At 46.0% G+C, this 70884-nt stretch overlaps 1 protein-coding gene across 1 annotated transcript; it reads left to right on the top strand.

Annotated features, from left to right (window-relative positions):
• Positions 1-17857: 17857 nt before the first annotated feature.
• On the top strand, positions 17858-61438 carry LOC129327967 (vomeronasal type-2 receptor 26-like). Its single transcript, XM_054976715.1, has 5 exons — positions 17858-17930; positions 20733-20882; positions 53319-53593; positions 58300-58426; positions 60531-61438. The coding sequence occupies exons 1-5, from the start codon at positions 17858-17860 to the stop codon at positions 61436-61438; spliced, it is 1533 nt and encodes a 510-aa protein (XP_054832690.1).
• Positions 61439-70884: the final 9446 nt, after the last annotated feature.

Here is a 70884-nt window from a genome sequence, read left to right as displayed (position 1 = left end):
CATTCAAGTAAAAAGTCTTTTTGAATCATTCAGTTTTGCATCGTTTGCGGAAAGCCAGGAGAGTGGGGGCTCTTCTGACCTCCTCAGGCAGGCCGTTCCACAGGGTAGGGGCCACCACAGAGAAAGCCCGTGTATGGGCTGCTGTTGATTTCACCCATGTGCAGCCTGGCACCTGCATGAGACCCTGCTCAGATGAGTGAAGCTGGCATGGAGGAACATAAGGAGTGAGGCGGTCCTGCAAGTGTGCTGGACCAAGGCCATGAAGAGCTTGGTATGTAATAGCCAATACCTTGAACTGAGCACAGTAACTGATGGGTAGACAATGGAGTGACTGTAGGATGGGAGTGATGTTCAAGCTCCTGCTCGCTCCTGATAATAGTCGAGCCACCGCATTTTGCACCAGTTGGAGCCTCTTAGTTAGCTTAGATGGGAGACCTATGTATAATGCATTACAATAGTCAAGTCTTGGTGTTACCATAGCATGGATCCAGGTGGCCAGGTTGGCCATGTTAAGATAAGAGGCCATCTTCCAGGCAAGAGTGAGGTTGTAATAAGCCTTTTTTGCTACTGCCTTAACTTGTTTTTCTAGTAGTAGTGCTGGATCTAGCATAACTCCGTGGCTCTTAACCAAGCCTGCAAGGGTAAAACAAACACCATTGAAAGTGAGGAGTACCATGTCCTTCAAGATCTCTGCAAGTATTACTTCAGTCTTGTTCGGGTTCAATTTCAATTTGTTGTTTTTCAACCATTTCACCACAACTATCAGGCAGCGATCTAAGATTTCCACTGCATCCTGTGGGGACCTAGATAGCGAGATATTGAGTTGGGTGTCACCTGCATATTGATGACAACCAACTCCATAGCTGCAAATGAGTTCTCCTAAAGGCTTAGGTACATAGGAGATAAGATTGTGCCCCGCAGAACTCCGCAAGATAGCTCCCATTCTGGAGACAGCATGGCTTCCTTGTACAGATCTCTCTGGGATGGGCTCAGCAATCTCCACTCCCCCTGGGTGAAATGCACAGCCACCTCTGCAAAGGACACCCCACCCTGGAAGGAGAAGGAAGAAGCATTTCTTAACATCACTAGAAAGGTGATCTATGAAAAAGAAGATCCAAAATTATAGTGTGCTTTAGAGGGTCAGGTGACAGACTACGCCTTGGGATGGCTGAGTTTTGGTATCTCTCTACATGAGACATCTTATATGAGGATGCTGAAGTGTTGGGGGATATATAGTTAGCTGGGAAATGTAGTTTAAAAAGACAGAGAGGCAGAGATCGCTCCTCAGAGGGTTTATTAATTTCATCTTTGCCTCCCTGAAGGCTGTTGTCAATTTCACCTCACCTTTGGGGAGGCTAAAATAAAATTAACAAACTCTTTGAGGAGCGATCTCTTCTGGCTCTGTCTTTTAAAACTATCTTCCTTAAGAGAGGTGAAATTGACAGAACCTTCAGCTCTGTCTTTTTAAACTACACTTCCTGGCTAACATTCCGTCTCCCTCCTTGTGTAAGATGTCTCATGTAGAGAGACTCTGAGTCTCTGCACTTCTATGGAACCTCGCCTAACCTGCCGGTCTCTCAGCCTAACCTACCTCGCAAGGTGGTTGTTGAGATAATTAAGTGGAGAAGATGGTGTGAAAAGCTACTTTTGGCTCCTGATCAGGGAGAAAAGTAGGACAAAAATAAAATAAGTAAACAGTAAGTAAAAACAGGGATGGTAAAACTAAAGTAGGACTCCAGCAACAAAGAGAAGGGGAGAAGAGGCCCACAGAGACATTTGGCTCCTCCCTCCCAGCTCTTTCTGGGGGCATCTTGTGTTCGGTGAGGGGTGATCCTTAGTCACAGTGGGCTAGCAGCTTTTTGGGGAAGAGGCCTGAGATGTCCATTCAGAGGAGCAAATCCTTTTTGGTGGGGCGTTTCGGGGACAATATTCTTTTCTTCTCTACACAGGGGGGGGGGGTGACCATTTCTCCACCATTTTCAAAGTGGCTGTCCTCAACAACTTGCAGTGCCAGAAGCAACGGGAAGAAGCCTGATCCCCAGACACTTATAACAGAGGAGGAGGTATCCTTGACAATCCCTGGATGCCTCCCCAGAGATCACCCTCTGTATCTGAGCTGACTGCATAGCTGGCCTTTGCCCTTTACCACATGGTGGAGACAGTGGAGAAATCATCAAGGGTGTCTTTTCACTGCTACCTAGGAGGATGAGAAAGGAAGAGGCTGGAAAACATTTTTTTTCTACAGATAATGAATAAACATGCTGGCAATGAGGCATCTGTACATTAAGGTGATGGGACGGGCTGCTTGACTGGAGGCAGAAACTGAAATCTCACTGCTCAATGAAAACTAACCCTGCAGGGGGGAAAGTTTCTGCCCTCTCTCTTTGCTTGACACGGCACTTTTTTTGCGGCAGGATTTTAGCAGAGGAAAGCATCCCAAAATGTGTTCCTACACCCTTAATCTTAAGTGAAGTCACATTGAATCCACATATAGAAGGTAGAAAAAGGCAAAGGTGCAAGCACCAAGTCATTACTGACCCATGGGGAATGTTGCATCATTTCTTGGTAGACTTTTGATGGGGTGGTTTGCCATTGCCTTCCCCAGTCATCTTTTCTTCACCCCCAGGAAACTGGGTACTCATTTTACCAACCTCGGAAGGATGGAAGGCTGAGTCAACCTTGAGCCAGCTACCTGAACCCGGCTTCCGCCAGGATCGAACTCAGGTTGTGAGCAGGGCTTGGGTTGCAATACTGCGGCTTACCACTCTGCGCCACAGGGCTCTTGTAAAAGCAGCAGCAGTGAGTGGACCAGGTCTGAGGCTCAGATTTAGGTGTGTGTGTCTATCTAAGGAGCTAAGGTGTTTTCCACAAAAGGACAGGCTTGTTACTGCAGGAGCAGCCAATACAGTGCAGTGGCAATAGGGCTTCCACTAGGAAAATTTCTCTGCATTTTCCCTGCCTTAGTCTTCCAGTAGTGGCCACAACTATACTCCTGCCATGTCACAGGTTTTTTTTTTCAATTTGTTTTAAAACTTGAGATCTGATTATCGCAATATTGGTAGAATATTATTCCAGTATGTAAATGAAGCTTTCTGAATTCCCAGCTTTCACTTTTTAAAAAAGACAGTCTCCACACCCTTTTATTGGGCGACATAAGAGGGAAATTATATTGCCGCAATGAAAGGGGCTAGAGACTTGCTTCTTTTTTTTAAAAGGAAGCTGGGAATTCAGGGGACAAAGCTATAACAATATTCATCTGCCAAATGTAAAAAAAACCTCGCTTTTTCAGGGGAGGAAATGGCTGCTATGGATGCAAATATGGCTGCGACCAGAAAAATCCAAACTTTCCCATCCACGAGGCAGACTTAGGAAAGCAGCAAGGAAACAAGGACGCTTCACAAACGGTCTGTGACGTGGCAGGGAAGCAATTAAAAACCTGCTTCAAACCCAAAGGGAAACCCCTCCTGCGCAAAGAGTCTAATACACCAGCTTCAATCTCCAAGGCCTATTGAGATCGAAGAGGGAGGTTTCCTCAGAGAAATCTTCCCCATCTCTCTTTAGCTTCTACTTTATTAGTCTTCCAAGGGTCACACACCAAAGTCTCCCCCAACCCCCTCTTTCCAGGCCCCTCACTCCGTTTTCCAGCCTTCATCATGCTTCTGCTCCATCATCCCCCCTTCAGGCCCCCATCCCTTTCCCCCATGCTTGTGTCTGGCCCCAAAGGGGTCAAGAGCTTCTCTGTGAGGCAGAACCCCAGAGAGGAGAGGGTGGGAACTGGGGGCTTGTCACTCTGCTTCCCCCTCCTTTCTCTCTACTTTGGCCTTTCACAGCAGCCCCCATATATCCCCCTTCTCCCTCTCTAAAGTCTCTTGGAATTCACCAGATCCTTCCCAGCCATTCAAGAAGCAGCTGGGGAGACTAAGATGCAATTTGGGGTTGGGACAGGAAATAGGTTTCTCACATGCCCACCTCGCCACTTTCTAGTGTGACTCTCTAGGACTATCTGCTTTCTTACTTTAGCCCTCGGAAAAGCTCTGCCACCATCTAGTTTTGAACCATTCAGCTGGATTACAGTGGTTGAACACCCTTTTTGCTTTTGCAGGAATGCTCCATGAAGAGGTGGGACATTGAGGTCTTTTTGTGGCTGGGAAGTCCCTTTCAAGGTCCCACAGACCCCTCTCCAGCCCGGGAGCAAGCAAGGGCCCTAAACTGGGGGAGGGGCACCCTCCGTGCCTCCCCTAGCAACACCCTCTTTGTTCAGGGTGTGCCCTATTTGGAGTTGGGAGCCTGACATGTACCCTGTGGAGGATTGGGAGTCTTCGTGTGTGTGCACAGCGCGTGCGCACTCCTGGTGTTCATGATGATGTCACTTCCAGGAGTGATGTCATCATGTGGGTCAAACGGCAGCCACACAGGTGGAAGGACACTCCCTGCACGGCACCGATTCAGCCCCAAATGGACCTGCTGCAGGGCACAATTCAGGCTGCTGTGGATGCAGGAGCACGCTGTGCTCCCTGGGGTCATGCCATGCCACCCCAGGGAGCTGCCCTGAGGAGTGCACCCCCCAGCTAAGTAAGTAGGCATGGGGGAAAGAAGGGTGGGAGCAAGGGATCCCCCATCCCAGGCAGGGGAATGGCACCCAGCCCTGTTGCATGGATGAAAATTAGGCCTGAAGGACCTAGCTAGAACAAACAAAAAAGCCTAATTTTAAAATGTAATGTAAGAAGATGATAAATAACAGAACAGTCAAGGAGGCTGGGCAGATTAACCCCAGGCAAACCCACAGGGCATAAATTTCCATGAAAAGAAGCTAGATGGAAAAGAATAAGGTCCCCCAAAACAACTTACTTAGTTCCTCTTTCTTTTAGTGTTCAGGACTGACTCATCCCCTCCCTGAAAGCTCAACCTTCCTCCCTCTCTGCCTCAGAGAATGAACTGCTTTTCTCTCTGGGAAGGGCCTTTTATACTCTCTCTTCAAGCCACGCCTCCTCCACAGGCATTGGGTCCTGTTTTTCCCTCCATTGTCTCCAGGCCCTATCCTGTGGCTAGGAGGTTGTGTAGGAAACAGAGGCCTACAGGGAAATGGCAGCCAGGAGGCCTGAGGCCTGTGCCTGAGAGAAAGGCTGCTTTGAGGCCTACTGCAGGCTGCTCCACTCCTCACTCTCAGGCCTGGGCTCCTGGCAACCCCTATGCCCAGGATGGGTCAATTAGGGACCAGATGATGGATCATTAGCCACAGCCTTCTCCTCTAGGACTATGACAAGGAGGAAGGCACTTAACTACTGTATGGGTGGAATAAGAGGAGATGGAATCCCCAAAGGGCCAGGAAAAGCAGAGTGGAAAAGGGGCTCAAATAAACAGATGCAGCAGCACAAAATCTGGGAGCAGAAGTAGCAAACTACAAGGGGATGCACTATAGAATAAAACATCCCTCACTCTGAACGTGTGCTGATGACGAAGCTGAAGTTGGTTCCCAGTTCCCAGTTCCTTATTCGCAGTTCCTTATTCCTTATTCGTTATTTGCAAAGCCAAAGAAAAATATTGTGGGAAAACTGAAAAGCTATAACTCCAAAATGAAGTTTGCACAGTTGCACAGTTGATGCAGTATGTGTACTGGAGGCCCCTTGGTCATCCTCAGGGTTGATATTAGATCAATTTAGGCCACTCTCCCAGGAGGAGGTGGGCAGGGTCCTGCATGCTGTGAAACCTACCATGTGCCCACTGGATCCATGCCCATCATGGCTGGTGAAAAGTGGTGGTGATGGGATTTGGACACCATTAGCTGACATCATTAACCTTTCTCTGAGTTCTGTTTTTTTTCCAGACTCACTGAAAGAGGCAGTGGTGCGGTCCTTATTAAAGAAACCATCACTGGATCCTGCTGATCCAGCCAATTATCTTTGTCTTTGTCTTTGTCGCTGTGGCTGTCTTTGTCGATGTCTTTGTCGCTGTGACAAAGACAAAGACACTGTCTTTTTCGCTGTCGCTGTCGCTGTCGCTATCTTTGTCTTTGTCGCTGTCTTTGTCGCTGTCTTTGTCGCTGTCGCTGTCTTGGTCTTTGTCGCTGTCTTTCTCTTAGTCTTTGTCTTTGTCACTGTCTTTGTCACTGTATTTGTTGCTGTCGCTGTCTTTGTCGTTGTCTTTGTCGCTGTCTCTGTCGCTGTCGCTGTCTTTGTCGCTGTCTTTGTCTTTGTCGCTGTCTTTGTTGCTGTTTTTGTCTTTCTCGCTGTCTTTGTCTCTGTCGCTGTCTTTGTTTTTGTCGCTGTCTTTGTCGCTGTCGCTGTCTTTGTCTTTGTTGCTGTCTTTGTCGCTGTGGCTGTCTTTGTCGATGTCTTTGTCGCTGTCGCTGTCTTTGTGGCTGTCTTTGTTGCTGTCTTTGTCGCTGTCTTTGTCGCTGTCGCTGTCGCTGTCTTTGTCTTTGTTGCTGTCTTTGTCTTTGTCGCTGTCTTTGCCGCTGTCTTTGTCGCTGTGGCTCTCTTTGTCGCTGTCTTTGTCTTTGTCTTTGTCGCTGTCTTTGTCGCTGTCTTTGTTGCTGTCTTTGTCGCTGTCTTTGTTGCTGTCTTTGTCGCTGTCTTTGTCTTTGTCTCTGTCTTAGTCGCTGTCTTTGTCTTTCTTGCTGTCCTTGTCTTTTTGTCGCTGTCTTTGTTGCTGTCTTTGTCTTTGTCTTTGTTGCTGTCTTTGTGGCTGTCTTTCTTGGTGTCGCTGTCGCTGTTTCTGTCCTTGTCGCTGTTGCTGTCACTGTCTTTGACTTTATCTTTGTCACTGTCTTTGTCTTTGTCTTTGTCGCTGTCGTTGTCTTTGTCGCTGTCTTTTTTGCTGTCTTTGTCTTTGTCAAAGACAGCGACAAAGACAAAGACCAAGACGAAGACAAAGACAGTGACAAAGACAAAGACAGCAACAAAGACAGCGAAAAAGACAAAGACAAAGACAGTGACAAAGACGATTCGTTTTCGTTTTCTCAGCCATGCCGGACGCTCCTCTCGGCTGGTCTGGGAGGAAACGACCGGGCACCCTGACCGGGCGGCTGATCTGCAAGGATTAGCCCCCAGGACTCCCAGGGAGGGAGCCAGGGTCCGGGACGCTGTGGGAAGAACCTCCCGAAACCAATGCGGGGGGGGGAATTGCCCGTTTGTCCCTATGGAGGCCGGCGGACGTGCGCGGCGCCTTGAGTGCCACCGGGCAACGAGAAACGGCAAATAAATGAAACAGGCGGAAGCCTGTAAACAAGCGAATCCCTTCTGTTCTACAAGCGTTTGTGAAGGAGAGGTTGATCTGAAGAAGACTCGTTCTTCCCCTTCGGTGAGTTCCAGAATCTTGTTGGCGCCCCCCCCAAATGGCAGCAAAGAAGCAAAGTCCCGCTCTCGGTAAGTCAATTTCGGCTACCTTGAAGGGAGAATCGCTCGAAGAGTTGGTGCGCAGGGCGGTGGTGGAAGCTATAAAACCCTTTGTTGACAAGCTGAACGAAACTGATCAAATGGTGGGCTCAATTGAAAGCGAAGTGAAAACCATTAAGGAAGTAGCGGGGGGGGCAGAGAAGTCTGCTCTGGAAAGTGCGTCACTTGTGAAGGCTACAAAAAAGGAGTTGAAGTTGGTTGAGAACCAGCTGATCGGGCTACAGATGGAACGAACGCAGACAATTTTGCGTCTCCAAAACGTGAAAGAGGAGAAAAATGAGGATCTGTGGGATGAGGTCTCAGAACTACTGGCGATACCCACGAGGACGACTAAAGAAGAGGTTAAAAGCGCCATTTTGGAGGTCCGTCGGGCTTCTTCAAAATATGCAACAAAGCGACAGTTGCCTCGTGAGATCATTTTTGACTTTTCATTTAAAAAGATTCGGGACACCATCCTATATAACTCATACAATGCGGATTTGGACTTTAAGGGTTTGAAAGTCAAGATTTTGAAGGACGTTCCATTTCTAGTCCGGAAAAGACGTTTTAAGTATAAAAAGTTTGCAGCTCTTCTGAAGGACCATGGAATAAAGTACAAATGGCTATTCCCGGAAGGAATATGGTTTAGATATAAAGATCAGGCCTATAAGATACTATCAGAAGATCAACTAAAGGATTTTGAGGATAAAAATCCGGAATTCTGCTGCACCGAGAACGAAGAAAAGGAGAAGCCTGAGGGGGGGGGAGGAGGAGGAGAGCACCGCAACAGCGGTTGCAAAGAGAGAATTGCGTCCGGGACCTAGAAGGGGGAGGAAAGTTTAATCAGAATTTGAAATGCCTATTCTCTGTATGATTAACCACTCCATCATTATCCTATGGAGCTATTTTTGTATTATGACAGTATGAAGGGAAAATATTGAAGTGTAGTGTTTAGTGTTTAGTGTTTGTAGGTTATCCCCCCCTTTATCTTTTTCCATTCCTTGTGTCCCTTCCCTTCCCCTTTCCTTGTGATAGTCTTGTGCAGTGCTGTGTAGTGTTTTGTAGTTTGAAAAAAATAAAATAAATAAATTAAAAAAAAAAGACAGTGACAAAGACAAAGTCAGGGACAAAGACAAAGACAGTGAGAAATACAAAGACAACGACAAAGACAGCGACAAAGACATCGACAAAGACAGCAACAGAGACAGCGACAAAGAGAAAGACAGCGACTGAGACAGCGACTAAGTCAGCGACAGCGACAGCGACAAAGACAAAGACAGCGACAATGACAGCGACAAAGACAATTACAGTGACAAAGACAAAGACAGTGACAAAGACAAAGACAGCGACAGAGACAGCAACAAAGACAAAGACAGCGAAAAAGACAGTGATAAAGACAGCGACAGCAACAAAGACAGCGACAAAGACAAAGACAGTGTCAGACAGCGACAAAGACAAAGACAGCGACAAAGACAGTGACAAAGACAGCGACAAAGACAAAGACAGCGACAAAGACAGCGACAAAGACAGCGACAGCGACAGCTACAGTGACAGCGACAAAGTCAAAGACAGCGACAAAGACAGCAACAAAGAGAAAGAGCGACAGAGACAGCGACAAAGACAAAGACAAAGACAACGACAAAGACAAAGAAAGCGACAGAGACAGCGACAAAGAGAAAGACACCGACAGAGACAGCGACAAAGACAAAGACCAAGACGAAGACAAAGACAGCGACAATGACAGCGATAAAGACAATGACAGCGACAAAGACAAAGACAGCGCCAAAGACAAAGACAGCGACAGCGACAGCAACAAAGACAAAGACAGCGAAAAAGACAGTGATAAAGACAGCGACGGCGACAAAGACAGCGACAAAGACAAAAACAGTGTCAGACAGCGACAAAGACAAAGACAGCGACAAAGACAAAGACAGCGACAAAGACAGTGACAAAGACAGCGACAAAGACAGCGACAGCGACAGCTACAGTGACAGCGACAAAGTCAAAGACAGCGACAAAGACAGCAACAAAGAGAAAGACAGCGACAGAGACAGAGACAGCGACAAAGACAAAGACAAAGACAAAGACAAAGACAAAGACAAAGACAAAGACAAAGACAGACAAAGACAAAGACAAAGACAAAGACAAAGACAAAGACAAAGACAAAGACAACGACAACGACAAAGAGAAAGAAAGCGAAAGAGACAGCGACAAAGAGAAAGAGAGCGACAGAGACAGCGACAAAGACGAAGACGAAGAAAAAGACAGCGACAGGGACAAAGACAATGACCAAGACAGCAACAGTGAAAAAAGACAGCGACAAAGACAGCAGCAAAGACATCGACAGCGACAAAGACAGCGACAAAGACAAAGACAGCGACAGACAGAGACAAAGACAAAGACAAAGACAGCGACAAAGACAGTGACAAAGACAGAGACAAAGACAAAGACAAAGACAGCGACAAAGACAAAGACAGCGACAAAGACAGCCACAGCGACAGCGACAACGTCAAAGACAAAGACAGCGACAAAGACAAAGACAGCGACAAAGACAGCGACAAAGACAGCGACAAAGACAGCGACAAAGATAGCCACATAGACAAAGACAGCGACAGCGACAAAGACAGCGACAAAGACAAAGACAGCGCCAAGGACAAAGACAAAAACAGCGACAATGACAAAGACAAAGACAGCAACAAACGCAACGAAAGCGACAAAGACAAAGACAAAGACAAAGACAAAGACATAGACATAGACAAAGACAGCGACAAAGACAAAGACAAAGACAAAGACAGCTACAAAGACCGCGACAAAGATAAAGACAGCGATAAAGACAGCGACAAAGACAAAGACAAAGACAGCGACAAAGACAAAGAAAGAGACAAAGACAAAGGCAGCGACAAAGACAGCGACAAAGACAAAGACAGCGACAAAGACAGCGACAAAGACAAAGACAAAGACAAAGACAGCGACAACGACAAAGACAGCGATAGCGACAGCGACAGCGACAGCGACAAAGACAAAGACAGCGACAAAGACAAAGACAGCGACAAAGACTAAGACAGCACCTTTTTCTTTGTTGCTGTCTTTATCTTTGTCTTTGTCGCTGTCTTTGTCTTTGTCGCTGTCTTTGTCATTGACGCTGTCTTTGTCGCTGTCTTTATTGCTTTCCTTGTCTTTGTCGCTGTCTTTGTCGCTGTCTTTGTCGCTGTCTTTGTCTTTGTCGCTTTCTTTGTCTTTGTCATTGTCTTTGTCTTTGTTGCTGCCTTTGTTGCTGTGTTTTTCTTTGTCGCTGTCTTTTTTCTTTGTCGCTGTCGCTGTCTTTGTCTTTGTCGCTGTCTTTGTCTCTGTCTTTGTCGCAGTCTTTGTCACAGTCTTTGTCACAGACTTTGTCGCTGTCTTTGTCTTTGTTGCTGTCGCTGTCGCTGTCTTTGTCTCTGTCTTTGTCTATGTCGCTGTTATTGTCTTTGTTGCTGTCGTTGTCGCTGTCTTTGTCTTTGTTGCTGTCGCTGTCGCTGTCGCTGTCTTTGTCTTTTTTCACTGTCTTTGTCTTTGTTTTTGTCTTTGTCTCTGTCTTTGTCGCTGTCTTTGTCGTTGTCTTTGTCGCTGTCTTTGTCGCTGTCTTTGTCTTTGTCGCTGTCTTTGCCTTGTCGCTGTCTTTGTCTTTGTCGCTGTTTTTGTTGCTGTTTTTGTCGCTGTCTTTGTCGCTGCCTTTGTCGCTTTGTCGCTGTCTTTGTCGCTTTGTCGCTGTGTTTGTCTTTGTCGCTGTCTTTGTCGCTGTCTTTGTCTTTGTCGCTGTGTTTGTCTTTGTCGCTGTCTTTGTCGCTGTCTTTGTCTTTGTCGCTGTCTTTGTCGCTGTCTTTGTCGCTGTCTTTGTCTTTGTCGCTGTCTTTGTCGCTGTCTTTGTCACTGTCTTTGTCTTTGTCGCTGTATTTGTCTTTGTCGCTGTCTTTGTCGTTGTCGCTGTCTCTGTCTTTGTCGCTGTCTTTGTCTTTGTTGCAGTCTTTGTCTTTGTCGCTGTCTTTGTCTTTTTCGCTGTCTTTGCCGCTGTCAAAGACAAAGACAGCGAAAAAGACAGTGATAAAGACAGCGACAGCGACAAAGACAGCGACAAAGACGAAGTCAAAGACAGCGACAAAGACAGCGACAAAGACAGCAACAAAGTCAAAGACAGCGACAAAGACAGCGACAGCGACAGCTACAGTGACAGCGACAAAGTCAAAGACAGCGACAAAGACGGCGACAAAGAGAAAGACAGCGACAAAGACAGCAACAGAGACAGCGACAAAGACAAAGACAGCGACAGCGACAGCAACAAAGACAAAGACAGTGAAAAAGACAGTGATAAAGACAGCGACAGCGACAAAGACAGCGACAAAGACAAAGTCAAAGTCAAAGACAGCGACAAAGACAGCGACAAAGACAGCGACAAAGACAAAGACAGCGAAAAAGACAGTGATAAAGACAGCGACAGCGACAAAGACAGCGACAAAGACAAAGTCAAAGACAGCGACAAAGACAGCGACAAAGACAGCGACAAAGACAGCGACAAAGACAAAGACAGCGACAAAGACAGCGACAGCGACAGCTACAGTGACAGCGACAAAGTCAAAGACAGCGACAAAGACGGCGACAAAGAGAAAGACAGCGACAGAGACAGCGACAAAGACAAAGACAACGACAACGACAAAGACAAAGAAAGCGACAGAGACAGCGACAAAGAGAAAGACAGCGACAGAGACAGCGACAAAGACAAATACCAAGACGAAGACAAAGACAGCGACAGTGACAAAGACAACGACCAAGACAGCGACAGTGAAAAACGACAGCGACAAAGACAGCAGCAAAGACAGCGACAGCGACAAAGACAGTGACAAAGACAAAGACAGCGACAGACAGAGACAAAGAAAAAGACAAAGACAGCGACAAAGACAGTGACAAAGACAGCGACAAAGACAGCGACAAAGACAAAGACAGCGAAAAAGATAAAGACAACGACAAAGACAAAATCAGCGCCTTTTTCTTTTTCGCTGTCTTTGTCTTTTCCTTTGTCCTTGTCGCTGTCTTTGTCTTTGTCTTTGTCGCTGTCTTTGTCTTTTTCACTGTCTTTGTCTTTGTCTGTCTTTGTCGCTGTCTTTGTCTTTGTGTTTTTCTTTGTAGCTGTCTTTGTCGCTGTCCTTGTCGCTGTCTTTGTCGCTGTCGCTGTCTTTGTCGCTGTCTTTGTCTTTGACGCTCTCTTTGTCGCTGTCCTTTTCGCTTTCTTTGTCTTTGTCGCTGTCTTTGTCGCTGTCTTTGTCGCTGTCTTTGTCGCTGTCTTTGTCTTTGTCATTGTCTTTGTCGCTGTCTTTGTCGCTGTCTTTGTCTTTGTCGCTGTCTTTGTCGCTGTCTTTGTCGCTGTCTTTGTCACTGTCTTTGTCTTTGTCACTGTATTTGTCTTTGTCGCTGTCTTTGTCGTTGTCGCTGTCTCTGTCTTTGTCGCTGTCTTTGTCTTTGTTGCAGTCTTTGTCTTTGTCGCTGTCTTTGTCTTTGTCGCTGTCTTTGCCGCTGTCTTTGTCGCTGTGGCTCTCTTTGTCGCTGTCTTTGTCTTTGTCTTTGTCGCTGTCTTTGTCGCTGTCTTTGTTGCTGTCTTTGTCGCTGTCTTTGTCTTTGTCTTTGTGGCTGTCTTTGTCTTTGTCTCTGTCTTAGTCGCTGTCTTTGTCTTTCTTGCTGTCCTTGTCTTTTTGTCGCTGTCTTTGTTGCTGTCTTTGTCTTTGTCTTTGTTGCTGTCTTTGTGGCTGTCTTTCTTGGTGTCGCTGTCGCTGTTTCTGTCCTTGTCGCTGTTGCTGTCACTGTCTTTGACTTTATCTTTGTCACTGTCTTTGTCTTTGTCGCTGTCGTTGTCTTTGTCGCTGTCTTTTTTGCTGTCTTTGTCTTTGTCAAAGACAGCGACAAAGACAAAGACCAAGACGAAGACAAAGACAGTGACAAATACAAAGACAGCAACAAAGACAGCGAAAAAGACAAAGACAAAGACAGTGACAAAGACAAAGTCAGGAACAAAGACAAAGACAGTGAGAAATACAAAGACAACGACAAAGACAGCGACAAAGACATCGACAAAGACAGCAACAGAGACAGCGACAAAGAGAAAGACAGCGACTGAGACAGCGACTAAGTCAGCGACAGCGACAGCGACAAAAACAAAGACAGCGACAATGAAAGCGACAAAGACAATTACAGCGACAAAGACAAAGACCCTGTCCCTGTCTTTGTCTTTGTCGCTGTCTTTGTCTTTGTCTTTTTCGCTGTCTTTGTCGCTGTCTTTGTCTTTGTCACTGTCTTTGTCTCTGTCTTTGTCTTTGTCGCTGTCTTTGTCTTTGTCGCTGTCTTTGACAAAGACAAAGACAGCAAAAAAGACAAAGACAGTGACAAAGACAATGTCAAATTCAGTGACAGCAACAGCGACAAAGACAGAGACAGCGACAGCGACACCGAGAAAGACAGCCACAAAGACAGCAACAAAGACAAAGACAAAGACAGCAACAAAGACAGCGACAAAAAGACAAGGACAGCAAGAAAGACAAAGACAGCGACAAAGACAGCGACAGCGACAAAGACAGCGACAGCAAAAAAGACAAAGACTGCGACAAAGACAAAGACAGCGACAAAGACAAACACAGCGACAAAGACAGCAACAAAGACAGCGACAAAGACAGTGACAAAGACAGCGACAAAGACAGCGACAAAGACAAACACAGCGACAGCGACAAAGACAGCGACAAAGACAGCGACAAAGACAGCGACAAAGACAAAGACAGCGACAAAGCGACAAAGACAGCGACAAAGCGACAAAGGCAGCGACAAAGACAGCGACAAAAACAGCAACAAAAACAGCGACAAAGACAAAGACAGCAACAAGGCAAAGACAGCGACAAAGACAATGACAGCGACAAAGACAGCGACAAAGACAATGACAAAGACAAAGAAAGCAACAAAGACAGCGAGAAAGACAGAGACAAAGACAAAAACAAAGAGAAAGACAGTGAAAAAAGACAAAGACAGCGACAGTGACAGCAACAAAGACAAAGACAGCGACAATGACAAAGAGAGCGACAGCGACAAAGACAAAGACAGCGCAATGACAGCGAAAAAGACAGCGACAAAGACAAAGACAGCGACAAAAACAAAGACAGTGCAATGAGAGCGAAAAAGACAGCGACAAAGACAAAGACTGCAACAAAGACAAAGACAGCGACAAAGACAGAGACAGCGACAACGACAAAGACAGCGACAAAGACAAATACAGCGACAAAGACATAGACAGTGACAAAGACAGCGACAAAGACAGCGACAAAGACAAAGACAGCGACAAAAACAGCGACAAAGACAAAGAAAGCGAAAAGGACAGCGACAAAGACAGCGTCAAAGAGAAAGACTGCGACAAAGACAGCAACTAAGACAGCGACAAAGACAGCGACAGCGACAAAGACAGCGACAAGGACAGCGACAAAGACAGCTACAAAGAAAAAGACAAAGTCAAAGACAGCGACAAAGACAGACAAAGACAAAGACAGTGAAAAAGACAAAGACAGCGACAAAGACAGAGACAAAGACAAAGACAGTGACAAGGACAAAGGAAAAGACAAAGACAGTGAAAAAGAAAAAGGCGCTGATTTTGTCTTTGTCGTTGTCTTTATCTTTTTCGCTGTCTTTGTCTTTGTCGCTGTCTTTGTCGCTGTCTTTGTCACTGTCTTTGTCGCTGTCTTTGTCTTTTTCTTTGTCTCTGTCTGTCGCTGTCTTTGTCTTTGTCACTGTCTTTGTCGCTGTCGCTGTCTTTGCTGCTGTCTTTGTCGCTGTCGTTTTTCACTGTCGCTGTCTTGGTCGTTGTCTTTGTCACTGTCGCTGTCTTTGTCTTCGTCTTGGTCTTTGTCTTTGTCGCTGTCTCTGTCGCTGTCTTTCTCTTTGTCGCTTTCTCTGTCGCTTTCTTTGTCTTTGTCGTTGTTGTTGTCTTTGTCTTTGTCTTTGTCGCTGTCTCTGTCGCTGTCTTTCTCTTTGTCGCCGTCTTTGTCGCTGTCTTTGACTTTGTCGCTGTCACTGTAGCTGTCGCTGTCGCTGTCTTTGTCGCTGTATTTGTCGCTGTCTTTGTCACTGTCTTTGTTGCTGTCTTTGTCTTTGTCGCTGTCTTTGTCACTCTCTGTCGCTGTCTTTGTCTTTGTCGCTGTCTGACACTGTCTTTGTCTTTGTCTTTGTCGCTGTCGCTGTCGCTGTCGCTGTTGCTGTCTTTATCACTGTCTTTTTCGCTGTCTTTGTCTTTGTTGCTGTTGCTGTCGCTGTCTTTGTCTTTGGCGCTGTCTTTGTCTTTGTTGCTGTCATTGTCTTTGTCGCTGTCATTGTCGCTGTCTTTGTTTTTGTCGCTGTCGCTGTCGCTGACTTAATCGCTGTCTCAGTCGCTGTCTTTGTCTTTGTCGCTGTCTCTGTTGCTGTCTTTGTCGCTGTCTTTGTCGTTGTCTTCGTATTTGTCACTGTCTTTGTCTTTGTCCCTGTCTTTGTCTTTGTCGCTGTCTTTGTCTTTGTCTTTTTCGCTGTCTTTGTCACTGTCTTTGTCTTTGTCACTGTCTTTGTCTCTGTCTTTGTCTTTGTCGCTGTCTTTGTCTTTGTCGCTGTCTTTGACAAAGACAAAGACAGCAAAAAAGACAGCAACAAAGACAACGACAGCGAAAAAGACAAAGACAGTGACAAAGACAATGTCAAATACAGTGACAGCAACAGCGACAAAGACAGAGACAGCGACAGCGACACCGAGAAAGACAGCCACAAAGACAGCAACAAAGACAAAGACAAAGACAAAGACAGCAACAAAGACAGCGACAAAAAGACAAGGACAGCAAGAAAGACAAAGACAGCGACAAAGACAGCGACAGCGACAAAGACAGCGACAGCAAAAAAGACAAAGACTGCGACAAAGACAAAGACAGCGACAAAGACAGCGACAAAGACAGCGACAAAGACAGCAACAAATACAAAGACAGCGACAAATACAAAGACAGCGACAAAGACAAACACAGCGACAGCGACAAAGACAGCGACAAAGACAGCGACAAAGACAAAGACAGCGACAAAGCGACAAAGACAGCGAGAAAGCGACAAAGGCAGCGACAAAGACAGCGACAAAAACAGCAACAAAAACAGCGACAAAGACAAAGACAGCAACAAGGCAAAGACAGCGACAAAGACAAAGACAGCGACAAAGACAGCGACAAAGACAATGACAAAGACAAAGAAAGCAACAAAGACAGCGAGAAAGACAGAGACAAAGACAAAAACAAAGACAAAGACAGTGAAAAAAGACAAAGACAGCGACAACGACAAAGAGAGCGACAGCGACAAAGACAAAGACAGTGCAATGAGAGCGAAAAAGACAGCGACAAAGACAAAGACTGCAACAAAGACAAAGACAGCGACAGCAACAGCAACAAAGACAAAGACAGCGAAAAAGACAGTGATAAAGACAGCAACAGTGACAGCGACAGCGACAGCGACAGCGACAAAGACAAAGACAAAGACAGTGTCAGACAGCGACAAAGACAAAGACAGCGACAAAGAGAGTGACAAAGACAGCGACAAAGACAAAGACAGCGACAGAGACAGCAACAAAGACAAAGACAGCGAAAAAGACAGTGATAAAGACAGCGACAGCAACAAAGACAGCGACAAAGACAAAGACAGTGTCAGACAGCGACAAAGACAGCGACAAAGACAGTGACAAAGACAGCGACAAAGACAAAGACAGCGACAAAGACAGCGACAAAGACAGCGACAGCGACAGCTACAGTGACAGCGACAAAGTCAAATACAGCGACAAAGACAGCGACAAAGAGAAAGAGCGACAGAGACAGCGACAAAGACAAAGACAAAGACAACGACAAAGACAAAGAAAGCGACAGAGACAGCGACAAAGAGAAAGACACCGACAGAGACAGCGACAAAGACAAAGACCAAGACGAAGACAAAGACAGCGACAATGACAGCGACAAAGACAATGACAGCGACAAAGACAAAGACAGCGCCAAAGACAAAGACAGCGACAGCGACAGCAACAAAGACAAAGACAGCGAAAAAGACAGTGATAAAGACAGCGACAGCGACAAAGACAGCGACAAAGACAAAAACAGTGTCAGACAGCGACAATGACAAAGACAGCGACAAAGACAGTCACAAAGACAGTGACAAAGACAGCGACAAAGACAAAGACAGCGACAAAGACAGCGACAAAGACAGCGACAGCGACAGCTACAGTGACAGCGACAAAGTCAAAGACAGCGACAAAGACAGCAACAAAGAGAAAGACAGCGACAGAGACAGCGACAAAGACAAAGACAAAGAGAAAGACAACGACAACGACAAAGACAAAGAAAGCGAAAGAGACAGCGACAAAGAGAAAGACAGCGACAGAGACAGCAACAAAGACGAAGACGAAGAAAAAGACAGCGACAGGGACAAAGACAATGACCAAGACAGCAACAGTGAAAAAAGACAGCGACAAAGACAGCAGCAAAGACATCGACAGCGACAAAGACAGCGACAAAGACAAAGACAGCGACAGACAGAGACAAAGACAAAGACAAAGACAGCGACAAAGACAAAGACAGCGACAAAGACAGCCACAGCGACAGCGACAACGTCAAAGACAAAGACAGCGACAAAGACAAAGACAGCGACAAAGACAAAGACAGCGACAAAGACAGCGACAAAGACAGCGACAAATATAGCCACATAGACAAAGACAGCGACAGCGACAAAGACAGCGACAAAGACAAAGACAGCGCCAAGGACAAAGACAAAAACAGCGACAAAGACAAAGACAGCAACAAACGCAACGAAAGCGACAAAGACAAAGACAAAGACAAAGACAAAGACAAAGACAAAGACAAAGACAAAGACAAAGACAAAGACAAAGACAAAGACAAAGACAGCGACAAAGACAAAGACAAAGACAGCTACAAAGACCGCGACAAAGATAAAGACAGCGATAAAGACAGCGACAAAGACAAAGACAGCGTCAAAGATAGCGACAAAGTCAGCGACAAAGACAAAGACAGCGACAAAGACAAAGACAAAGACAGCGACAAAGACAAAGAAAGAGACAAAGACAAAGTCAGCGACAAAGACAGCGACAAAGGCAAAGACAGCGACAAAGACAAAGACAAAGACAAAGACAAAGACAGCGACAACGACAAAGACAGCGATAGCGACAGCGACAGCGACAAAGACAAAGACAGCGACAGCGACAAAGACAAAGACTGCGACAAAGACTAAGACAGCACCTTTTTCTTTGTTGCTGTCTTTATCTTTGTCTTTGTCGCTGTCTTTGTCTTTGTCGCTGTCTTTGTCATTGACGCTGTCTTTGTCGCTGTCTTTATTGCTTTCCTTGTCTTTGTCGCTGTCTTTGTCGCTGTCTTTCTCGCTGTCTTTGTCTTTGTCGCTTTCTTTGTCTTTGTCATTGTCTTTGTCTTTGTTGCTGCCTTTGTTGCTGTGTTTTTCTTTGTCGCTGTCTTTTTTCTTTGTCGCTGTCGCTGTCGCTGTCGCTGTCGCTGTCGCTGTCTTTGTCGCTGTCTTTGTCTCTGTCTTTGTCGCAGTCTTTGTCGCAGTCTTTGTCACAGTCTTTGTCGCTGTCTTTGTCTTTGTTGCTGTTGCTGTCGCTGTCGCTGTCTTTGTCTCTGTCTTTGTCTATGTCGCTGTCATTGTCTTTGTTGCTGTCGTTGTCGCTGTCTTTGTCTTTGTTGCTGTCGCTGTCGCTGTCGCTGTCTTTGTCTTTTTTCACTGTCTTTGTCTTTGTTTTTGTCTTTGTCTCTGTCTTTGTCGGTGTCTTTGTCTTTGTCGCTGTTTTTGTTGCTGTTTTTGTCGCTGTCTTTGTCGCTGCCTTTGTCGCTTTGTCGCTGTCTTTGTCTTTGTCGCTGTCTTTGTCGCTGTCTTTGTCGCTGTCTTTGTCGCTGTCTTTGTCGCTGTGTTTGTCTTTGTCGCTGTGTTTGTCTTTGTCGCTGTCTTTGTCTTTGTCGCAGTCTTTGTCTTTTTTGCTGTCGCTGTCTTTGTCGCTGTCGCTGTCTTTGTCGCTGTCTTTGTCTTTCTTGCTGTCCTTGTCTTTTTGTCGCTGTCTTTGTTGCTGTCTTTGTCTTTGTCTTTGTTGCTGTCTTTGTGGCTGTCTTTCTCGGTGTCGCTGTCGCTGTCTCTGTCTTTGTCGCTGTTGCTGTCACTGTATTTGACATTGTCTTTGTCACTGTCTTTGTCTTTTTCGCTGTCGTTGTCTTTGTTGCTGTCTTTTTTGCTGTCTTTGTCTTTGTCAAAGACAGCGACAAAGACAAAGACAGCGACAAAGACAAAGACAGAGACAAAGACAGTGACAAAGACAAAGACAGCGACAAAGACAGCGAAAAAGACAAAGACAAAGACAGCGACAAAGACAAAGACAGGGACAAAGACAAAGACAGTGACAAATACAAAGACAACGACAAAGACAAAGACAGCGACAAAGACAGCAACAGAGACAGCGACAAAGACAAAGACAGCGACTGAGACAGCGACTAAGTCAGCGACAGCGACAGCGACAAAGACAAAGACAGCGACAATGACAGCGACAAAGACAATGACAGCAACAAAGACAAAGACAGCGCCAAAGACAAAGACAGCGACAGCAACAGCAACAAAGACAAAGACAGCGAAAAAGACAGTGATAAAGACAGCAACAGCGACAGCGACAGCGACAGCGACAGCGACAGCGACAGCGACAGCGACAGCGACAGCGACAAAGACAGTGTCAGACAGCGACAAAGACAAAGACAGCGACAAAGAGAGTGACAAAGACAGCGACAAAGACAAAGACAGCGACAAAAACAAAGACAGTGCAATGAGAGCGAAAAAGACAGCGACAAAGACAAAGACTGCAACAAAGACAAAGACAGTGACAGCAACAGCAACAAAAACAAAGACAGCGAAAAAGACAGTGATAAAGACAGCAACAGCGACAGCGACAGCGACAGCGACAAAGACAAAGACAGTGTCAGACAGCGACAAAGACAAAGACAGCGACAAAGAGAGTGACAAAGACAGCAACAAAGACAAAGACAGCGACAAAGACAGCGACAAAGACAGCGACAGCGACAGCTACAGTGACAGCGACAAAGTCAAAGACAGCGACAAAGACAGCGACAAAGAGAAAGACAGCGACAGAGACAGCGACAAAGACAAAGACAACGACAACGACAAAGACAAAGAAAGCGACAGAGACAGCGACAAAGAGAACCACACCGACAGAGACAGCGACAAAGACAAAGACCAAGACGAAGACAAAGACAGCGACAGTGACAAAGACAACTACCAAGACAGCGACAGTGAAAAAAGACAGCGACAAAGACAGCAGCCAAGACAGCGACAGTGACAAAGACAGCGACAAAGACAAAGACAGCGAAAAAGACAGCGAAAAAGATAAAGACAAAGTCAGCGACAAAGACAAAGACAAGGACAAAGACAAAGACAGTGAGAAATACAAAGACAACGACAAAGACAGCGACAAAGACAGCAACAGAGACAGCGACAAAGACAAAGACAGCGACTGAGACAGCAACTAAGTCAGAGACAGCGACAGCGACAAAGACAAAGACAGCGACAATGACAGCGACAAAGACAATGACAGCGACAAAGACAAAGACAGCACCAAAGACAAAGACAGCGACAGCGACAGCAACAAAGACAAAGACAGCGAAAAAGACAGTGATAAAGACAGCGACAGCAACCAAGACAGCGACAAAGACAAAGACAGTGTCAGACAGCGACAAAGACAATGACAGCGACAAAGACAGTGACAAAGACAGCGAGAAAGACAAAGACAGCAACAAAGACAGCGACAAAGACAGCGACAGCGACAGCTATAGTGACAGCGACAAAGTCAAAGACAGCGACAAAGACAGCAACAAAGAGAAAGAGCGACAGAGACAGCGACAAAGACAAAGACAAAGACAATGACAACGACAAAAACAAAGAAAGCGACAGAGACAGCGACAAAGAGAAAGACAGCGACAGAGACAGCGACAAAGACAAAGATCAAGATGAAGACAAAGACAGCGACAATGACAGCGACCAAGACAATGACAGCGACAAAGACAAAGACAGCGAAAAAGACAGTGATAAAGACAGCGACAACGACAAAGACAGCGACAAAGACAAAGACAGTGTCAGACAGCGACAAAGACAAAGACAGCGAGAAAGACAGTGACAAAGACAGCGACAAAGACAGCGACAGCGACAGCTACAGTGACAGCAACAAAGTCAAAGACAGCGACAAAGACAGCGACAAAGAGAAAGACAGCGACAGAGACAGCGACAAAGACAAAGACAAAGACAACGACAACGACAAAGACAAGGAAAGCAACAGAGACAGCAACAAAGAGAAAGACAGCGACAGAGACAGCGACAAAGACAAAGACCAAGACGAAGACAAAGACAGCGACAGGGGCAAAGACAATGACCAAGACAGCAACAGTGAAAAAAGACAGCGACAAAGACAGCAACAAAGACAGCGACAGCGACATAGACAGCGACAAAGACAAAGACAGCGACAGACAGAGACAAAAACAAAGACAGCGACAAAGACAGTGACAAAGACAGCGACAAAGACAAAGACAGTGACAAAGTCAGCGACAAAGACAAAGACAGCGACAAAGACAAAGGCAGCAACAAAGACAGCGACAAAGACAAAGACAGCGACAAAGACAAAGACAGCGACAAAGACAGCGCAATGACAGCGAAAAAGACAGCGACAAAGACAAAGACTGCAACAAAGACAAAGACAGCGACAAAGACAGAGACAGCGACAAAGACAAAGACAGCGACAAAGACAGAGACAGCGACAAAGACAAAGACAAAGACAGCGACAAAGACAAAGACAGCGACAAAGACAAAGACAGTGACAAAGACAGCGACAAAGACAAAGACAGCGACAAAGACAAAGACAGCACCTTTTTCTTTGTTGCTGTCTTTATCTTTGTCTTTGTCGCTATCTTTGTCTTTGTCGCTGTCTTTGTCATTGACGCTGTCTTTGTCGCTTTCCTTGTCTTTGTCTCTGTCTTTGTTGCTGTGTTTGTCGCTGTCTTTGTCGCTGTCTTTGTCTTTGTCGCTTTCTTTGTCTTTGTCATTGTCTTTGTCTTAGTTGCTGCCTTTGTTGCTGTGTTTTTCTTTGACGCTGTCTTTTTTCTTTGTCGCTGTCGCTGTCTTTGTCTCTGTCTTTGTCGCAGTCTTTGTCGCTGTCTTTGTCGCAGTCTTTGTCGCTGTCTTTGTCTTTGTTGCTGTTGATGTCGCTGTCGCTGTCTTTGTCTTTGTCTTTGTCTTTGTCTCTGTCTTTGTCTTTGTCGCTGTCATTGTCTTTGTTGCCGTCGTTGTCGCTGTCTTTGTCTTTGTTGCTGTCGCTGTCGCTCTCTTTGTCTTTTTTAACTGTCTTTGTCTTTGTTTTTGTCTCTGTCTTTGTCGCTGTCTTTGTCGCTGTCTTTCTCTTTGTCGTTGTCTTTGTCGCTGTCTTTGCCTTGTAGCTGTCTTTCTCTTTGTCGCTGTTTTTGTTGCTGTTTTTGTCGCTGTCTTTGTCGCTGCCTTTGTCGCTGTCTTTGTCGCTTTGTCTTTGTCTTTGTCTTTGTCTTTGTCTTTGTCTTTGTCTTTGTCTTTGTCCTTGTCGCTGTCTTTGTCTTTGTTGCTGTTGATGTCTTTGTCTATGTCTATGTCTTTGTCTTTGTCTTTGTCTTTGTCTTTGTCTTTGTCTTTGTCTTTGTCGCTTTCGTTGCGTTTGTTGCTGTCTTTGTCTTTGTCATTGTCGCTGTTTTTGTCTTTGTCCTTGGCGCTGTCTTTGTCTTTGTCGCTGTCTTTGTCGCTGTCGCTGTCTTTGTCTATGTGGCTATCTTTGTCGCTGTCTTTGTCGCTGTCTTTGTCGCTGCCTTTGTCGCTGTCGCTGTCTTTGTCTATGTGGCTATCTTTGTCGCTGTCTTTGTCGCTGTCTTTGTCGCTGTCACTATCTTTGTCTTTGACGTTGTCGCTGTCGCTGTGGCTGTCTTTGTCGCTGTCTTTGTCTTTGTCGCTGTCTTTGTCTTTGTCACTGTCTTTGTCATTGACGCTGTCTTTGTTGCTTTCCTTGTCTTTGTCGCTGTCTTTGTCGCTGTCTTTGTCGCTGTCTTTGTCTTTGTCGCTTTCTTTGTCTTTGTCATTGTCTTTCTCTTTGTTGCTGCCTTTGTTGCTGTGTTTTTCTTTGACGCTGCCTTTTTTCTTTGTCGCTGTCGCTGTCGCTGTCGCTGTCGCTGTCGCTGTCGCTGTCGCTGTCTTTGTCTATGTCTTTGTCGCTGTCTTTGTCTCTGTCTTTGTCGCAGTCTTTGTCGCAGTCTTTATCTTTTTCTTTGTCGCTGTCTTTGTCTTTGTTGCTGTCGCTGTCGCTGTCGCTGTCTTTGTCTTTGTCTCTGTCTTTGTCTTTGTCTCTGTCATTGTCTTTGTTGCTGTCGTTGTCGCTGTCTTTGTCTTTGTTGCTGTCGCTGTCGCTGTCTTTGTCTTTTTTCACTGTCTTTGTCTTTGTTTTTGTCTTTGTCTCTGTCTTTGTCGCTGTCTTTGTCTTTGTCGCTGTCTTTGTCGCTGTCTTTGTCTTTGTCGCTGTCTTTGCCTTGTCGCTGTCTTTGTCTTTGTCTCTGTCTTTGTCGCTGTCTTTGTCTTTATTTTAGTCACTGTCTTTGTCTTTGTTGCTGTCTTTGTCTTTGTCGCTGTCTTTGTCACTGTCTTTGTCTTTGTCGCTGTTGCTGTCTTTGTCTTTGTTGCTGTCTTTGTCGCTGTCTTTGTCTTTGTCGCTGTCTTTGTCTTTGTCGCTGTCTTTGTCGTTGTCTTTGTCTTTGTCTTTGTTACTGTCTTTGTCTCTGTCTTTGTCTTTGTCGCTGTCTTTGTCTTTGTCTTTTTCTTTGTCGCTGTCTTTGTCGCTGTCCTTGTTGCTGTCTTTTTCACTGTCGCTGTCTTTGTCAGTGTCTTTGTCGCTGTCGCTGTCTTTGTCACTGTCTTTGTCGCTGTCTTTGTCGTTGTCTTTGTCTTTGTCGCTGTCGCTGTCCCTGTCTTTGACGCTGTCTTTGTCGCTGTCTTTGTCACTTTCTTTGTCTTTGTCGCTGTCTTTGTCGCTGTCTTTGTCTTTGTCACTGTCTTTGTCACTGTCTTTGTCACTGTCTTTGTCTTTCTTGCTGTCTTTGTCGCTGTCTTTGTCTTTGTCGCTGTCTTTGTCTTTGTCGCTGTCTCTGTCTTTGGCGCTGTCTTTGTCTTTGTTGCAGTCTTTGTCTTTGTCGCTGTCTTTTTTGCTGTCTTTGGCGCTGTTTTTGTCTTTGTCGCTGTCTTTGTCGCTGTCTTTGTCTTTGTCTCTGTCTTTGTCTTTGTCGCTGTCTTTGTCTTTATCTTTGTCGCTGTCTTTGTGGCTGTCTTTGTCTTTGTCGCTTTCTTTGTCTTTGTCAATGACAGCGTCAAAGACAAAGATAGCGACAGCTACAGCGACAGCAACAGCGACAGCGACAGCGACAGCGACAGCGACAGCGACAGCGACAGCGACAGCGACAAAGACAAAGACAAAGACAAAGACAAAGACAAAGACAGCCACAAAGACAAAGACAGCGACAAATACAGCGACAAAGAAAAAGACAAAGACAGCGACAAAGACAAAGACAGCGACAAAGACAGCGCAATGACAGCGAAAAAGACAGCGACAAAGACAAAGACTGCAACAAAGACAAAGACAGCGACAAAGACAGAGACAGCGACAAAGACAAAGACAGCGACAAAGACAGAGACAGCGACAAAGACAAAGACAAAGACAGCGACAAAGACAAAGACAGCGACAAAGACAAAGACAGTGACAAAGACAGCGACAAAGACAAAGACAGCGACAAAGACAAAGACAGCACCTTTTTCTTTGTTGCTGTCTTTATCTTTGTCTTTGTCGCTGTCTTTGTCTTTGTCGCTGTCTTTGTCATTGACGCTGTCTTTGTCGCTTTCCTTGTCTTTGTCTCTGTCTTTGTTGCTGTGTTTGTCGCTGTGTTCGTCGCTGTCTTTGTCTTTGTCGCTTTCTTTGTCTTTGTCATTGTCTTTGTCTTAGTTGCTGCCTTTGTTGCTGTGTTTTTCTTTGACGCTGTCTTTTTTCTTTGTCGCTGTCGCTGTCTTTGTCTCTGTCTTTGTCGCAGTCTTTGTCGCTGTCTTTGTCGCAGTCTTTGTCGCTGTCTTTGTCTTTGTTGCTGTTGATGTCGCTGTCGCTGTCTTTGTCTTTGTCTTTGTCTTTGTCTCTGTCTTTATCTTTGTCGCTGTCATTGTCTTTGTTGCCGTCGTTGTCGCTGTCTTTGTCTTTGTTGCTGTCGCTGTCGCTCTCTTTGTCTTTTTTCACTGTCTTTGTCTTTGTTTTTGTCTCTGTCTTTGTCGCTGTCTTTGTCGCTGTCTTTCTCTTTGTCGTTGTCTTTGTCGCTGTCTTTGCCTTGTAGCTGTCTTTCTCTTTGTCGCTGTTTTTGTTGCTGTTTTTGTCGCTGTCTTTGTCGCTGCCTTTGTCGCTGTCTTTGTCGCTTTGTCGCTGTCTTTGTCTTTGTCTTTGTCTTTGTCTTTGTCGCTGTCTTTGTCTTTTTCTTTGTCGCTGTCTTTGTCTTTGTTGCTGTTGATGTCTTTGTCTATGTCTATGTCTTTGTCTTTGTCTTTGTCGCTTTCGTTGCGTTTGTTGCTGTCTTTGTCTTTGTCATTGTCGCTGTTTTTGTCATTGTCCTTGGCGCTGTCTTTGTCTTTGTCGCTGTCTTTGTCGCTGTCGCTGTCTTTGTCTATGTGGCTATCTTTGTCGCTGTCTTTGTCGCTGTCTTTGTCGCTGTCGCTGTCTTTGTCTTTGACGTTGTCGCTGTCGCTGTGGCTGTCTTTGTCGCTGTCTTTGTCTTTGTCGCTGTTAGGGATGTGCGTTTCGGCATTCAGAATGCCGAAAGAATGCCGAAACAAAAGTGTTTCGGCATTCTTCAAGAATGCCGAAACGTTTCGGGGAATGCCGAAACGTTTCGGGATTGCCGAAAGAAAAACCCGAAACGTTTCGGGATTCTTTCGGCATTCTTTCGGCATTCGAGAATCGCCATTTTGATTTTGCTAGCCGTTTGCCTTAGCAAGCGGCTAGCAAAGTCCTGCTGGAAGCAAAGGCTTCCTGCAGGCTCTTAGAAGAGGGGAGGGGGGGAGAAGGAGTGAATCACTCACTCCTTCTGTCACCCCCCACCCCTCTTGCAAAGGAGGATAGGGAATCCTGCTTTGCCTTGCAAATGCAAGGTGCAAGCATTGCATTGCACTTTGCATTTGCAAAGCAGCAGAGATTCCCGCCAAAACTAACAGGTAGGGGAGGGGGAGCAGGAGGAGGGTGGCTCTTGGAGTGTGGGTGGGGAAAGGCAGGGGACTGGGGACTTTAGGAGTCACCAATCCCACTGCTGCATTCTCATGCCAGCCAATAGATTTAAATCTTTGGCTGAGGCTGCAGCAGGGGATTTAAATTTGGAGCAAGACTGTCTGGAACACTTCTGTTGCTGCTGCTGCTGAGCTGTGACCGAGAGAGGAGAAGAAGAGAGACTGCACCTGGAGCCTGGAGGACATCTGCCTGGAGGATCAACTGTGCTGGACATCCTGAGAGGACACCTGGTAGGCCTTTTTAAAATTTTTGTAAATTTTTTTGATGCTGGGCAATGTGCTGCTGTGGCCTGCCTCTGCAAAAAGGTGTTGCAGTTTATTCTTGGCATGGCCTGGGGGACAGGTTGGGCAGACAATGTTTGATGGTGGGGTGGGGGTTTCAGCATTGGTTGTTGTGCTTGCCTTCTTTAAGCTTGATCCACTGTTTTAAGATTAAAACAAGAGTGTGCCAGCTTTGGGCCTACACAGGCCAGAAGCCTTTCTTCTGGCTGGCTCTCACAGTTGTGCTCCACAATCTGGAATGGTGTGGCTTGCTTTTCTGTGTCTGGTCCCCTGCTTGCAAGGATTCCCAACAGGCTCCGTCCTGATCAACTGTGCCAGCCTGTGGGCCACACACAGGTATGGCCTGGGGGACAGGTTGGGCAGACAATGTTTGATGGTGGGGGGGGGGGTTCAGCATTGGTTGTTGTGCTTGCCTTCTTTAAGCTTGATCCACTGTTTTAAGATTAAAACCAGAGTGTGCCAGCTTTGGGCCTACACAGGCCAGAAGCCTTTCTTCTGGCTGGCTCTCACAGTTGTGCTTCACAATCTGGATTGGTGTGGCTTGCTTTTCTGTGTCTGGTCCCCTGCTTGCAAGGATTCCCAACAGGCTCCGTCCTGATCAACTGTGCCAGCCTGTGGGCCACACACAGGTATGGCCTGGGGGACAGGTTGGGCAGACAATGTTTGATGGTGGGGGGGGGGGTTCAGCATTGGTTGTTGTGCTTGCCTTCTTTAAGCTTGATCCACTGTTTTAAGATTAAAACCAGAGTGTGCCAGCTTTGGGCCTACACAGGCCAGAAGCCTTTCTTCTGGCTGGCTCTCACAGTTGTGCTTCACAATCTGGAATGGTGTGGCTTGCTTTTCTGTGTCTGGTCCCCTGTTTGCAAGGATTCCCAACAGGCTCCGTCCTGATCAACTGTGCCAGCCTGTGGGCCACACACAGGTATGGCCTGGGGGACAGGTTGGGCAGACAATGTTTGATGGTGGGGGGGGGGGTTCAGCATTGGTTGTTGTGCTTGCCTTCTTTAAGCTTGATCCACTGTTTTAAGATTAAAACCAGAGTGTGCCAGCTTTGGGCCTACACAGGCCAGAAGCCTTTCTTCTGGCTGGCACTCACAGTTGTGCTCCACAATCTGGAATGGTGTGGCTTGCGTTTCTGTGTCTGGTCCCCTGCTTGCAAGGATTCCCAACAGGCTCCGTCCTGATCAACTGTGCCAGCCTGTGGGCCACACACAGGTATGGCCTGGGGGACAGGTTGGGCAGACAATGTTTGATGGTGGGGGGGGGGGGTTTCAGCATTGGTTGTTGTGCTTGCCTTCTTTAAGCTTGATCCACTGTTTTAAGATTAAAACCAGAGTGTGCCAGCTTTGGGCCTACACAGGCCAGAAGCCTTTCTTCTGGCTGGCTCTCACAGTTGTGCTTCACAATCTGGAATGGTGTGGCTTGCTTTTCTGTGTCTGGTCCCCTGCTTGCAAGGATTCCCAACAGGCTCCGTCCTGATCAACTGTGCCAGCCTGTGGGCCACACCCAGGTATGGCCTGGGGGACAGGTTGGGCAGACAATGTTTGATGGTGGGGGGGGGGGTTTCAGCATTGGTTGTTGTGCTTGCCTTCTTTAAGCTTGATCCACTGTTTTAAGATTAAAACCAGAGTGTGCCAGCTTTGGGCCTACACAGGCCAGAAGCCTTTCTTCTGGCTGGCACTCACAGTTGTGCTCCACAATCTGGAATGGTGTGGCTTGCTTTTCTGTGTCTGGTCCCCTGCTTGCAAGGATTCCCAACAGGCTCCGTCCTGATCAACTGTGCCAGCCTGTGGGCCACACACAGGTATGGCCTGGGGGACAGGTTGGGCAGACAATGTTTGATGGTGGGGGGGGGGTTTCAGCATTGGTTGTTGTGCTTGCCTTCTTTAAGCTTGATCCACTGTTTTAAGATTAAAACCAGAGTGTGCCAGCTTTGGGCCTACACAGGCCAGAAGCCTTTCTTCTGGCTGGCACTCACAGTTGTGCTCCACAATCTGGAATGGTGTGGCTTGCTTTTCTGTGTCTGGTCCCCTGCTTGCAAGGATTCCCAACAGGCTCCGTCCTGATCAACTGTGCCAGCCTGTGGGCCACACACAGGTATGCTGCTTTGGCCAAGGTAACCCTTTTTGGTTGCTGGCCTGGCACTCACAGTAGTGCTCCACAATCTGGAATGGTGTGGCTTGCGTTTCTGTGTCTGGTCCCCTGCTTGCAAGGATTCCCAACAGGCTCCGTCCTGATCAACTGTGCCAGCCTGTGGGCCACACACAGGTATGCTGCTTTGGCCAAGGTAACCCTTTTTGGTTGCTGGCCTGGCACTCACAGTAGTGCTCCACAATCTGGAATGGTGTGGCTTGCGTTTCTGTGTCTGGTCCCCTGCTTGCAAGGATTCCCAACAGGCTCCGTCCTGATCAACTGTGCCAGCCTTCGGCCCACACACAGGCCTGCTGCTCCGGCTTTGGTAACCCTTCCCGTTTGCTGGCCTGGCACTCACTGTTTTGCTTCACATTCAGGTTGTTTATCGTTGGTGGACCTCTTCTGGACTGGACTGCACTTGGTGGACATCGGCCTGCAGATCTCTGCGTGGAGGATCAACATTGCTGGACATCTGCACTGGTGGACTGGTAGGGTTGTTGTTAAATTTGGTTTTTGAGCTTATGTCTGCTGCTGTGCCTACCTGCGAGCATATGCTTTGGCTCTGTCTTTATGGCTTGGGCCGGGGGGGGGCATTTTCTGGTTGGGCAAGAGGATATTGTTTGGGGGTTAGGGGGGCCAGCATTGATCGCAGTGCCTGCTTTCTTTCATGTTTCATTTTTCAAGTTTGAGTGTGGGGTGGGCATGAACTACTGTTTCACAGGACTAAAAAATGAGTGTGCCAGCTTTTGGCCTGCACAGGCCAGAAGCTCTGCTGGGTGGATGTGTTTTGTTTTGCTGCTGGTTGGCCCTAGCCTTTAAGGGGGGGGGGCTGACTTGGCTTGTGCAACGGGGCCTTGAATTTTGGGGGTTGCGTGTGCGGCGTGTGGTGTTGACTCTGCTAACATTTCCAATTTTCTTGACAGCATCGTGGAGGAGAGGAGGACCAGCTGCAAGACCGCCTGAACATTGCTGGACTGCAGGACTGGTGTTACTGTGAGCGAGTCCGGGTTCACATTTGGGTGGCCTTGGGGGTGGGTTCTTGCTAGCTTGGGAGGGGGGAGGCTCATCTTCAAAACACCACATCCACACCCCACACCGACATACCACAGATACATCGGTCCCGCTAAATAGTGTCTCTTAGGTAGGTAGGCCAGTTGGTAGGTGATCAGTGGATAATTGCCCTCAACATAATCATTAGGGAAACCGAGCCTAGTTTTTTTTAAAAAACTAAATAGGGACTCAGCAGGGAAAGCATTAGTGAGTGAGTGTTAGGTTTGAATTCTATATATATATATATATACATAAAAATTTGTAATAGCTGTCAATAGGCTTCCCATTAGTGCCCCCATAACTAGGGTTCCACTGCCCATCTCTGGCACCCGTGGTGGTGCCAGGCCGGCCCGGGCATACTAGTGTGAGAGTGTTTAAGGCTTTGTCACCTGTTATTGGGGTTTAGGGCCAGCTCAATTCCAGAGGAATTCAGCTGATTGGCAGGCTCAGGTTCCCTGACATAAATAGGGTTGCTTAAAAAGGCACTTGATTGTTCATCTCCAAGTCACAGAGCCACTAGAAGCACAGATTTAGAGCAGGTTAGTTAGGTCTTGAAAACAAAGTTGACCTTTGTTTTCTAAATCTTTTCTGATTAGTTAGGGTTGAATTTGGGAGGGGAAAGTATGTCGGAGAGGAAAGCAGAGAGGGGCCCCGGGGGAAAGGCTAGGGAGAAATCTAGAGGGGAGGAGGGGAGGGGGAGGGGGACTGCTGCGGCAGCCCCCCCATCTGAGCGGAGGAGGCCCTCCCCTGCGCTGCTGCCGTTCACCAGCCTGGCTTCTGGTGACAGGAAGAGGGTTCGCAAGACTCTCTTTCCTGAGGCAGCTGCTGGAGGGCCACCCCCAACCCGGGTGCGTGAGGCAGGGGCTGGCACTGGGCAGGGGCCTGCTGCTGAGGCTCCTCCTCCTCCAGTGGTTGCGAGCCAGCTGCTGGAGGAGGGGCAGCATGTGGTGTCTCCTGGGATGGGCGCGGAGCACATGACTTTCCCTGCGCTCCCGCTCACCCCAGGAACCCGGAGGATGTTGGAGGAACTGCCCGTGAGACCCCCCCTGGGGCGGTCCACCCCAGTTTCCTCTGAGGCCAGCAGCAGGCCTCTCACGGCTGTGCAGGAGGAGAGGACGCGGGAGGAAGAGGCAGAGACTGTGGTGGAAGAGCCCACATCTCTGCCCCTTCAGCCTCGTCCATCCCCACCTGCCCGGCCGAGAGTGGGACACGGTGTGTCCGGCCAGAGCACCTCACAGGAGGTGCCGCAGGGTGGTCCCGAACGCGCTTCTCCTGGGAAGCGTGGGATGCCCTTTTCCTCCGAAATCTGGAAGCACTTCCAGGCAGCGGAGGATCCCCGAGCAGCCCTGTGCCTGCATTGTAGGCAGCGCGTCAGCCGTGGCAAAGATGTGTGGCATCTCTCCACGTCTGGGATGAGGTACCATATGAAGAGGCACCACCAGGCGGTGCTTCTTCGGGAGGAGGGTTCGAGTGGCGCCGCACGGCCGCCAGCTAGCCAGAAGGAGGCAGGCTCCTCTGGTGCTCTCCCCCCAAGGGTACCTGCAGGAAAGGGACGCCAAGCCTCTCTCCCGGAGATGCTTGGTATGCAGGGCGCTAGTGTGCCCAGAGAGGGGATCCGGAGGGCGAGCAGGCGCATCACGCGCCACATCGTCAACATGATAGCAGTGGATGGGCAACCGTATTCCGTAGTTGAAGACTTCGGCTTCTCAGGGCTGCTCCAAGATTGCTTTCCCTGGTACGCCGTCCCTGCTCGCACGTCGTTGAGCAGATCGGTGGTGCCCTCGTTTTACAAGGCTGCCAGGGATCATGTGAAGGCACAGCTGTCCCGGGTTGCCGGGAGAACTGTGCACTTCACATCGGACATCTGGACCTGCCCAAGTGTGCAGCAAGCGTACCTCTCGCTTACTGCTCACTGGTGGGAACCCGAGTCGGTTCTGGGTGGGGGCCGGGGGGAGGTGCCTAGCACAGCTAGACAGGGAAGGATGCGAGACCGCCAGGCCGGCTACTGCAAGGCCTTGCTTCACGCCGAGGTGCTCGACGTGTCCCACACGGCGGAGAACATCGCTGCCACCTTAAGGAGACAGTTGGACGAGTGGATAGGCCAGGGACCCGCCACCGTGGGATGCATGGTGACGGACGGTGGCAAGAACATGAGGGCAGCGGCGCATCTAGTGAGCCGAGAGAGCGTCTACTGTGCCGCTCACAAGCTTCACCTAGTGGTGAGAGATGCGCTGGGGTTGGGCTCCTCGAAGGAACCCGTGGATACCCGGACCCGTGAACTCCAGTTACTTGTCCAGAAATGTCGGAGGCTCACGGGTCACTTCTCGCGCAGCGTGAAGGCCACGCACGAACTGCGCCAGACACAGGTCAGGACAGGTGTGCCAGAGCACGCTCTGATCACTGACGTCAGCACTCGCTGGAACTCCACCTGCGCCATGCTTGAGCGCTTGGTGGAGCAGCAGGCCGCACTCCACGCGTGGCTCTCCGAGCACCGCGGTGCGAGTCAGGTGGGTGAGTTCAACCGGGAGGATTGGCTCACCATCACCCAGACAGTGGAGGTCCTGAAGCCCTTCAAGGACTTCACTGTGGCGGTCTCGTCAGACACGGCGACCCTCGGTCTGGTCATTCCCCTGGTGCACACGCTCCAGAGGAATCTGGCCACCCTTGCAGACCGGGTCGCGCCCCGTGCTGACCTTGTTCCAGCGGTGCGCGCATTAGTGAGAAGGCTGCAGCAGGGCATAGCTGCCAGGCTAACTCCTCTCACTAAGGAAGAGTCATACATGTTGGCGACCATGTGTGACCCGCGCATAAAGGGCACTTTCGCCGAGCGGGACGGGAACCTCACCCAAGCCAGAGACGGGCTCTGCTCTTGGGTGAGGCGCAGGCAGGCCAAGAGGGGACGCCTGTCGACAGGGGGGACGCAAGAGGGGCCCTGCCGTGCGGGTCCCTCTGACGCCCCCTCTGCGCAGGCCCCCCCCGAGGCCACCACCGGAGTGCCGATGGAGATGGAGATGCTCCGGTGGGCCCTCGTCCCCTCTGGGGTCGTGAGGACCGTGAGAGAGGATCCGGCGGAGGCGATGGTCAGGGACTACCTCGCGGAGCCCTGCGAGTCGCTCTCCACCGATCCGCTCAGCTACTGGGCCAGGAAGGAGTCGGTCTGGCCGGACCTCTCCCTCGAGGCGCAGCGGCTGCTCTCATGCCCTCCGACGAGCGTGGAGAGCGAGCGCGTCTTTTCACATGCGGGCGACATTGTCGGCCCACATCGCACTCGCCTTCTCCCATGGAGAGTCGAGCAGTTGACCTTCCTGAAGGTCAACTCTCGCCTCTTCGATTTCTCAGGACTGGACTTCCAGAGTGACTGAGGTGAGCCCAACTTGTGGCCTGCATCCTCTATGAGTCCAATCCTTTGGAATCGCGCTCTCCCCTGTATAAAACCCTGTATATACAGTTAAAACCGGCCAGTAGAGGGAGGGTGGTTAGGAACCAGTGGCAAAGGGAAAACACCCAGCAATTTGAAAGCCTCCCCCCCCAGGGTATTCAAAACATCTCCCATCACTGAGACATACCCTGTGGGACCAAATTTATTATGAAAAATAATGCCCCAGAAACATGGATTGCTACTGGAGGGAGAAACAGGTTAGATAGGGATTGCTTAGGTGTTTTTATCAGATGAAATCATTGTAAAAAAAATTGTAGAAGAATTGTTGTACTGTTTTTTGAAAGTTGATGTTCTGTTCATGTAAAAAAAAGGAAAAAAAAACCAAAAAAAAATGTTGTGATTATGTTTTTTAAAAGTTGATTGAATGTTCATGTAAAAAAAAAAAAAACCCCAAAAAATGTTGTGATTATGTTTTTTAAAAGTTGATGTTCTGTTCATGTAAAAAAAAGGAAAAAACCCCCCCAAAAAATGTTGTGATTATGTTTTTTAAAAGTTGATTGAATGTTCATGTTTAAAAAAAAAAATTTGATGTTAATGTTGGGTTTGCATGGTTGGGGGATGCGGGAAGAGTGGTGGATGGGCACCGGCCAATGATGATCTCTCACAGATGTTCCCAGGTAAATTCTGAGGCTGGTGTGGGGGTGGGGGGAGACCTCTGCAGAACTGCTCCAGAAATACCATTGTCCAGTGCCTTGGAAGTGCCCAGTTCAGCTTTGTGTGTCTGAACTGAAAGCACAGCCACAGGAAATGACATAGGTTCTGCTGGACCCTGTTGCAGTGGTTCCCCCCCATTAAGTCGTTTTATGGAGGGAGAGTTGTATTAGGCTGGTAGTTATTATGATCATCTTCTGTTTCCATGCCCTGTTGTGCCCGCTCACTATGTAACCTGTTGTAATGTTCAAAACTTTACTGTTTGTCCATTTCAAAAAAAAAATTGTGTTTAAGATTCTCTGATGTGTAGTTAATTGTGTTGTGTTGTGCTATGAGGGACAATAAGTGTAATATGTTGTGATTTGTTGACCACTTGTAATTTGAAAATGAGAAAATAAAGGTTTTTTAAACTTAATGATTGTGTGTCTGTGTTCCCTTCTTTGATGGGAGGTTGGTTCCCAGCATAGGGAACAATGGGGCAGGCTGGCCAGCCTGTTCCTGGGGTACTCGGTGTGGGGCAGCTGAGGGTGGTTTTGGTTCTGAGAGGGGCTGAGTGGAGGATTTGGGTCTGTGTGTGGCAGCTGGGGTGGGGGAACTGGGTTTGTGTGGGGCTGTAAGGAGTGGACTATGGGGGATGAGAGCACTGGTCGTCCCTTTTGCCCAAGTAGGCCCCTGCTACTGTCCTGGTGTGGGCTTCCATGCCTCTATCAGTTGCTGGCCCTCCTTTGCCATCTTTTTCAGAAATTTTCCTAGGGCTGCCAAACTCCTGGTTGGGCTTGAGTTCAGGTTAGAGAGAGTAGTTCCCTACAGATAAACTGGCTGCTTCCAAGGGCAATCTCTTTAGAGGGCAAATGCGGACCATGGATTCTGGGGGAGATCCCTACTCAGATTTTCCTTTCCACAAGTCCCACCCCCAAATTGCCAGTAACTTCCAAGGCCAGAGTTTGCCACCCCAGAGAGATCCCGTTCCCACCCTCTTAGCCTTGGCATGAAAGTTGTAGCCCCCATGGAACGCTTCCAGGTTCCTGATTCCAAGCCCAATGACACCAATGTAAGACAATCCAGACCTCCATCAAAAATGGATTTTAAGTAGCAGTGGGATTGGGCTGCATTTCAGTCATTCACATATCTGGTTGTGTTCCCAAACATTTAGCTTATGGTTTTTTAAATCAGCGTATGGCACTTAAGGACACTTTTAAATGGTTCTAAAAACATATTTTTATTATGAAGTATTTAATGTGGCATTGATCAAGGGCAGGCCTTTTGGCCAAATGAGCAGTATCAGTACAGTAAAATTTAGACAAAGCTCATAGGAGGAAAAAGCATTCACACTGTGAAGTGGGAAGAAAGTTTCAATTTACATGTACCATGGACTCCGAAAAAGACATGTAAGTGGCATCCAGACCAAATCAGGCCTGCTTTCTCCCTTGAAGATATCAATTGATGATAGTGCTTATGTCACATCATGAGAAGACAAGGTTCACTAGAAAAGACAATAATGCTAAGAAAAATTGAAGGCAGTAGGGAAAAGAAGAATACCCTAGATGTGGTAGATTGACTTCGGTTTGCAATACATGGACAAGGTTTTTGGGATACTGTGGAGCTCAATATAATTCTAAAGTACACCACAAGTGATTTGAATGCATAAAACATACAGACACATACACATAAAATGTATATACCCCCTCCCCACCAAATTAAAGGTTTATCTTATGCCCCGGTTTTCTCCCCCATGGGAACCTAGAGTGGTTTACACATTGCTGTTCTCCCTTGATTTGTTTCACCCTCATCACAACCAGGCTAACAATAGACAGCTGCTCCATGCCTCACATTGGAGTGACTCCACCGATGGCCTTCTTAGTTGTATGAGGGGGTGGAGGGGGGGGGAGGAAGGAAACAACGCACTCCTGCCCACTCTATCTGGGGCCTAGGTTACCAAATTGCTTGGCCTTGGCAAGGAGCCAGTGGTGGGGCGGCACTGGTTCTGGGGCCCCGTCAAGAACATTTGTCCAGGGCCCCAAAATCACCTAGACTGCCTCTGGAAAACACAACACAATTGTTTACTTAGGCTGAGCCAAGAACATCCATCAAGCCTACAAGGCACAGAATCAGAGTCTGCCAGATTCTAGACCAACTCTCTAGCCATTGCACTACAGTGGATATCTAAAAATTGTTCATACCCCCACCAGCAACTTGAACATTTTTCTCCAAAAGGCACACAACTTGGCTGGGTCTCAAAAAGGACTATGATGCATGGGCCTGTCAATGCATACTGGTACTAAGGCTCTGGCCGGGGGGAGGGGGGCATTGTGCCAATGCCACCCTGGCTTTGGAAGGGGACAGTAAAATAGAAGAAATAATCTAGTTTCAGTGCCTCCCCCCCTTCTCTCTCTCTCTCTCTCTCTCTATAATGTGAGTGAAAACATTACTATACCATCACTGAAGCCTACAGGATACTTAGGGTCTGTTCACACACGCATGATCATTTAATGGCAATGCTCTGGCATGATGATGTCTGTTCTAGGAAGTGATGTGATCATCACACAAGGCTGGGGAGCACGCACAATTCACAGCAGGCAGATTTGGGCCACAAGGGATCCTGCTTTGGCCTGCAGGGCCCAAATCAGCCCACTGCAAAGCACAGGCATACTCTCAGGGCAGCAAGATGACATCAGTGACATCACGGCAGCAGCCCCTGGAGCGTACCTTGAAGGCTCATTCACTGACTTTCCCCCTTCGGGGTGATAGGTGAGAGTGGGGGATCCCCCACCAAGGGGAAACGGATCCCTAATTGTGTCTGAGGTTGTGGAAATCAAATGGGTCATATTGCTTCTGTCTTTGAGGGACTTACATGCACATTATATTTAACTCCAGATTTCTTGATTGTCAAGGAATGCATGTGGTGGGGGGTGGGGGGAAGGGTGGGAGAAGGGCCCCTGAGGGTGAGGGTGGCATTTGGCATGCAAAATGCCACCCCTGGCAAGACAAGCCTCTCCCAGCTGTCAGTGGTAGAGATGAGAGCAGAGCACCCACTTGGGGAGGCCATGAAATGGCCCCCCCAAGTGGGAGCAGGCTGAGCCTTGGTGGGGGGATGGGAGGAAGGGTGGGAGAAGGGCCCCAGAGGGTTGGGGGGGGGGATTTTGTTGCAGTGGTTCCCCCCCATTAAGTCATGTTATGGAGGGAGAGTTGTATTAGGCTGGTAGTTATTATGATCATCTTCTGTTTCCATGCCCTGTTGTGCCCGCTCACTATGTGACCTGTTGTAATGTTCAAAACTTTACTGTTTGTCCATTTCAAAAAAAAAATTGTGTTTAAGATTCTCTGATGTGTAGTTAATTGTGTTGTGTTGTGCTATGAGGGACAATAAGTGTAATATGTTGTGATTTGTTGACCACTTGTAATTTGAAAATGAGAAAATAAAGGTTTTTTAAACTTAATGATTGTGTGTCTGTGTTCCCTTCTTTGATGGGAGGTTGGTTCCCAGCATAGGGAACAATGGGGCAGGCTGGCCAGCCTTCTCTGCGGGTGGTGGGGGGGTCAGGGGGGTGGTTGTCTGTGTGCCAGGGCAGGTGCTCTTTCCCAGGGACGATTTGGCACTGCCACCATTGTGGCACCCCTTGTCTGTGCAGAACTGCCCTGGGAAAGAGAGTTTAGGGGTTCCCAAAAGGGGAGGGCAGGCCAGCCTGTTCCTGGGGTTATGGTGGGTGTGGGGCAGGTGGGGGTTGATTTGGGTCTGTGAGGGGCTACTGGGGGGATTTGGGTCTGTGTGTGGCAGCTGGGGGGGAATTGGGTTTGTGTGGGGCTGTGAAGGGTGGACTTTAGGGGCTGAGAGCACCTACTTGGGGAGGCCATGAAATGGCCCCCCCAAGTGGGAGCAGGCTGAGCCTTGGTGGGGGGTGGGAGGAGGGGTGGGAGAAGGGCCCCAGAGGGTTGGGGGGCATTTTGCATGCAAAATGCCACCCCTGGCAACACAAGCCTCCCCCAGCTGTCAGTGGTAGAGATTAGAGCACCTACTTGGGGAGGCCATGAAATGGCCCCCCCAAGTGGGAGCAGGCTGAGCCTTGGTGGGGGGTGGGAGGAGGGGTGGGAGAAGGGCCCCTGAGGGCTGGGGGGCATTTTGCATGCAAAATGCCACCCCTGGCAAAGGAAGGAAATAATGAAGAAAGATCAGCAGCAGCATGCTAACAATATGCTGCTCCTTTGCTTTCTTATGGGGAGGATGGGGGGACCTGCTTTGGGGGGCCATAACATGGCCCCCCAAAGTCCAATCTGTCTGAAACTTGGGTAGTTGTTAGAGAAGGGTTAGAGGAAGGTCCCCACCAATTTTGGGCTTATTTGGTGGGAAAATGCCTCCTCCAGGCGTCCTGAAAGACGGAGGCATTTTCCCAGCAAAAAAACCCGAAAGAATCCCGAAAGAATGCCGAAATAATGCCGAATCCCGAATCCCGAAAGAGATTCTTGTTTCGGCTTTCGGCTAATGCCGGTAGAGAATCTTGTTTCGGGTAATCCCGAAACAAGAAAGCCGAAAGTTTTTTCCTTGCACACCCCTAGTCGCTGTCTTTGTCTTTGTCACTGTCTTTGTCATTGACGCTGTCTTTGTTGCTTTCCTTGTCTTTGTCGCTGTCTTTGTCGCTGTCTTTGTCTTTGTCGCTTTCTTTGTCTTTGTCATTGTCTTTCTCTTTGTTGCTGCCTTTGTTGCTGTGTTTTTCTTTGACGCTGCCTTTTTTCTTTGTCGCTGTCGCTGTCGCTGTCGCTGTCTTTGTCTATGTCTTTGTCGCTGTCTTTGTCTCTGTCTTTGTCGCAGTCTTTGTCGCAGTCTTTGTCTTTTTCTTTGTCGCTGTCTTTGTGTTTGTTGCTGTCGCTGTCGCTGTCGCTGTCTTTGTCTTTATCTCTGTCTTTGTCTTTGTCGCTGTCATTGTCTTTGTTGCTGTCGTTGTCGCTGTCTTTGTCTTTGTTGCTGTCGCTGTCGCTGTCTTTGTCTTTTTTCACTGTCTTTGTCTTTGTTTTGTCTTTGTCTCTGTCTTTGTCGCTGTCTTTGTCTTTGTCGCTGTCTTTGTCGCTGTCTTTGTCTTTGTCGCTGTCTTTGCCTTGTCGCTGTCTTTGTCTTTGTCTCTGTCTTTGTCGCTGTCTTTGTCTTTATTTTAGTCACTGTCTTTGTCTTTGTTGCTGTCTTTGTCTTTGTCGCTGTCTTTGTCACTGTCTTTGTCTTTGTCGCTGTTGCTGTCTTTGTCTTTGTTGCTGTCTTTGTCGCTGTCTTTGTCTTTGTCGCTGTCTTTGTCTTTGTCGCTGTCTTTGTCGTTGTCTTTGTCTTTGTCTTTGTTACTGTCTTTGTCTCTGTCTTTGTCTTTGTCGCTGTCTTTGTCTTTGTCTTTTTCTTTGTCGCTGTCTTTGTCTTTGTTGCTGTCGCTGTCGCTGTCGCTGTCTTTGTCTTTGTCTCTGTCTTTGTCTTTGTCGCTGTCATTGTCTTTGTTGCTGTCGTTGTCGCTGTCTTTGTCTTTGTTGCTGTCGCTGTCGCTGTCTTTGTCTTTTTTCACTGTCTTTGTCTTTGTTTTTGTCTTTGTCTCTGTCTTTGTCGCTGTCTTTGTCTTTGTCGCTGTCTTTGTCGCTGTCTTTGTCTTTGTCGCTGTCTTTGCCTTGTCGCTGTCTTTGTCTTTGTCTCTGTCTTTGTCGCTGTCTTTGTCTTTATTTTAGTCACTGTCTTTGTCTTTGTTGCTGTCTTTGTCTTTGTCGCTGTCTTTGTCACTGTCTTTGTCTTTGTCGCTGTTGCTGTCTTTGTCTTTGTTGCTGTCTTTGTCGCTGTCTTTGTCTTTGTCGCTGTCTTTGTCTTTGTCGCTGTCTTTGTCGTTGTCTTTGTCTTTGTCTTTGTTACTGTCTTTGTCTCTGTCTTTGTCTTTGTCGCTGTCTTTGTCTTTGTCTTTTTCTTTGTCGCTGTCTTTGTCGCTGTCCTTGTTGCTGTCTTTTTCACTGTCGCTGTCTTTGTCAGTGTCTTTGTCGCTGTCGCTGTCTTTGTCACTGTCTTTGTCGCTGTCTTTGTCGCTGTCTTTGTCGCTGTCTTTGTCGCTTTCTTTGTCTTTGTCTTTGTCATTGTCTTTGTCTTTGTCTTAGTTGCTGCCTTTGTTGCTGTGTTTTTCTTTGACGCTGTCTTTTTTCTTTCTCGCTGTCGCTGTCGCTGTCGCTGTCGCTGTCGCTGTCGCTGTCTTTGTCTTTGTCTTTGTCTTTGTCTTTGTCTCTGTCTTTGTCGCAGTCTTTGTCGCTGTCTTTGTCGCAGTCTTTGTCGCTGTCTTTGTCTTTGTTGCTGTTGATGTCGCTGTCGCTGTCTTTGTCTTTGTCTCTGTCTTTGTCTTTGTCGCTGTCATTGTCTTTGTTGCCGTCGTTGTCGCTGTCTTTGTCTTTGTTGCTGTCGCTGTCGCTCTCTTTGTCTTTTTTCACTGTCTTTGTCTTTGTTTTTGTCTCTGTCTTTGTCGCTGTCTTTGTCGCTGTCTTTCTCTTTGTCGTTGTCTTTGTCGCTGTCTTTGCCTTGTAGCTGTCTTTCTCTTTGTCGCTGTTTTTGTTGCTGTTTTTGTCGCTGTCTTTGTCGCTGCCTTTGTCGCTGTCTTTGTCGCTTTGTCGCTGTCTTTGTCTTTGTCTTTGTCTTTGTCTTTGTCTTTGTCGCTGTCTTTGTCTTTTTCTTTGTCGCTGTCTTTGTCTTTGTTGCTGTTGATGTCTTTGTCTATGTCTATGTCTTTGTCTTTGTCTTTGTCGCTTTCGTTGCGTTTGTTGCTGTCTTTGTCTTTGTCATTGTCGCTGTTCTTGTCTTTGTCCTTGGCGCTGTCTTTGTCTTTTTCGCTGTCTTTGTCGCTGTCGCTGTCTTTGTCTATGTGGCTATCTTTGTCGCTGTCTTTGTCGCTGTCTTTGTCGCTGTCGCTGTCTTTGTCTTTGACGTTGTCGCTGTCGCTGTGGCTGTCTTTGTCACTGTCTTTGTCTTTGTCGCTGTCTTTGTCTTTGTCACTGTCTTTGTCATTGACGCTGTCTTTGTTGCTTTCCTTGTCTTTGTCGCTGTCTTTGTCGCTGTCTTTGTCGCTGTCTTTGTCTTTGTCGCTTTCTTTGTCTTTGTCATTGTCTTTCTCTTTGTTGCTGCCTTTGTTGCTGTGTTTTTCTTTGACGCTGCCTTTTTTCTTTGTCGCTGTCGCTGTCGCTGTCGCTGTCTTTGTCTATGTCTTTGTCGCTGTCTTTGTCTCTGTCTTTGTCGCAGTCTTTGTCGCAGTCTTTGTCTTTTTCTTTGTCGCTGTCTTTGTGTTTGTTGCTGTCGCTGTCGCTGTCGCTGTCGCTGTCTTTGTCTTTATCTCTGTCTTTGTCTTTGTCGCTGTCATTGTCTTTGTTGCTGTCGTTGTCGCTGTCTTTGTCTTTGTTGCTGTCGCTGTCGCTGTCTTTGTCTTTTTTCACTGTCTTTGTCTTTGTTTTGTCTTTGTCTCTGTCTTTGTCGCTGTCTTTGTCTTTGTCCCTGTCTTTGTCGCTGTCTTTGTCTTTGTCGCTGTCTTTGCCTTGTCGCTGCCTTTGTCTTTGTCTCTGTCTTTGTCGCTGTCTTTGTCTTTATTTTAGTCACTGTCTTTGTCTTTGTTGCTGTCTTTGTCTTTGTCGCTGTCTTTGTCACTGTCTTTGTCTTTGTCGCTGTTGCTGTCTTTGTCTTTGTTGCTGTCTTTGTCGCTGTCTTTGTCTTTGTCGCTGTCTTTGTCTTTGTCGCTGTCTTTGTCGTTGTCTTTGTCTTTGTCTTTGTTACTGTCTTTGTCTCTGTCTTTGTCTTTGTCGCTGTCTTTGTCGCAGTCTTTTTCTTTGTCGCTGTCTTTGTCTTTGTTGCTGTCGCTGTCGCTGTCGCTGTCTTTGTCTTTGTCTCTGTCTTTGTCTTTGTCGCTGTCATTGTCTTTGTTGCTGTCGTTGTCGCTGTCTTTGTCTTTGTTGCTGTCGCTGTCGCTGTCTTTGTCTTTTTTCACTGTCTTTGTCTTTGTTTTTGTCTTTGTCTCTGTCTTTGTCGCTGTCTTTGTCTTTGTCGCTGTCTTTGTCTTTGTCGCTGTCTTTGTCGCTGTCTTTGTCGCTGTCTTTGCCTTGTCGCTGTCTTTGTCTTTGTCTCTGTCTTTGTCGCTGTCTTTGTCTTTATTTTAGTCACTGTCTTTGTCTTTGTTGCTGTCTTTGTCTTTGTCGCTGTCTTTGTCACTGTCTTTGTCTTTGTCGCTGTTGCTGTCTTTGTCTTTGTTGCTGTCTTTGTCGCTGTCTTTGTCTTTGTCGCTGTCTTTGTCTTTGTCGCTGTCTTTGTCGTTGTCTTTGTCTTTGTCTTTGTTACTGTCTTTGTCTCTGTCTTTGTCTTTGTCGCTGTCTTTGTCTTTGTCTTTTTCTTTGTCGCTGTCTTTGTCGCTGTCCTTGTTGCTGTCTTTTTCACTGTCGCTGTCTTTGTCAGTGTCTTTGTCGCTGTCGCTGTCTTTGTCACTGTCTTTGTCGCTGTCTTTGTCGTTGTCTTTGTCTTTGTCGCTGTCGCTGTCCCTGTCTTTGACGCTGTCTTTGTCGCTGTCTTTGTCACTTTCTTTGTCTTTGTCGCTGTCTTTGTCACTTTCTTTGTCTTTGTCGCTGTCTTTGTCTTTGTCACTGTCTTTGTCACTGTCTTTGTCACTGTCTTTGTCTTTCTTGCTGTCTTTGTCGCTGTCTTTGTCTTTGTCGCTGTCTTTGTCTTTGTCGCTGTCTCTGTCTTTGGCGCTGTCTTTGTCTTTGTTGCAGTCTTTGTCTTTGTCGCTGTCTTTTTTGCTGTCTTTGGCGCTGTCTTTGTCTTTGTCGCTGTCTTTGTCGCTGTCTTTGTCTTTGTCTCTGTCTTTGTCTTTGTCGCTGTCTTTGTCTTTATCTTTGTCGCTGTCTTTGTGGCTGTCTTTGTCTTTGTCGCTTTCTTTGTCTTTGTCAATGACAGCGTCAAAGACAAAGATAGCGACAGCTACAGCGACAGCAACAGCGACAGCGACAGCGACAGCGACAGCGACAGCGACAGCGACAGCGACAGCGACAGCGACAGCGACAGCGACAAAGACAAAGACAAAGACAAAGACAAAGACAAAGACAAAGACAAAGACAGCGGCAAAGTCAAAGACAGCGACAAAGCCAAAGACAGGGACAAAGACAAAGACAGTGACAAAGACAAAGACCATGACAAAAACAGCGACAAAAACAGCGACAAAGACAGCAATAGAGACAGCGACAAAGACAAAGACAAAGACAAAGACAGCGACAAAGACAAAGACAGCGACAAAGACAAAGACAGTGACAAAGACAGCGACAAAGACAAAGACAGCGACAAAGACAAAGACAGCACCTTTTTCTTTGTTGCTGTCTTTATCTTTGTCTTTGTCGCTGTCTTTGTCTTTGTCGCTGTCTTTGTCATTGACGCTGTCTTTGTCGCTTTCCTTGTCTTTGTCGCTGTCTTTGTTGCCGTGTTTGTCGCTGTCTTTGTCGCTGTCTTTGTCGCTGTCTTTGTCGCTTTCTTTGTCTTTGTCTTTGTCATTGTCTTTGTCTTAGTTGCTGCCTTTGTTGCTGTGTTTTTCTTTGACGCTGTCTTTTTTCTTTCTCGCTGTCGCTGTCGCTGTCGCTGTCGCTGTCGCTGTCGCTGTCGCTGTCTTTGTCTTTGTCTTTGTCGCTGTCTTTGTCTCTGTCTTTGTCGCAGTCTTTGTCGCTGTCTTTGTCGCAGTCTTTGTCGCTGTCTTTGTCTTTGTTGCTGTTGATGTCGCTGTCGCTGTCTTTGTCTTTGTCTCTGTCTTTGTCGCTGTCTTTGTCGCTGTCTTTCTCTTTGTCGTTGTCTTTGTCGCTGTCTTTGCCTTGTAGCTGTCTTTCTCTTTGTCGCTGTTTTTGTTGCTGTTTTTGTCGCTGTCTTTGTCGCTGCCTTTGTCGCTGTCTTTGTCGCTTTGTCGCTGTCTTTGTCTTTGTCTTTGTCTTTGTCTTTGTCGCTGTCTTTGTCGCTGTCTTTGTCTTTGTCTTTTTCTTTGTCGCTGTCTTTGTCTTTGTTGCTGTTGATGTCTTTCTCTATGTCTATGTCTTTGTCTTTGTCTTTGTCTTTGTCGCTTTCGTTGCGTTTGTTGCTGTCTTTGTCTTTGTCATTGTCGCTGTTTTTGTCTTTGTCCTTGGCGCTGTCTTTGTCTTTGTCGCTGTCTTTGTTGCTGTCGCTGTCTTTGTCTATGTGGCTATCTTTGTCGCTGTCTTTGTCGCTGTCTTTGTCGCTGTCGCTGTCTTTGTCTTTGACGTTGTCGCTGTCGCTGTGGCTGTCTTTGTCGCTGTCTTTGTCTTTGTCGCTGTCTTTGTCTTTGTCACTGTCTTTGTCATTGACGCTGTCTTTGTTGCTTTCCTTGTCTTTGTCGCTGTCTTTGTCGCTGTCTTTGTCGCTGTCTTTGTCTTTGTCGCTTTCTTTGTCTTTGTCATTGTCTTTCTCTTTGTTGCTGCCTTTGTTGCTGTGTTTTTCTTTGACGCTGCCTTTTTTCTTTGTCGCTGTCGCTGTCGCTGTCGCTGTCTTTGTCTATGTCTTTGTCGCTGTCTTTGTCTCTGTCTTTGTCGCAGTCTTTGTCGCAGTCTTTGTCTTTTTCTTTGTCGCTGTCTTTGTGTTTGTTGCTGTCGCTGTCGCTGTCGCTGTCTTTGTCTTTATCTCTGTCTTTGTCTTTGTCGCTGTCATTGTCTTTGTTGCTGTCGTTGTCGCTGTCTTTGTCTTTGTTGCTGTCGCTGTCGCTGTCTTTGTCTTTTTTCACTGTCTTTGTCTTTGTTTTGTCTTTGTCTCTGTCTTTGTCGCTGTCTTTGTCTTTGTCGCTGTCTTTGTCGCTGTCTTTGTCTTTGTCGCTGTCTTTGCCTTGTCGCTGTCTTTGTCTTTGTCTCTGTCTTTGTCGCTGTCTTTGTCTTTATTTTAGTCACTGTCTTTGTCTTTGTTGCTGTCTTTGTCTTTGTCGCTGTCTTTGTCACTGTCTTTGTCTTTGTCGCTGTTGCTGTCTTTGTCTTTGTTGCTGTCTTTGTCGCTGTCTTTGTCTTTGTCGCTGTCTTTGTCTTTGTCGCTGTCTTTGTCGTTGTCTTTGTCTTTGTCTTTGTTACTGTCTTTGTCTCTGTCTTTGTCTTTGTCGCTGTCTTTGTCTTTGTCTTTTTCTTTGTCGCTGTCTTTGTCGCTGTCCTTGTTGCTGTCTTTTTCACTGTCGCTGTCTTTGTCAGTGTCTTTGTCGCTGTCGCTGTCTTTGTCACTGTCTTTGTCGCTGTCTTTGTCGTTGTCTTTGTCTTTGTCGCTGTCGCTGTCCCTGTCTTTGACGCTGTCTTTGTCGCTGTCTTTGTCACTTTCTTTTTCTTTGTCGCTGTCTTTGTCGCTGTCTTTGTCTTTGTCACTGTCTTTGTCACTGTCTTTGTCACTGTCTTTGTCTTTCTTGCTGTCTTTGTCGCTGTCTTTGTCTTTGTCGCTGTCTTTGTCTTTGTCGCTGTCTCTGTCTTTGGCGCTGTCTTTGTCTTTGTTGCAGTCTTTGTCTTTGTCGCTGTCTTTTTTGCTGTCTTTGGCGCTGTCTTTGTCTTTGTCGCTGTCTTTGTCGCTGTCTTTGTCTTTGTCTCTGTCTTTGTCTTTGTTGCTGTCTTTGTCTTTATCTTTGTCGCTGTCTTTGTGGCTGTCTTTGTCTTTGTCGCTTTCTTTGTCTTTGTCAATGACAGCGTCAAAGACAAAGACAGCGACAGCTACAGCGACAGCGACAGCGACAGCGACAGCGACAGCGACAGCGACAGCGACAGCGACAGCGACAGCGACAGCGACAAAGACAAAGACAAAGACAAAGACAAAGACAGCGGCAAAGTCAAAGACAGCGACAAAGCCAAAGACAGGGACAAAGACAAAGACAGTGACAAAGACAAAGACCATGACAAAAACAGCGACAAAAACAGTGACAAAGACAGCAATAGAGACAGCGACAAAGACAAAGACAACGACAGCGACAAAGACAAAGACAGCGACAGCAAAAAAGACAGCGACTAAGTCAGCGACAAAGACAGCGACAGTGACAAAGACAGCAAAAGCAACAAAGACAAAGACAGCGACAAATACAGTGACAAAGACAAAGACAGTGACAAAGACAAAGACAGTGACTAAAACAAAGACAAAGACAGCGATAAAGACAAAGACAGTGAGAAAGACAAAGACAGCGACAAAGACAAATACAGCGACAAAGACAAAGACAAAGACAGTGACAAAGACAAAGACAGCGACAGCGACAACGACATAGACAAAGACAGCGACAAAGACAGCAACAAAGACAAAGACAGCGACAAAGACAAAGACAACGACAGCAACAAAGACAAAGACAGCGACAGCAAAAAAGACAGCGACTAAGTCAGCGACAAAGACAGCGACAGTGACAAAGACAGCAAAAGCAACAAAGACAAAGACAGCGACAAATACAGTGACAAAGACAAAGACAGTGACAAAGACAAAGACAGTGACTAAAACAAAGACAAAGACAGCGACAAAGAGAAAGACAGTGACAAAGACAAAGACAGCGACAAAGACAAAGACAAAGACAAAGACAAAGACAGCAACAAAGACAAAGACAGCGACAGCGACAACGACATAGACAAAGACAGCGACAAAGACAGCAACAAAGAAAAGACAGCGACAAAGACAAAGACAGCGACAGCGACAAAGCGACAAAGACAGCGACAGAGCGAGAAAGACAGTGACAAAGACAGCGACAAAAACAGCTACAAAGACAGCGACAAAAACAAAGGCAGCGACAAGGCAAAGACAGCGACAAAGTCAGCGACTAAGACAGCGACTAAGACAGCGACAAAGACAAAGACAAAAACAAAGACAAAGATAGCAACAAAGACAAAGACAAAGACAAAGACAGCGACAATTACAGCGACAGCGACGAAGACAAAGACAAAAACAGCAACAAAGACAAAGACAGCGATAAAGACAAAGACAAAGACAGCGACAAAGACAAAGAGAAAGACTGCGACAAAGACAGTGACAAAGACAAAAACAGCGACAAAGACAGTGACAAAGACAAAGACAAAGACAGCGACAGCGACAAAGAAAAAGACAGCAACAAAGAAAAAGACAGCGACAAAGACAGCGACAAAGACAAAGAATACGACAAAGACAAAGACAAAGACAGCATCAAATATAAAGACAAAGACAAAGACAGCGACAGCGACAAAGACAGAGAGAAAGTCAAAGACAGCGACAGCGACAAAGACAACGACAAAGACAAAGACAGCCACAAAGACAAAGACAGCGACAAATACTGCGACAAAGAAAAAGACAAAGACAGCAACAAAGACAGCGACAAAGACAAAGACAAAGACAGCGACAAAGACAAAGACAAAGACAAAAAGAAAGACAGCAACAAAGACAGCGACAAAGACAACAACAAAGACAAAGACAGCGACAAAGACTGCAACAAAGACAAAGACAAAGACAGCGACAAAGACAGCGACAAAGTCAAAGACCACGACAAAGACAAAGAAAAAGACAGCAACAAAGACAGCGAGAAAGACAAAGACAAAGACAGCGACAAAGACAGCGGCAAAGACAAAGACAAAGACAGCGACAAAGACAAAGACAGCAACAAAGGCAAAGACAGCGACAAAGACTGTGACAAAGACAGCGAGAAAGACAGCGACAAAGACAAAGACAAAGACAGAGAGAAAGACAACGACAAAGACAGCGACTGCGACAGCGACAGCGACAGCGACAGCGACAGCGACAGCGACAGCGACAGCGACAAAGACAAAGACAAAGACAAAGACAAAGACAGCGATAGCGACAAAGACAAAGACAGCGACAAAGACAAATACTGCGACAAAGACAAGGACAGCGACAAAGACAAGGACAGCGACAAAGACAAAGACAAAGACAAAGACAGCGCTGTCTCTGTCGCTGTCTCTGTCGCTGTCTCTGTCGCTGTCTCTGTCTTTGTCGCTGTCTTTGTCGCTGTCTTTGTCTTTGTCTTTGTCTCTGTCGCTGTCGCTGTCTTTGTCGCTGTCTTTGTCGCTGTCTTTGTCTTTGTCGCTGTCTTTGTCTTTGTCTTTGACTTTGTCGCTGTCTTTGTCGGTGTCTTTGTCTTTGTCGGTGTCTCTGTCTTTGTCGGTGTCTTTGTCTTTGTCGCTGTCTTTGTCTTTGTCGCTGTCGCTGTTTTTGTCGCTGTCTTTGTCTTTGTCGCTGTCTTTGTCGCTGTCTTTGTCGCTGTCTTTGTGGCCGTGGCCGGTGTGACGACATCACTCATGGAAGTGATGTTGCCACCTCAGTAGTGGAGCGTGCAGATGGTTGTTGTGGAAATTGTCGCTCTTCAACCAGGGACCAGTCCACTAGTTGCTGTCTGTTTGCTGCTTGGGTTCACCTCTTACCATAGGCATGTAAAGAGTGCAACCTCACTTGATCTTTCCCTAGTACTAAACTGGTGTCTGATAAGAATAATATGCCAGCAGCAAAAAGGTCTTAAGCAAGACTGGAAGTTTTTATTTAAAAAGGCAAAAGAGCAGTTGGGCAAGGCACCAGACCTGTGCCCAACCCACTGAACACTAGAGCGCTATAGAGATAGATACAGAATAGAAGTTAGCATGCAAGACACAACAATATTATAAGATAACTACAAAAAAAAAAAGACTCCCCCCCCCATTCCAGAGCTCTGGGACCCCTCTGTTGCACAGCCACAAGACTTCAGCTAGCCCCTGCATGTTGGCAAGTGAAGGGTACCGAGTGCTTGGTTCGTCCCTCTTTTATAGGAAGATATCAAAGGCTTGCTTCATTAACATCCTAATCAATTACATTGTCTTTGTTCTTGAAAGACAGTTCTGTTGAGGGTCTTTCATGTAAACACAAATCTACACATCCTCTATCTCTAAGATAGACTGCATCTTTGATATGCATTTGTAAATTACAAAGGAATGTTCACACCACACTAGTCATAGGTTTGGGGTATCCTGTACTCCCCAGAGATAAGCTGTTTGCTGTTTGTCCTGGTCCTAATTACCTTTGCTCTTTTGGTGATTTATATGCAAAAGGCCAGAGGACTCTTCAAAGGTCCCAAACAATTAACAACTTTTATGGCCTTATCTATTCCCTGTCACAGAAGGTGAGATCTTCCCAGGAAATGTAACTCTATTCTGCAGGGACAGAGAGAGCTTTTGGAAGATTTCTTTTCCCCAAACTATAGCTGGTTCTCTATTTCTAACATAGGCCAAAAAAGGCCTGGTTCCGACCCACTCACAAAATTCTGACAACAGTGGTGTGTGCTCCTTAGGTGCCTGCTGGTGGCAGCCAAGCTCCGGGAGCTTGCCCCTTCCCACCAATCACTGGCTGGTAGATGAGGGGGCAAATCTCTGGGAGTTTGCTCACCACTGGCAGACACCTGGGAACCCTAGTGTGTAGGTTGCACAGGGAATGGGGTAAGGGGATGGTCAGAGGGGGGACATGTATGTAGTTGCAAGGGGGGAGCCGGGTCTGACACCCTCCCAGCTTCCTATCCCAGTGCCTTTCCACTGCATCTCCCCTATCTTTGCCACAGTTCCTGACAGTCCCCATATAGCTGGTTGTGATATCAGGGCTTGCAGCAGAATGCTTAATAAGAAATAGTGTTCCTCCTTTGTACGTGTCCAACTGGCTGGGGGTGGGGGATGGGAATGGTGCAAATCTTGGGTGTGGTGTCCCTGGGATCGAACCCAGAGTCTGCCTTATGTTTTGTTGCCAGACAGACCAACCGTTGCCAGGAGAATGAGGTGGCCTTGTCTTTTGACCACCATAAGGGAAAGTAAAGAACGGACAGTGGGCTCTAGTGGACTCTAGTGAATATAGCCAGAAAAGGCACACGTTGTAGAAGCTAACTTAAGAACATACTTGATTGAGTAGATGTTTATTAGAAACTCTGGAGGTGCCAGCAGAGAGACCGCTTTACTCAAGTATAGACACCAATAATGCAATAGATATAACTAGTATAATATAAGTTATCATAGTCATATAAGTTATTATAGTGATTCAATCATATAACTGATCGTAGTGATTCTATGATTCTATAGTCAGTATTGATATCTTGTTAGGATATATACATATAAAGATAGAGATAAGTGTAAGAACTAACAGTGGTGTAACAGTATTTTTAAAATATAGATACTATTAATCGTAGGGTTATTTAATTATGAGGTCTTCTAGGATGAGGAGAGGAAGTATATGTGTGTTATTTATTTGAAAAAAAAACATTTTTAAATATCATATGATCAGTGTATTTTTCTAGTCCTTGTAACATGGGATACTATGTAATCTTTTCTTTTTAAATCTTTGTTCTCCTTCCACTTTTCTTTTGTGTATCTTTTTACCTATTTTAAAAATAAAAAATGATTTAAAAATATTTTCCAAAATATTACATCATCTGTCACAGCAGAGACCATCCTACTAAGGAATCTGCCCTATAATTGTCATAATCACTGTTTTCCTTCTTATGACCAAGTCAATTTCCACAGGCTACCAGCAAGACCAATAATACCTACATCTGAAAGGTGCTATAGAAACCTCACATGTTTTTACAGATGGAGGTTGGGAGACAGACTGGGTTCCATGAGTGTTTCCTATGGTATCTCCTCAAGCTAATTTTTAAACTATTTTTAACACAAAAATCCATACCCCAAAATGACACAAGCTGTAGCTCTTCGTTTTTCTCTTCATGGCTTCCCAAAGTGACAGAGTGAACATCATAAAAGATAAATTAACTTTGTTTCTCTGTCCTTCAGCCTCTTTCCCAATCACACAAACACAGGCACAATTCCTTAGTCTTTTTACAAAATTTTATACCAAAGAGTTGCAAGTCCCTTCCATTATCATCTTTCCACCTCCACTATCACAGGGTTTCTTGCTAATCTGTTTTGAACAAAATGTGATTGATAATTGTCAACTTTCCTCCCTCTCTTTTGTACACCCAGGCAAAATCATTGATGCCTCTAACCGTACAATCATCTGCAGCTGGTTCTTTAAAAAAAACAAAACTGAATCGGACCGAGAACTATAGCTTAATCTTGTTTTTAAGCTACATTGAGAGAAAAGAATAAAAAGGACCTTCATTGTCTATCATAAGGTTGCAGCATTAAAAAATCTCTGGGAAGTTTAGCCTCCATCACTGGCCATTCAAACAAGGCTGTGAGAGAACGGATGCCAGCCAGATAATAATTCAGAAAATGGAAGAATGGGAATTTGCTTCTGGAATTGGAGATTTGCCACCAGTCTCATGTGGGTAGTGATGTTGCTACTTGTCCTGCTGTGCCAGACAGTGTGCAATACACTTTCTATGGAATGCACCGTTCCTGAAGATCCTTTACCTATTCTGCATAAATTTGATCAGCCAGGTGACCTTGTGATCGGTCGAGTTTTATCCCACATCTTCTTCTTTGACGGCACTCCTTCCTTCAAGGAACAGCCAACACAAGCAATGACTGATAAACCTGTGTAAGCATTTCTCTCTCTCTCTTTTTCAGTTTTGTGGGCAGTTCTCTTATATGTGTAGAATGTGTAAATTCTCCTCTGTACATTTCCCATCTGAATTATATTGTTTCATTTGATCTACTGATTTATTTACTTATTTAGGAAATTTTCATGCCACCTCACCAGAGTCCTGCTTGAGGCGGTTTCTTTATGCCTAATGCCTTTTGTCCATTGCATTTTTTGATGTGAGAAATGGTCGGTTCACGATGACTTCATTTTATTGTTTATTTCTATCGTCTCCTTTACAGTGAGCTACACTGTTGTTGCCTGACAGCTGAAGGAGAAAAGAACAAGAGTCCAGCAGAAACTATAAGACTAACAAAATTTGTGGTAGGGTCACAGCTCACTTCTTCAGATACAACTGAAGGCATTCACAAACATTCAACCATTATGTGAGCAACACAAGAGGCATACAAAACTTTCATGGGAGAAAAAGAATCTTTATCGAAAGGCACATTGACTCGAATGGTCTTCAAGGGTGTGACTCCATTAGTTATTCTGAAAATCCCACCTTTCCAGAAACCTAACCCTTACACAAAATAAAACATAAAAACATAGACTGCACCAAAAGTTCTTAGCACAGCATAAACCCATCCAGCAGATTCCACTATTAATTACTTTTCTAAGTAACAGCACTACAAAGGAAGGTACTGGGTATGTGGTAAACTAAAAAAATAGAGCTAAACCATACTATTGATTGGTAGGTTTTATTGATATTCAGTACCATACTGATTATTGAATAAGCCAGAAAAGTAGACATTAACATTTGTACTACCATAAGCTGGGGCTCAAGAAGGGTGTGTGCTTGATGATGGCTATTAGAAAGATCTTAAAGAGACTTCTAGACATAAAAAACAGAAAATAAGTACACGTGTGTGTGTGTGTGTGTGTGTGTGTGTGTGTGTACACAAAGGCAATCCTGTTTCACAATTTGGAGGTTGAATACAGTGGAAGTAATTTCCATCAACAGGAGATTCTTTCCTTCCCCAACTTGCTGCAGCCCAGAATGACTCCCAAAGTGTTGATTTGGGGGGGAGGAACAGGTGATCTTCAAGAATCTCCAGTGAACTGAGGGATTCCACAGAAAAAATCTATTAGTGGAAACCTACTTTTCAATCCAACCCACAGTGTTTACATGAAAGGCACTACTGGATAAATATTAGGCCAAGCTACTTCGCCACCCATGGAGTTTAAACCGACCTATTTCCAAAAGTAAAATTGAAAACCACAAGTCTTTCAAAGCAGTATCATTTGCAGGAGATGTGGCAAAGACACAGTCACATATTGCCTACAAGAAGAGGAAAGACCATAGAGAGGATGAAAATGCCCATAAAAAAACATTTTGCTGTGGTTGTCACAAGTTAGCATCTATTTCTTGAGTGGAAATATGATGAGAAGAAGACATATAGTTTCGGTTTAGATTTTTTAAATTAAAGAGCCTGTAACTCTCCTTGCAGTTCCATACCCAAAGAGTACCAGAACATCTTGTCCTTGGCATTTGCTGTAAAAGAGATAAATGAGAATCCCAGAATCCTACCAAACATCACATTGGGTTTCCACATTCTCAACAGCTACAATGCAAGGTTGACTTATAAGGCTACCCTGAGCTTGCTTTCCTCACAGCACAAGTTTCTCCCCAACTTCAAGTGTGAGAGACAGAAAACTCTCATAGCTGTCATTGGAGGACTCGCCTCAGAAACCTCGGTCAATATAGCCACTGTTTTAGCCATCTACAAGACCCCACAGGTAAGCCTGGGTTTAGAGGTTTCATAAACGAGTAAGTAGATTTTCAGAGTTTAGAATTCTCAATACCTACACATTTTCTTCTAGTTTTCTTATGGATTGCTTTCTTCAGAACATGGTGACCCAGTGCGGTTCCCATCCTTGTACCAGATGGTCCCAAATGAAGGTTATCAGTATATGGGGGTTGTCCATTTATTTCAGCATTTCAAGTGGACATGGACTGGGCTCATGGCGATGGACGATGACAACGGAGACAGATTTTTGGAGGCCGTGGTTCCTTTGCTTTCCCTCAACAGGATATGTTTTTCCTTCACAATAAGAATAGCAAAAGCGAGTTTTATGGATGACTTTATTACATTGGTTTTTAGGCTGGAAGAACAATATCATGTTCTCTTGGAAAGCAAAGCCAATGTCTATTTTGTATATGGACAGCCTCCATCCCTGCACATTCTGAGCATGTTGCTGAACACAGCGGAAAAGTTTTCACTGCCACCTCTGGGTAAAGTTTGGATTGTTACTTCCCAATGGGATTTCAATACATGGTCTATCATAAGGATTTGGGACATAAAGATATTCCATGGCGCCCTATCCTTTGCGGTTCACTCTAATCAGCTACCTGGATTCCAAAAATTCCTTCGGATTATAAGACCTTCCTGGGCAAAAGGAGATGGTTTTATGCAGGAGTTCTGGGAGCAGGCATTCAATTGTTCATTGGACATTTCCAAAGTGCATGAGAAAAATGTGAAAATTTGCACTGGAGAGGAGAAATTGGAGAGCCTTCCTGGGATTTTGTTTGAAATGCGCATGACTGGCCGCAGCTACAATGTCTACAATGCTGCGTATGCTGTGGCACATGCTCTGGATGCCATGTATATGTCTAGATCCAAGCATAAAAGACCAGTCGGAGAAGGGAGACGGGGCTTCCAGAATGCACACCCATGGCAGGTATTGACGCTTGTAGGACACAACTGATGTTTTATGAACGTCAGCCCACCTTTCTTAGATGGATGGTATTCCATCTACCAAAATCCTTGCCTTCTTGTGCTTTTTATCCAACGACCGCAAATTATTTTAGAGCTTTCTTATTAACTCGATTGAATGCGCACCCCACTCCTGTTATAAAGGGAAGGTTAAGAAAGATTCTTTACTCAGAATGCCTTTGTGGTTGTTCTCAGAGGAAAATTGGAACTTTGATAAATATTTTGATGGACTGTCCTCTCTGTAGTAGCCTCTGAAATAGGTTTTTAACGCACTACCTAAATAATTTTTCATCTTTATCATAATCTAGTTTTATTCCTTTTATCTGATAGATCTCCAAATTTTACCCTTGCTGTTGTGCGATTTTTTCATTGGTTTAGTGTTTTGTCCAGATGCTGCTACTTAAAAGACAGGTTTTGTCTACTCAAGGCTTTAGTCAAGGAGCTTTAATCAGAGGAAAAGAAAGGATGACCACAATGGTAGTGTTAATGCTAATGTTGTGATGCCGCATGTTTTATCAATTAGATCCAAAGCATTTGACTAAAACACATGTAGATTTTATGTCTCATTTCTGGTATTGTGACCGATAGTTGATTGTGAAATCTCGAAAATTAAACATAAGCCTGTAATTCTGCAGGTTGCAGTGAAGGTATTCTTGCTTTGGCAACCATTTTTCATTCACTGTCCACCTGGATAGGCTAATTTCAGCCTAGTGCAGGATGAAGAAACGAACTGAAGAATACAATGGGTTAAAGGGAATTTCCTCTATCTCAGACTTACAGCTCATTATATGCCACATAAGAGGGGTGTAACATTGCAAATCATGAACTTCTAAAGTCTCTAAACACCCAGGTCCGGATCGAGGGGGGCAGGTGGGGTTGCCTGCCCTCGGTGCCACCAAAGAGGGGGTGCCGGGCACGGCTGCCAGCTGCCCGGGAGGCTGAGCGCAGGGTTCGGAGACCCTCGCCAGCCCCACCGATGGGGTGGCTGGGTGGCTTGCTGCACAGGACCTCCCAGCCCTGCGCTCAGCCACCAGCACGGCAAGCCAGCTGCCCCAGCGCATGCCCTCACCACCACCAGCTCCACGGCTCACTGTGTGCTGGGGTGGCCGGCTTGCAGCATGGGCGGCACAGGGCAGTGGGGCACGCTAACTGCACAGAGGGCCTCCTAGCCCTGCGCTCAGCTGGCTGTGCAGCAAGCCGGCCACCCCAGCACCTGGTGAGCCGCGGAGCTGTCGGCAGTGAGAGCATGCGCTGGGGCAGCTGGCTTGCCGCACGGGGTGGCTGAGTGCAGGGCTGGGAGGCTCTGCATGCGTGGCAAGCCAGCCAGCTGCCCCAGCGCATGCCCACGCTGCCGCCAGTTCCATGGCTCACCGGGCGCTGGAGCGACCGGCTTGCCGTGCATGGCTCCCACCCTGCGTGATGATGTCACAAAAGTGATGTCATCATGCAGCACCTGGAGCGCGCGTGCTCTGCGCATGCGGAGTGCCCGGGCAAGGTTTGCTCTGGGTGTCCGTGCGCCTGGATCCGGCGCTGTAAACACCATATGACAAAATAAACCACAGAGTAACAATTTTACACTCAGTAGTAAGATAGTGTACTTCCAGCTCATGAGTCACTGCAAAAATTCCTCAAACAACATTGGGCCAAAAGGATGAAGCTGAGACAGTTCTCACAAGATGAAACCACTGTGTAGAAGTCTGAAGCAAGTATCGTCTGGGAAGTATAATTTGGGAAGGCAATAAATATTTTAGCACTGAATTGCCCCATTCTTTCTTTTACTATTCAGCTCCATCGCTTTCTCCAGAGCATTGATTTCAACAACACTGCTGGGGACACTGTGCGTTTTAATGAAAACAGAGAAATAGTGGAAGGTTTTGATGTTACAAACTGGGTAACCTTCTCAAATAGCTCTTTTGTTAGAGTCAAAGTCGGAAGACTGGATCCTCAAGCTCCTAAGGGCCAAGAGTTAACAGTTAATGATGATCAGATTGTGTGGCACAGAAGCTTTAATCAGGTAACACACAGGGTCAATCCAGAAAAGAAATGGAAAGAATTCCATTTCAGTCCATTCAAAGTTCTGCGTGCCTTCCAAGTATGACGGGTAGTATGGAATTATTTAAACAATCAAACCTTTCTTTTATTGAAAAAGAAGTGGGATAGAAATGCTGAAAATCAAAAAAGTTATCTTCTTTACTCCCCCTTGTGGGAAGTAGATTTAATGAAGAAGAATATTTCATGTGCCTTTACTATTGCTATGCATTATTATTCTCAGGGGATAATGTAGTATTTGTAATGCAACTTGCAAGAGAATGAGACTTGAAGCAAAATGACCAAAGCAGAATGTATGTTATGTATGTTAGTCACTGTGAAGACGGAGACCAGTCACTGTGAAGCTTGCTATAAGGTAGCTGCACCTGCACCCGTATTCATTATTAGCTAGACACTGTTTATAGGCTGATAAGGAAAACTTCTTTGTAAAGCTGTTCCTGCCAAATACAGCAATAAAAGGGAATAGAAAGACAGACCAGCTGCAGAGGGGAGGATTTGAGTAGCTACTCTTAAGCAACCAAGGATAGTGGCCAAACCTTGGACAATGAAGAAGAAGTGGCCAACAAAGTGAGTCACTGAAAGACACAAGCAAGCCGTGAGTTAATCAGATTAGCAGTATCTTTCAAGGCTGAGAAGGAGCCCCAGAGCAAGGGGAACGGGGTGCTGATAAATGTGACTTCAAGCACATTCCTTGGGAAGGGTGAGCGCTCCCCTCTCATGGAATCCAGAGAAGGAATCTCTGCCTGTAGAGAACAAGGTTTGCTGAAGCGACATTTAGACGCCAAAAGGACAGGAAATAATATGACCTTTATGAAAGGGAAAGTGTAAGAAAGACAGAAGATGTTCTCTGAGCATCCTTGAAGTGTTGAGCAATGTTAATTAAGAAAGTGTGCATATCGTGATAAGGTTCAGAATTGTTCTGCCAATGTGAGACCATCAGACCATTGACGTGGTCATTTGCTTGACCAATGTAGTTTCAAGGCTGCAACTTATGTAACTTATGCCACTGGACCAAAAGCTATATATTCTTTTGCTGTAGCATCATTGCTCCGAAGAACTAATCAGCCAAAGGAGCTTTTCTTTACCTGGTAACTGTATTGTTCTTCCTTGCTTATAAGCAATGAATAAAAAGGCCTATGCTTATCTCTCTCATGGGATTCCTGCCTATTCTCCTTTACTAATGGAGCCAAAACAAGATAAGGTACAGAATTTTGTGCAACATCCTGATCTAAAGGATACCAGAGCAGAGTCCATCTCAAAATATTAATCTCTCTATCAATTTTTGATAGGGAGATTTTTGAGCACATTTACCTATATACGCCAATTGTAAGTTACCATTTTGAAATCACCATTAGGCAGTGAGCCTTCAATTCAGCTAAAGTATTAGTGCATTTATTCAATTGTAGTAATTGGTTCTTGAAAACTAAACATGTCCGTATCTCTCTTCTGAAACATGTTTCTCACTTAAGTATTTTCTTCTTCTGTGTACCAGGATAGCAAACCATTTTAGGTTCACAATCTAGGCCTTTTCACAAGTTACACTGAATGCACATAAAATCGTTCTATGGTACAGTGCTGCAAAATGCTAATGCTTGTTTACATACTAGGATCATACTCTTTGATGTTGCCATTCCAGTACTCATTTTTAAGGCACTATTTATGTTTTGTATTTGTTGATAGGTGTTGCCCCTTTCTGTTTGCAATGACTACTGCTATCCTGGCTACAGCAGGAAGAAGAAGGAGGGAGAGAAATTTTGCTGCTATGATTGTGCTCCATGCCCAGGAGGGATGGTCTCGGAGAAGAAAGGTAGGAGAAACAGTATATAGAAGTATCCTATTATATAAAAGGCAAGCCATATTCTAGACAACTCACCTCTTATCCTGGTGCGCCTCCAGAGGGTGCTGCTGCAGTGGGAGCCTAGGTATGGAAGCCCGTGCCTCTAGACAGCACACCGTGGTGGGAAGGGCAGGTGAGGCTGTCCGTCCTTCCCTCCCACCCCTCACCTTCACCTGGCAGTGATCGGGGCGAGGAGAAGGAGGCAGCAATGTCCAACTGCCCCCCTGCCTTCAACTGGTGGCAATCGGGATGCAGAGCAGGTGGCAATGCCGCCCCCCACTTCATCTGGCCAGGATCAGGCATGGAGCAAGTGGCAATACCTGCCCTCCCTTCAGCTGGCTGAGATCAGGAGCAGAGCAGGGGGAAATGACCATTTCCCATTCACCCAGCTGGGATCAGGAGTGGAACAGGTGGTAATGCTCGTCCTCCCTTCACCTGGTGGGAATCAGGAATGGAGCAGGGGGGCAGTGCCCACTCCTCCTTCACCCGGCTGCAATTAGATGTGGAGCAGGCGGCAATGCCCGCCTACCCACCCTCCACTTTCTAGAGCCTGTTGTATTTTTCCCCACAATGGGCTTTGTTGCTAGTTAGCCATACTCAACAGCTCAAGTGGGTATCTATGAGGAGTTGCACAAGGCTTCTCATTTTCCCCATGTATCCTCCTCCACATCCTATTTCCTCTTTCCCTTCCCCTCACAACCTCTGTAGCCTCTCCTTTCCCCCTGATTCCTTCTCTCCATCCAACCCACTTTTAACTTTCCTTCATAGTATTCAGCTTTCCTTTCCTTTCAACGACTTTTTCTTCTGCTCTCTCCACACTTCAGCTCTTCTTCTTCTCTCCATGTTCTCTGCTTCCTTCTATTCCTCACATTTCTTACCTTTATCAGTCTCTTCTCCTGGAGCCTTTGAAAGATACAAACATTTGGAAGGTTCAGTAATATTCTTGTGGTTGCTTAGCAGCCCCCCACCCCACCAAATAGCCACCAAGATAAGTCTCACAAGATGTTCATCTCTAAAAGATATGTTCTAATATTTTGATGTTTTGTTCAAATCGTGCAATTGTTTTTCCAGATTTTTCTACGAACCTGGGGCTTGCCTCAGGTCTGCAAACACTGCCTCTCCCATCTGTCTCTGGCCTTGATGGGTGGAGTTTTTGATCCAAACTCTAAGGTGTGGTTCAGAATCAGACATAATGATTTAAAATAAAAACAAGTGTAATTTGCCTGGTTCGTGCAAGGAAAAATATGGAGAAAATGGAAAATGCTGTCATTCATAGGTGTTTTTGGTTAATGATATTCCCAGTCATTTGTTTCTCTGGAATTTAGAACTAATCTTGGAAAGTAAGTTTGTGGGGAGATTCTACAATTGGCTCAACAATTGGTGTTGCTTAAATAACAACAACAACAACATTTGATTTATATACCGCCCTTCAGGATGATTTAACACTCAGAGCAGTTTACAAAGTATGTTATTATTATCCTCACAACAAACACTCTGTGAGGTGTGTTGTTGGGGCTGAGAGAGCTCTAGAAGAGCTGTGACTGACCTGTCACCCAGCTGGCTTCAAGCAGAGGAGTGGGGAATCATACCCGGCTCTCCAGATTAGAGTCCCACTGCTCTTAACCACTACACCAAACTGGCTCTCCATGCCATCTTTCATTCGAGATATGAAGGGTTTATTCCTGTCACTTGTTCAAAAGAGGTCTTTCTTTCAGAATCATCCATTTAAATCTTGAACACTGATTGCATTGTTTTTTTAAAACAGCACTTGCATTAACTTTTGATATCCCAGCATGGTTCACAAGAAACTACCTTCTTAACAAAAGAAGCTGTAGAAATTTCCTAGGAAGTTAGGACAGTATCATTATTCCTATGATAGGTTTGGGGCAGCAAATAACATGCAAATGGTTCCGTGGTTGCAATCAAGGGTTTCGTGGCTCACAACTGAAACAGTAATACACGCTGGCTCATTATACAACCCATACATTCATTTGAGCATCAAGAACACATTCTCATTGTCAATTCCAAATTATGTAACCTTCCTTTATCTGTCTTGTTCCTTTTTAAAAATCAGATATGGATGTCTGTGTCAAATGTCCTGAAGATTATCATTCCAACTTGAAACAAACTCAATGCATTCCCAAGGATATAAGCTTCCTCTCTTACAAAGAGACTTCGGGCATCGTCTTAGCAGTTTTGGCTGTTTTTTTCTCTCTGATGACAACTTTGGTACTTCAAACCTTCTTGAAACATCAAGATACTCCTATAGTCAAAGCCAACAACCGGCACATAACCTACATTCTCCTCATCTCCCTCCTGCTTTGCTTCCTCTGCTCCTTGCTCTTCATCGGACAGCCTTTAAAAGTGACCTGCCTTCTCCGACAACCTACTTTTGGCATTGTCTTCTGCGTGGCTCTTTCCAGCGTGTTGGCCAAAACCATCACTGTGGTTTTAGCATTCATGGCTACCAAGCCAGGATCCCAGATGAGGAAGTGGATTGGGAAAAGAATGGCAAACTCCATCGTTCTTTTCTGCTCCTTTTTCCAAGCAGGCATTTGTACTATTTGGGTAACTACTTCCCCTCCATTCCCAGATAAGGACAGGCATTCACTGAATGACAAAATTATCCTGGAATGTAATGAGGGCTCGGCTAAAATGTTTTACTGTGTCTTGGGCTACATGGGCTTCCTCGCCATGGTCAGCTTTATGGTGGCTTTTCTAGCTAGGAAGTTACCTGACAGTTTCAACGAAGCCAAATTTATCACCTTCAGCATGCTGGTCTTCTGCAGCGTTTGGATCTCCTTTGTCCCCACCTACCTGAGCACCAAGGGGAAGGACATGGTGGCCGTGGAGATCTTCTCCATCTTAACCTCTAGTGGTGGCTTATTGGCTTGTATCTTCTTTCCAAAATGCTATATTATCATTCTAAGGCCTAAATTAAATAACAGGGAGCATTTAATAAGGAGAAATAAAATAATGTAAGTTTCTTTCTGTAGCTTCATCCTCAGTATGTACTAAGTGTCATTGAGAAAGCAAATATAGAAGACTTACACAATCAGAAAACGAGTCTAAAGCTTCAGATGGGAACAAACACCACCACAGCCATTCCCATAGCCTAGTTGTAGGACCTTCTTCACGCACTGCATTGCTATGGAAAGAAAATGATCTCACAGTTTAGAGGGAAGCAAGATTACTTTCTGGGAACTTTTACAGCTATTGGTCAATTTGTGTGTTGTTGCTGTGAGACGTTTTGCTTTGCACATTTTTATTGCTAGTGCAACAACTTAATTTGTTCCTTTTAAACTGTTTTAAGGCCATCTTTTCACAGTTTTACACTACTGGACATTATTGTCTGACCGTCACTCTTGTAACAATCTGGTGGTGTGATTAAAATTGCTTCTTATACTTGAGCATTTAATAACAAATGAGCATTTGAAGAAGTTGGATGTGAAACGGGATATAAAGTATGCTGGCAAAACCTGTTGGCTTGTGGTGTTGATGAATCTTGGTTCAGCTTCACAGGGCATGGTTGAGTTCTCTCCGGGGAAATCCCTCTCGTCTGGAGGGCAATGACCTATAGATAAAAACACAAGAATTACAACTCAGCTAGACATTTATAACAACACTTTGAATATTTACTTATGTCTCCAAAGAAGATTCTCTGCATACATTAGCATTATTTGAACACACGGGAAGAGGGTGGGAGGGGCCGTTTCATGCCATTTGGATCCATAAAACTACTATTGTTGCAAGCTATTGTAAGTGCAATCCTTGGGGGGGAGATGGAAGCTGACTCAGAGTTATGATGGCATATTCTGAACTTATGTCATGGTAACACCCCCCCCACATAACGGTGCAGTGGCCCAGTGCTGCTCTGGCTGGGTCCCCTGCTGGCACTCGGCCACAGTGGCTGGTTGTGGGAGTAACTGGGGCATAAATCCTTGCCCCAGCAAGCCAGAGGATTGGCCAGGAGCAAAGCGCAAGTTAGTCTTCTCCAAGCACAGGCATGCCCCCTGCACTAGTGGAAAGTTATACTACAAAAATGACAGTGTTACCACAGGTGCCATTGTAGGGGAAAAGTCACCTCTCTCCCTGCCCCCTTATGCCTGGCCCCACCAAAGTGGCCCAACAGAACATAGGATGCTGACTGTCAGACTCTGGATGGCAGACTACAGCAGACAGATCTCTGGTTCATTGTAGCAAGACACAGGTTCTTGGTTAAATGATGTTTATTCAGAAATCAGTTCTTTCCATAATCAGATCCAAAGGTCTACTTAGGAGGAAGGTAAGCACCTAAGCAGTTCTAGTAGAAAGTTGACCAGAATGGCTACATAGGAAAATTACATCCCTCTTCTACCCCTGTTCCTTCCCCCTCCCGTTTGCCAATTTTGTGTGTTTTTGAAGTTCATAATGCGGTTCGTGCCCATCTCTAGTCTCCACATTGCTTTGCCCAGCTGGCTTGGAATTCCCCCTGATGCAGATCAACCTGCATTAATCCAGGGCCCTGTAATTTTTATAGCACAGGCTTATATCAAATATGGTGGAGGCCTGGGCTGACTACTTACACCATGTGTGACAAACAGTTATTCAGTTCTTTTCTCTCACACATTATTGTGCCCACCTTTGCATCTTCATTGCACATGGAACAGTTTTATTACGGAGTCTGAATCTATAAAATGACATTTGATTTCTTGCAAACAAAGCAGTTCATTATATTGTCGAAGGCTTTCATGGCCGGAGAACAATGGTTGTTGAGGATTTTCCGGGCTGTATAGCCATGGTCTTGGCATTGTAGTTCCTGATGTTTTGCCAGAAGCTGTGGCTGGCATCTTCAGAGGTGTAGCACCAAAAGATAGAGATCTCTCAGTGCTGGTGAAATGTCAGGAACTACAATACCAAGACCACAGCTATACAGCCCGGAAAATCCACAACAACCAAAGCAGTTCATAATAATATAATAACAACTTTGCTTATATAATACTTTTCCTGCCAGATTAGTGCCCCACTTAGAATGGTAAACAAAGAGTTTTTAGTATCCTCTCAATACAGCTGGGGAGTTGGGACTGAGAGGAATGGGTTATACAAGGCTCACTCCTTTGAGATTCAAAACAGCAGAGTGCTGGTTCACAGTGCAACTACTTAACCACTTTGCTACAGCAACTCTCAAAATGGATGGACTGTGCCCAAAAGAACTGTGACTGACCTGCCATGGCTGAGCATACAGAAGACCCCCTTCCCCCGTCACTCTCTGTTGACTTCTTGATGAATACATGGCATGGAGAGCATGTGCCACAGCATGGACAGCATTGTAGATGCCATAGCTCTGACCGGACATTCCCATTTCAAAGACAGTTCTAGGGACGCTGTCGAGCTTCTCGTCTCCAGTACAGTTTTTGTTTGGGGGCCCATAAGGGTTATAATGTGGCCGTGAACAGAGAAATACATGGATCCAGAACAGGTGAATCAAATAAATTTTAGATTGATACGGATTTAGGGTCTCAATGAAGTCCTGAAATCCTGGTACTTCATTCGTGTGCAGTGCAAAGGACAAACTGCCATTGAGGGATTTTGGTGTGAATTTACTCTCTACGAAAATAGATGTGACATCCCATTGAGAAGTTATAATCCAAACTCGCTCTATTGGCAGTCCATAATTAATTTCATAATATTGTAGGATTATTTTTAAACCTTCCATAGACTGATCTTGCCCATAGACAAGAATGACATTGAGTTCGCTAAGCCAGACTTTTAAAGCTATCTGCCCTAAGATTTTACGCATATTTTCAATGTAACTTTTCGCTATTGGAATCATTTCTTTCAATGCAATGCAAATAATACTCTGGAACAACCTTTGAATCAAGCTTTGAAGGAATGTTTCTCCACTGTCATCATCTGATGTGAGGAGGCCAATCCAATTCCATCCAAAATGCTTGAAGAGATGAACAATCCCAACACTTTGAGGTGTTTCATGTGGAACCATCCGTAAAAAATAAGGAAACTTTTTAGCATTCATTGTCGTATGAAAGGAACCATAACTGACCTATGATGACAGGTCATGACTTAATGAGACATGACAAAAATCTCCATCTATTTTTGAAAATATACTGCTTCCTCCAAATACATACAAATACATATAAACACGAGCTTTTGCAAGCTCAAGCCCTCACTATCCCAGCAAGATGGAAACATGGTAAGGGCTCCAAGAAACCAATGTGGATGTACAGAGAGCTCCAGAATAAGCTAAGGGAGAAAAAGGAAATGTTCAGGAAATGGAGAGGACAGACCTCTAAAGAGGAGTATATGAGGGTTACTAGGTACTGCAGATCAGCCATCAGAGAGGCCAAAGCTCAGTACGAGCTGGGTCTGGCCAGGAGGGCTCGCTACAATAAGAAAAACTTCTACAGATATGTGAGAAGAAAACGCAAGGTAAAAGAGGCAATTGGACCACTGTTGGGAGTAGATGGAGAAACTCTGATGCAGGACAGAGAAAAAGCAGACAGGCTTCATGACTTTTTTGCCTCTGTTTTCTCCCTGAAGAACTCAGGCACATCTAGAGATAGTAGAAAATGTGGCAGGACACCTGAGTGGCTAATTGACATTGACAGAGAGGTTGTGGAGAGGCATCTGGCTGCACTGGATGAATACAAATCCCCTGGGCTGGATGGGGTGCACCCAAGAGTGCTGAAAGAACTTTCCAGAGAACTTGCAGAACCCCTGTCCATCATCTTCAAGACCTCCTGGAGGACTGGGGATGTGCCACAAGATTGGAGAAGAGCTAATGTTATCCCAATCTTTAAGAAAGGGAGGAAAGATGACCCGGGAAACTACAGGCCGGTCAGTCTGACTTCTGTTGCTGGGAAGATATTAGAACAGATTTTAAAGGGATCAATCTGTAAGCATCTGAAGGACCACTCAGTGATCCGGGGAAGTCAGCATGGTTTTGTTCCTAACAGATCTTGCCAGACCAACTTGGTTTCCTTCTTTGATCAAGCGACCAGCTTACTGGATCGGGGGAACTCTGTTGACGTGATTTATCTGGATTTCAGTAAAGCTTTTGATCAGGTCCCCCATGACATTCTGATGGGCAAACTGGAAGACTGTGGAGTAGACTATAGGACAGTTCAGTGGATAGGGAACTGGTTGGAGGACCGCACTCAAAGAGTGGTCGTCAACGACGTTTCATCAGATTGGAGGGAGGTGTCCAGTGGGGTGCTGCAGGGCTCGGTTTTGGGCCCGGTACATTTCAATATTTTTATCAATGATCTGGATGAAGGAGTGGAAGGGCTGCTCATTAAATTTGCTGATGATACCAAATTGGGAGCGGTAGCAAACACCCAAGAAGATAGAATTAAAATTCAACAAGACCTGTCACCTGAATACTCTGGAGAAGTGGGCAGCTGTGAATAGGAAGCAATTCAACAAAGACAAGTGCACAGTATTACATCTGGGCCACAAAAATGAGAAGCACAAATACTGGATGGGGGATACACTTCTGGGCAGTAGTATATGTGAAAGGGATCTTGGGGAAAGAGTGGACTGTAAACTGAATATGAGCAGTCAGTGTGATGCGGTGGCAAAAAAGGCTAATTCAATCCTGGGTTGTATCAAAGGGGCCATAGCATCGAAATCGCAGGAGGTCATAGCCCCTCTCTATATTGCCTTGGTCAGGCCACACCTGGAGTATTGTGTGCAGTTCTGGAGGCCTCACTTCAAAAAGGATGTGGACAAAATCGAGAGGGTGCAGAGGAGAGCGACAAGTATGATCAGGGGTCTGGAGACTGAGCCCTACGAGGAAAGGCTGAGGGCCTTGGGGATGTTTAGTTTGGAGAAGAGGAGGTTGAGGGGGGACATGATTGCTCTCTTTAAATATTTGAAAGGCAGTCATTTGGAGGAGGGCAAAGAGCTGTTCCAGTTGGCAGCAGAGGGTAGGACGCGAAGCAATGGGCTAAAACTACATGCACAAAGGTACCGGCTGGATATTAGGAAAAACTGTTTCACGGTCAGAGTAGTTCAAAAGTGGAATCAGCTGCCTAGGGAGGTGGTGAGCTCCCCCTCACTGGGAGTTTTCAAGAAGAGGCTGGATGAATACTTGTCAGAGATGCTTTAGGCTGATCCTGCACTGGGCAGGGGGTTGGACTAGATGGTCTGTATGGCCCCTTCCAACTCTATGATTCTATGATTCTAACACAAAACATAGAAATGAAGAGCTGGAAATGTTCCCCAGAGTTATCTAGTCCACCCCCCTGCACAAGGCAGGGAAGTCACAGCTATCCCCCCCTCACCTCCCTCTATGCCCAGAGGAAGGGGGGGAACCAAACCCTCCAGGCTCCTTCTTTGGAAACCCAGTCCCCAGCCTCCGAGGAGCGCAAAGCAGGACTGGCACGTGGGGGGGGGGCGGGGGCGAGGAGGACGAGTCAACCGCAGGGTTAAAGAGAGAGGGTCCCAACTCCTAGAGGGGCAGTGGGGAGGGGACCTGGTGAGGTCTCTTCCTGCCTTCCTCCCTTCTTTAAAATGCGGGAGTTCTCTCTTTTTTGAAGCTGAAGAATTTCATAATTTTCTAGAATTGTTCGTAAACCTTCCATAGACTGATCATTCCCATAGGCAATAATGACGTTGAGTTTGCTAAACCAGATTTTTAGAGCTATCCTCGCCAAGATGTTAGCATGATTTATAATTTCCATGTAAGTTATTGCTGGTGGAATCATTTCTTTCAAAGCAATGCAAATATTACTCCAGAACAACTTTAGCATCAAGTTTTGAAGGAACATTTCTCCATTGTCGTCATCTGATGTGAGGAGGCCAATCCAGTTCCATCCAAAATGCTTCAGGAGATGAACAATCCCAACACATTGAGGAGTTTCAGATGGAATCATCCGGAATAAATAAGGGAACTGAGTTTTAGCATTCATTGTTGTATGAAAGGAACCATAAGTGACCTAAGATGGTAGATCATGACTTTATGAGACATGACAAATCTCTTGATTTATTTTTGAAAATATCATCCTTCATCCAAATACATACAAATATAAATAAGTCATTTATTCTGTTTGGTTATCTAAGAAATATTGTTGTTTGTAACAATCATAATCTGAAATTTCTAATCACGCTATCAAGGGAGGGCCGTGGAGAGCCCCACTTGTCCATGGCTCCTTCAGGGCTTGAGAAAAAAATGCCCGTGGATAACATGGACCTAGGGAAGGGTCGTATTATTCCAACAGTCATGAGTTGACCTCAGGATCCTGAACAGTGGACTAAACTTAGAGATCTGAGAAAGACAATTTACTCTAGAGGATTTCTGTAGCTATGCCTATATTTCAACATCTCCAGGTCAGGCCACACCTGGAGTATTGTGTGCAGTTCTGGAGGCCTCACTTCAAAAAGGATGTGGACAAAATCGAGGGGGTGCAGAGGAGAGCGACAAGAATGATCAGGGGTCTGGTGACTGAGCCCTACGAGGAAAGGCTGAGGGCCTTGGGAATGTTTAGTTTGGAGAAGAGGAGGTTGAGGGGGGACATGATTGCTCTCTTTAAATATTTGAAAGGCTGTCATTTGGAGGAGGGCAAAGAGCTGTTCCAGTTGGCAGCAGAGTGCTTAAAATACATGCACAAAGGTACCAGCTGGATATTAGGAAAAACTTTTTCACAGTCAGAGTAGTTCAAAAATGGAATCAGCTGCCTAGGGAGGTGGTGAGCTCCCCCTCACTGGCAGTCTTCAAGAAGAGGCTGGATGAATACTTGTCAGAGATGCTTTAGGCTGATCCTGCACTGGGCAGGGGGTTGGACTAGATGGTCTGTATGGCCCCTTTCCAACTCTATGATTCTATGATTCTATGATCTCTGTAAACATTCATACCTGTGGAATCTTGTATGTATTTAAAATGTTGGCCATCTGGATGGTGAAGCCACCAATGACGGCCATTACTTTCTTCTTCCTGTCAGAGTCGTAATTGACATGAGTTGGATTTTCTCTGAAGATTATATCCAGAATGCCTTTGGAACTTCCCAGGGACTTGAAAGCATTTTCATATATCTTTGATCCCAGCGTGGTGTTGGGTAAGAGTTTGGAATCTTTGATTTCATTAAAGGCAAAAACAAAGGCTAGGATATGCTGATATTGTTTAGTTATTAACCTGCAATGAGAGTTTTGTGTAGTCTCTCAGGCCTGTATCACGATAAACATTTGTGGCTTTCCCACTAAAATACTTGTTATGGAAAGAGCACTCACAGGCAGTTGTTCCACTCCTGCTAGAGCTGCTGTGCTTTTTTCCCCTCAAGAAGGGGAATTTGAACTGGCTCTACTTTCTCCAAGTCAGGAATTCAGTCACTGATGGAAAACTCTATCTACAGAATATTTGCTTTTTATCAGTTCTCCTACGATTTTAATCTCAGTAAGATCTCTTTCTGAGTCTCAGTGTTCTGAATATGAGGACTGACTAATGATAGGAATGTGAATAGATAAATATAAATAAGAAATATATTGATGGCCATTTCAGAAGTACAAAATGAGAGCCTTGTATGGTCACCTCAGGAGGAGAGAAAAGGCCCTGAGGATTGCTCATAGGTCAGGCCTAGGAAGGACTCTGCTTGATCTGAAGTCCCTGGCCAAATCAAGGCCCAAGCCTCAGAGCAGCTACTCTCCCAAATGGTGGCCCATTGTCAGGTGATGGGTTAGAAAGAACCTCTAAGGGGTTTTGGCACCATGAGCTCGGCAGAAACACTCCCCACCAGACCCTGACAGGCATAATAAACGTGCCCAGGAAACTGGGGAGAGTCGCATTTTGTAGCTTTCAGGGACGAGCCTGAAAATGACCTTCTAACTTCAGAATGCTGACGGGAGTTGCAGGGCTGAAAACAGAAGGCATAGAAATGTTGCAGCGCACTGCCAGAAGCCCCACTATGATATCTGCAATGGAAGTAGAAGCTGACCTCGGCAAGCGTAACCCCTGCAACGATAGCCCCTTGAATGGAATCCTGCCCTCAAGTCGTAGTTGACTTATGGCGACCTCTGGTGCGGGTTTCATGGCAAGAGACCAACAGAGGTGGTTTGCCACTGCCTTCCTCTGCAACCCTGGTCTTTGTTGAAGGCCTCCCATCCAATTACTGACCGAGGCAAACCCTGCTTAACTTCTGAGGTCTGACAAGATCAGGCTTCCTGGGCTATCCAGGTCAGGGTGCAACTCTAGCCAGGAGCCTGAAAATTGGCCACTGGCATCAGGATGATAATCGGGATTCTAGTGCTGGAGGAGAAGGGAATAGAAATATCATGGCCCAAATGTTATCGCCACAACCTGCACCTCAATGGAAGCAAAAGTTGTCTATGACAGGCATAACTCTCAGCCATCATTTCCAAGATGATGGCAAGAGTTGCAGTTCCAAAATAAAGGGCATTGGGGCATCCTAGCTCAGATTATCTCCAATAACCCTGATGCGCTGCAATGGAAGTAACATTGTCTTCGGTGCACGTATCTCAAAAAAAGCTAGGGGTTACAAAATTTGTCACCAGCCTCGAAGCAATGGCCACAGTGCCAAAATTAAGGGAGCCAGAACATCTTTGCCCAGATCATTGCAATAATGCCCCTTCCTTGCTGTTTTCCATTGAAGTTAAGGTATTCCATTTGTGACAGGCCTAACACATCAGAACACAAATACAGGGGGTTCAAGGCTGGCTACCAGCTTTAGGATGATCAAGGGTTTTGCAGAAATGAATAGAATTGCATTAACACATCAGACCACAAAGCTTGGAGTTTTAAATGAGGGCACTGTTCTCGTGCCCTCCATTTTTTCCACATAACAACCTTATGAAGTAGGACTGGCTGAGTGTGACTGGGCCAAAATCAGGCAGCAAACTTATGTGACATAAGGGGGATTTGAACCTGGATTTCCTTGATTCTAGTCCAAGATTCTAACCACTATACAACACAGGCTTTGATAGGTCATGGATGTTATTAAGCCCCCTTCCCCTATTTTGAGATGTGTACATTTATTTTTGGATGAATTATGCCTGCCATAGATGGATAGATGGACATATGAACAGATGGCCATATGGACTGACAGATGGATGGTTCCTTACACTATTATAGATTACTCTTCATGGCTTTTGTGAACAGACTCCACTGAAAATAAAAGAAAATTGTCTGAGACAATATGGAAGTTCTAATTTTGATGTTAGACTTAAGACTTTTGTTTCACACTTGGAAATCGTCATTTGATGATGCAATTAGCAAGTGCTGAACATGAAATAGCCCTTTGCACTCAGAGTCTTCTCTCCTGTGTATTCTCATCTGTCAATTACATGAGAATGGTTTTAAAACTTTGTACAGATCTTTTATACAAAAAAGAGTTAACTTACCATCCGTCTGAGGAAATCTTTGGTGGTTCTGTAAATGTGAGTAAAAACATTTCAAGGAGTGTAGTGGATACACATTCGCC

Source organism: Eublepharis macularius, chromosome 4 (assembly GCF_028583425.1).
Source record: "Eublepharis macularius isolate TG4126 chromosome 4, MPM_Emac_v1.0, whole genome shotgun sequence".
NCBI lineage: Eukaryota > Metazoa > Chordata > Lepidosauria > Squamata > Eublepharidae > Eublepharis > Eublepharis macularius.
The sequence above is the reverse complement of the archived record's forward strand: the minus strand, read 5'-3'. Positions and strand labels throughout refer to the sequence as shown.

Coding starts and splice junctions, on each gene's coding strand:
- LOC129327967 (XM_054976715.1), top strand. CDS start 17,858: ATGACCAAGACAGCAACAGTGAAAAAAGACAGCGACAAAGACAGCAGC. Junction 17,931..20,732: donor CATCGACAGCGACAAAGACA/GCGACAAAGACA, acceptor CTACCAAGACAG/CGACAGTGAAAAAAGACAGC. Junction 58,427..60,530: donor GATGGTCTCGGAGAAGAAAG/GTAGGAGAAACA, acceptor TTTAAAAATCAG/ATATGGATGTCTGTGTCAAA.